Raw genomic sequence first — 72089 nt, 5'->3', positions numbered from 1 at the left:
TGAAACCAGCAAGTGTCTTGGTTCCCAGGTTGCAGGTTAAAAGTATTTTAACTAAAAGGTCAGTCAGAGTAATCATACAATTCCTATTCATATTCCAGACATACTGAGTCATATGTGTGTTTGTGTGATGTGTTTATGTGAAATATCTTGAAAACCTAGGAGGCAAAGTTTTGATGAAACAATATGGCCACAGACCAAAGATCCATTTAATAGTAGTTTTGTTGTTTTGAGTTTAAAAATGTTCAACATTGTATTTTGAACATTTCCACTGTTTCTAATGCTTATTCTAGCCTATTTAGCTTTACTGCTCTTTAGGTGCTTTTTTGTATTAAGTGGGTCAACTGAAATGTTTTTTCTTTCTGCCAAGTACTATACACTTGGTAAATCCACATATACAGTATATTTTGTGTTATGGTTATGTGGTGGGATTAACTCTTAGTTTACACTTGTATTGAATGTGCCTTAACATCTCAACTGAAATGTATTGCTACAATATTAATAGTTTGCATTTATGTTGGATATATTTGTTATTAGCTTACAGCTGCAGCATGTAGGCTTAACCAATATTGCAGTATCTGTTCAGAGTATACTGTATAATCTTAAAACGTACTGTATGGCTATACTGCCTGGGGCTAGGGACACAATATCTACAGTTAAACCCAATAATCTTACCATTCAAATCAACAAACAGTGTGATATGAGTGGGGATGATGTAAATATGGACGACTCAAAATATTAGTGAGATTAGTTTTTAATATTGTCTCCAATTTACCATCTTTCTACATAGTTAAGTCATTCATAGCTGTTCTATTCAGAAGTTTCAAAGGCTAGAGTCAACTTTACATACAGAAGATCAGGTATATGATTTATAAGCTATGAGTTTAGATGTTTGTTGAACTGTCTGTATGTGCTTTATTACCTTGGTCCACAAGGTTTTTATTTTAATTGTAGGGGAAATAGAGCACTAGAGCACTATAAAATGTAGTGTGGAGTTACAATATGTGTGCGAGTTAAAAACTGATGCAAGCTGATACTTGCGCATTGGTTTCTGTTATGGGTATCAATACTCCTGCTATAGACAACCAATACAAGTTTTGTTCTAGCCTGATAAGTGATAGCAAACTTCAGTGATGTGAACACAGCAGAAGCCATCATTAACAACCATTCGTGGTAAACACGCCGCCTGTCACTCATCTAGCCAGTTTGTCGCCTTATACATTCATGGCATCAACACACAGGGAGAGACTCTGATCACCAGGAAGTCACAGGGAAGCAGAGAAGAAAACTCACAAAGTAGTGAAGCAGCAGAGAGCTTTCACTGGACAGCCACAAGCAAAACAGTATCCAAGAAAGCGACAGAAAATCTCAAAGCCAGGGACAGAAGGCAGGTGAGTGTTCTGGGGATCAAACGAGGCAGCTGGTCAAAGGCAGGCAGGGTCGGCAACAGGTAATCAGACGAGAGAAAACTGCTGGAGAATCTTGCATGAGGTGACGAACGATCCGGCAATGAGTGTCTGTGAGGCTGGGGTATATATACTGGGTTGAGTGGGGATTAGAAGCAGCTGAGAGGACAGGTGAGTGGAGTTGGCTGATAGGTGAGAATGGCTGGTGTCAGGGCAGGCAGAAATGAGCAGGTGACCAGCTATGCCAAACTTTGACATTTTTAGTGCTTGTGGCTGAGTCTAATGGGTGTATCAAACAAGCCCTTTTAAAATGGGCCCAAAAAACTCATCAGCTGTTATCAATCAGAATCACTCAGAAGAAGTTAAGAGGCCATGCTACAAAGAACATTTGATTAACACAACTTCTGTAATCACCTAAATTGGTCTTTCAAGTTGCTGTATGTATATTTTTGACCGAGCAGATTTGGTCACATTTTCAGAAGATCTATAATAAATGTATTATTGAACTAAACGTGAATGTTGATTGTGACAAAGTAGTTTGTGTTCCACTCATTCCATCACAGAAAAATGAGAGCTGTAGAAATCATTGGAACTCAAAACTGCCATCATATACATGTTCTTTACAAGTGTATGTAAACTTTTGACCGCAACTGTATATGTGTTGCTGCGAATCTAATGTTGCTAACATGCATCTGAATTAGCTTATTACCCACATACAATAGAATTTTTCGATCTTCATTTTCTCATAGGTGTTAAAAGAAAACAATACAGTTCACATCACTTGGAGGTATATTTGTACAATACAAATGAATACAATACAAACCACATCTCACTCTGAATTGATGCTTAATAGACCAATCCGACATAATGGTATAAATATTTTCCCTAATATTGTTCACAATTGCTGTCCTAATTTTGATGAATGTGGCACCAGTGTTTGGCATGTTAGAAAACAATTACAGACACTGACATGTGTCCTGACACTCCAGACTACAGGGATTATTATATATTACTATTAGCCCAAGACCAGTAAACTGGTTGTACACAACAGATACAGAACATCACATAGCTAAAAAAAAAAGCAAAAACCATCTATTCTGAAATAGAAATTACCTACAGTTGACACAGTCCACCAAATACAAGCTACACTTAGTTGGAAAACATACCCAGGAGGAGCATGCCAGGGGTGTGTTATCAATCATGCCATGCCCAACTCCAATAGGAACAGTGCTAATGGCCCATATGGGCTCACAGCCACAAATAATAAAACACAATGCCAAATGGCAAAGAAAACTGCCTGGAATATGGCATCCTGGGGGAAGCTTTGCTGACAATGCTCTCACTGCAGTATGGAGATGTCTAACTGAAAAAAAAAACAAGTCCAAAATGAATGCAAGAAAGCTAGAAGAAGCCAGACAAGTGTGGTTTAAAGACGAGGTAGCACACAAGCAGGAAATGCAGCGGGCAGAAACGGAAAACTGCAAAACGGCCTACTGGTGATGTCACATGTAAGAAGATGCCTACAGGAGATGAACCAATGGCTTTACATTGTGAAAAGCAAACATTGCATGCCTCTAACCACTTTGTGGAATACACAAGTAAAACAACCAGTGGAGAAACAGTGCCACTGCAACCAGTGGAATTGGCAGCACTGGTATATGCAATGATGATGCCACCTGGTGGACAACATATGGCACAACAAATGCAAACATCAGAGCAGCAACCATGGCATACAGTATATGCAAGAACAATGGATAAGACACCATTTGTGCCACAAGTTGCTACACCAGTTGCTGTGTTTACTTTAAGGGACACAACATGAACAAGAACATTGGCACACACTGCCTCATCAGGAATTCCACCTCAACCACAAATTGCAAAACAATGGCTGAAGCCTGCAAGCAAATTCTATTTAGAGGTTTATGGTCACTTCAAAAAAAGAACAACAAATAGAGAAAGCCACAACAAAACAAGTTCTTGAAAGAATCAAATCCGATAAAACTAAACAGTTTGAGAAGTGCCAAACACAGCAACCTGGCCCACCAGGTATGGCCAGCATGTCTGAGCACATATCCAACTGCACTGCCCCCAGCGTAACTACTAGTAGTTTACCACAGCTTGAAGAAGACATAGGAAAAAATGCAAAGAAAAAAAGGATTGGTGGTTTACGAATTACCACCAGACGACGATGATTTAGATACAAGTGTTGCCAGAAGCTAACCAAGAATCATATCCAGAAGTGCTCCCTTTGTGAATGTGAAGTATGCATAGTCATCAGGAGATGATCTGAATATTGGGGAGACTCCAGAGGATTAACATGGCATCGCACTGTGCATGTGGTTGTGCTGTTATTTTTGTTCCTCCTTGCAAGTTTGTATAAACTACATCAACGTAAGTCATCGATCACTCTGAGTTTTCTTCATCACTCCTGAATGGTCAAGCGAGCCGAAATTCCACAACAACAGGGTTCAGGACCAAACTGTGGGATGCCATAGGAGAAATCCATTCCTCTGAAGCCGAGTCTGGATGCATGGGACACTATAAATAGACTTCCAATGAAACGTCTATTCATGATAGCTTTTATTGTGAAGAAGTTATAGGAAATTAAACTTGTTTGTAATTGAACTAGTGCAGCCACTTTATCAGCCAGGCCAGCAGATTTATTGGAAAAATGGCACACAGTGTGTGAGTTAAAGGATAACTACCGTTTTTTACAACCTGGACCTTTTTTCTAGCAAAATATATGATCATTTACTCACCCAGATAACTTTGGTGTCATTTGGCGTCATTCGGACGAAATTAGATCCAGTGTAGCGGCGATATATCCATATAATGCGAGTGACGGGGCAGCGACACACAGCCTCCATAACGCATTATCTACCACGAAACTAGTTAATTTCACTAATATTTGTTACGATACGCTAGTGCTATTCCCCTCTGAGTCCGGGCTCGTCCATTATCAACATCCGGGGTCAAACTAGCAGTAGCAGCTACAGGTAAACAAGCCGGGCTGTCGCGGGTGCACGTGCAGCTCAGAGACGACATCTTCCAGGTCAGAGGTAGTAGATCAACCTACAGACCCAGACCTACAGACTCAGAGGGGAATAGCACTAGCATATCGTAACAAAATATTGGTGAAATGAACTAGTTTCGTGGCAGATAATGTGTTATATAGAGGCTGTGTGTCGATGCCCCGTTACTCGCATTATATGGATATATCTGCGCTACACTGGATCTAATTTCGTCCGAACAACGCCAAATGACACCAAAGTTATCTGGGTGAGTACATGACCAAGAATTTTGCTAGAAAAAAGGTCCAGGTTGTAAAAAACGGTAGTTATCCTTTAATTTCCAAATGTCAGTTTCACAACTGACATCTGGAGCTCAGATGTGTGTCCATTATCATTACTAAGTCTGACAGCACAGTGGATAGATTCAAGTTTTACTTTAAAAAGTAGTGCTGCAGTTTCATAGCTCACGCACTGGAGAAAACTGCAACTTGGTTTTGCTTATCATTGAGGTATAGGCTACACTGTGTTGAGTTAATTGTGTCACGTATGTTACACTGGGATTATAATACCTCTATTGTAAATACTTACACTACACTCAAGTTGAAATTCATTTTGAATGTTCAAAAAAATGCTCAAATTTCTGTCAGTAAAGAAGTCAAAATAACAAGAAGCAGCACTACTGCAAGACTGATTTGTGATGTTGTGTATGTGGTTGTTCCTTTGGGGAAGCAGAATATGTGTTCGACAGTAAAAGCATGTTTTTAAATGGCTACATTAAGCAAAGTGCTTCCATACAGATGTATTATCTATAGCTTTGTTGTTTAAGAGAGGGGGAAAGGCTGTATTGGATTGATATCGGTATAGGCAGATACTCAATGTTGTCTTATCAGTATCGGACATGAAAACGTGGTATCGAGCCATCCCTAATATCCAGGAACCTTCCACAGTGTGAAAGAGGACGATGACCGAGATCAAGGCCAAGGAAGAACTGCTTGAATTGTTCTCAGCCTGGTCATCAAAAAAGAGATTGCTCTCAACCCCTGCAGAACAAATCACACAGGACAGGACATCAACAGGGACACTACCAACAGCAAGTGCTAGTCCAGGACCAGCCACCACAGCATGGGCATCAGTGTACAGAATAATCCTGGGCATAGCCATCTAGTATGGTATGGGATCAACACTCCTGATTCTCTAATTCTAATAATTATTAGAGGTGCCCAGACTCCTACTGTACCTGAAAGGGAAGCAATGATCAGGGTGCAAACCAGTCAGCCCCTGCTGACGAACCTACCGCATATGTAAAGATGACTAACTCTAAGCCTGTACCATTTATAGTTAACTCTGGAGCTACATTCTCCAGGCTGCAAAATCCCTTTCTCACATCAAACCATCTACACCACATGTTCTCAATGATGAGGCAAATCCCACACTTCACTGAGCCACTACATCAACAAGGAAACCAAGTAATATTAGCTCAAATATTACTCTCCCCGACTGCTCCATGTGACCTTATGGGAAGAGATCTCCAATGTAAGGGGATCTAACTCACAATTAGATTTGTTAAATTAGCTGATGTTAATAAAAGTTATTATACAGACTACTGTTAATCACTTGACGAGCAGTATGGCCTAAGTCAGCACATTAACACAGTAAAAACTCTTGCTGATCAGGCAAGAGTGGGTTTATTAACACAAGTTAATTCAGGGGAAATAATTAATTGTAAACCACAAAAAACTACTTTATAGTCCAAACATGTATTACTATATTCGGACAAGACCACAACACACACAAACTAATCTACACAATGAACAAATTTAGGTTTGAACTTAGTATTTTCCTACCATAGCATACACTTATTAAACCTGTAAACCATCAACCTTATTCAACCCTCGGAAAGTATGTGTGAGGCTGTAGGAATCGTTGCGTGGCTTCTGGCCGTAAAGTTCTGTTGTTTAAGTATGCTTAAATCCCAGCAGGCAGCTGCGGTATGGGCAGGGACCGATGGGTCAAGCCAGCAGAGGTGTCTTCCGGGTTGTTCAAGACAAGAACAAGTGAAGAGAGCATCATCCTTTCTTCAGTAGGAGTCTTGGGACTGGGAGGTGATCTCCTGTGTCCGTCTCAGTTATCAAACTTTGATTTAACTCCTATCACCAATGTCATTTTTAACTTAACTCTTATTAAACCATTGTCAACGTCTTTTGAGGTTTACAGATGTGAATAGGGGGCACTTTCAGCCTCTCAATAATATCAAATATCACATAAATAAATTAACAAGACATCACACATTTTTAACTGAGTTAGCGATATAGATTATAAATCCAATTCTGAAATGTTATGAAAAAAAAAGCCCTTTGCATTACATACATCCATGTATTGATATATTGATATCCCTAAAGGGCACAGTCGAATGAAACAGAGAAATAAGATTGACACACTATTTGTCCAAGTTTTGTTCCTGCTTCCATGCGAGTTAATAAATAGGCATGTAGTTGCAGAAAACAACAAAAGAAAAATAAGGCTGATTGGAAGCATATAGTACACGGAGAGAAGAAGCAGAATTTTTAGCCAGACCAAAATAAAACCAGAGCAGCCGCCAAAGACCTTGCAAGCCTCACAGCAGCATTTGATTTCAACAGTGGTCTGGTTTGGGGAAACATTGTGGCAAGCCTGTTGGAGCCCTATGAGGAAGACTTTCTGGGACGCATGAACCCAGATATTGCTGCCAGTGTGAGAAGAAGCTGTATTTCATGGAAAACAGCATCCCTACACACTATAATCAAGCATGCTGAACATGCAGAGGATCAAATGGCTGAGTGTATGAATTCAGTTAAAAGCATCTCAAATATATTAAAATCCAGTTTAAAAGAATCACAAATATGTTAAAATCCAATTCAGTTTAAGAGGGTCCCCAAATATATTAAAATCGAAGCATCCCTTAAAACATTTAGTCCAGTGTGGGTGTAGCAGAGAAAAGGTCAGTCTCCCTCTCACTGTCAGCCTGGTGCACCACCGTCCTTGCTCTGCACGTCTCTGTGTCTCTCCACACTTCCTCTGTTCTCTCTCCACACCACGGCCTTCTTTTCTCTCTCTGCTCCGTGCCAGTCTCCTCATCTTTAACCTTTAGTCCACGTGGTTGGTCCCACCCGTCGAACTATGCCATTGGTCCCTTGCGCCATTCTCAGAAATAGCGCAAGGGACCAAAATTGCCTGTTACAAAATCAAAAGATCTGCCAGGTGCAAGTTAACAGGAAATCAATTTAGTTAAGGGGAGTGCAGACATCAAGCAGTGGCAGGAAGTGCAGACACAAACCAATTTGCAACAATAAAAGCATGCGATAAAACAAACAAACACATGCAACAATATCAAATACTTAAAAACAGTCACTTCTGCCCTTTGACATGAGCAGGACAAAAATAAAAAAGACAAGCGTCAAAAGAAGCTCAACGACGCTCAGCTCACAATGTACCAAACATTGACCAGACACAGAGGTGGAAACAACAGTAGAGGCCGCAGCAGAGGCAGAGGTCGAGGCAGAGGTGCTCCAGGTGGTCTAAGACAGGTCAGTGATCCAAATGTTTGCTACAACTGAGTGGTCATTGGAGAAGAGACTGCCCGCAAAACAAGCCAGAGCGGGAGAGTGTGTTTCGCACTTCAGACTGAGAGCGGGAGACACACACACACACACACACATTGGATGAGTCACAATCTCAAACTGACTATGATATGATATGATTCAAAAGCTACATTATCTGTCCTAAAAGCATCAGAACTGCCGCTGTTTCTGTATCTCTGTCTTAAGCACACAGAATGACCTATATGAAGGTCCATGTCCACACGTGTCACTGGCCCAGCCTGTTGGATGGAAATGGAGAGATTTGGGAATCTGGATCCATAAACAGATGCTACTGACTGACTTAAGGCCCAGCGGGATCCCAGGACACTGTACGGCAAAGAGAGACGTGTATGTAAGACATTATTTACAGGCACCGCTCTGGTTAGAACAGTTGAGCTCAATCCTGTTTTGGATGTGTCACACACCATGGTGAGTCAACAAGTAACTTTTAACATGACTGATTTATCTGACTTATCTGAGGTGCCACCTGACTTATGGTCATAACATAAATTTGATGTTGGCCTGATGAAACATGCCGCACCTCTGGTAAGTCAGATTTCTGTCCATGCATGAGACAATACCCGCTTAAACAGGAAGGGGTCGAAGGTCTTAAAGCAGTTTTTGAATCACTGCTGCAGGCTGGAGTCATCATTCTGTGTGATAACTCTCCTGAACACACCCCCATTTTTCTAGTAAAGAGAATCCGGATCCCATACAGCCAACGGAATGCCGATTTGTCCATGATTTGTCGGCAGTGGTATTCCACAGCGCGTTACGAGACAATTCACAAAATGTGCATATCCCGAGTGGCTCTGTGTTGGTACAATACATGGATGACTTTTTGATCTGTAGTCCATCACAAGAAGCATGCAAATCTGACACCATTGTGCTGCTAAAACATTTAGCTGGTTTAGCCCAGTCTGGTCCTCAGAAATGATATGAGGAAGAATTGTTTCAAGCCGGAGTGCAATGGCCTTTGAGAACACTTTACCATCACAGTTTGTCAAGCTGATCGGTCTGTAAGATGAGCAATCCCGAGGCTCCTTATTCTTCTTTAATAACAGTGTAATACATGACTGGCGGAGTGTAGGAGGAAGAATGTTATTCTCCAGTGCTTCTGCATAAACTGAGAGAAGGAGAGGGGCAAGTTTATCTTTGAATTTTGTATAAAAATCAGTTGGAAACCCATCCGGGCCAGGGGCTTTTCCACTCTGAAGGGACATTATTGCATTGTTAATTTCCTCCAATGTCAGATTTTGTTCCAATTGTTCTTTAGAGTCAGAGTCAATTGTAGGAATGTTCAGATTAGAGAGGGATTTAAGGATGAGCCTCTCCGCTTGGGTGGTAGTTAAGAGATCAATTTCAGTTTGTAAGCCTACTCTCCTCCTAATCAAATCAGGGGTCGGAGAACCAGATATGAGTCTGTCCAGAGCCTTAATTTCTGAAGATAGCTCCTCAATATTCTTATACTTCATTTTCCTAATATGAGCAGAGCGAGAAATAATCTGTCCTCTGAGATACGCTTTAAGTGTTTCCCAGAGACTTGAGGCTGAGATGCCATCAGTCCTATTTACCTGCAGAAAGAAATCTATTTGTTCTGTAATGAACTTCACAAAGTCTGAATCAGCCAGCAGGAGTTTGTCAAACTGCCATGTCCGTTTTGTCCTCTGAGTCGGAAGAGTTATCTTAATACTCCCTGGGGCATGACCAGAAATAATAATTGAGTCATATTTACAATCTGTAATAACACTAAGCAAATAGGGGTCAACCAAAAAAAAATCTATCCTGGAAAATGACTTGTGTACATTAGAGTATGCAAATACTCCCTTTTGGTGGGATGTTTAAATCTCCATGGGTCTATAAGTTTATGTATATCTATGAACGACTGGATTGTTTGCACAGATTTAGACGGTCTTGGTACAGACTGAGAAGAGCGATCCCAGATAGAAGCCATCACCAGGTTGTAATCCCCAGACATAATCAAGTGATGACTATCCAGATTAGGGATGGAGTTTAGCATCTTTTTAAAAAAATGATCATCATCAAAGTTCAGGCTGTAATATTGACCAATACTAAGCAAAGTTGAAACAGCTCTCCCACAACCATCACATATCTGCCATTTGGGTCCAAGATAGTGTCTGATACAATGAAAGGAATCTTTTTATGAATGAGTATAGCTACTCCTCTACCTTTACAGTTAAACTGTGAATGGAATGGGTGTTCTGTGTGTTAGCGGTGTTGTGTGTCCTGTGTTATTAATGTTTAAAATCAATAAAAAGTTCTTTACAAAAAAAATGAGTTCATTAAAGAGAGATGAATAGGATATTCAATCACTTGATCACTCGATCACTTCATTAACTTTGCGGGGTTCAAAGTTTTGCAGGGCAGGGAAGACACCAGTAATATTATCCGTAAGGCAGTTATTAGATGGAGAGATTTTCTTGGCAAAGGTGCTACCAACATTTACAAAGAAATTATTAAATTCATTTGCTATATCAGAGAGATTGGAGAATGTGGACTTGCCATCAGTAAATTGGGATGGAAATTTTGCAGGTGCCTTTTTCTTGTTTAATAGTTCACTAATAATATTCCATGTATTTTTTATGTTGCTAGTAGATTCTTTGAATTTATCAGAATAGTATTTCTTCTTTGCCATACGAAGTAAATAAGTGAACGTATTTCTATATTTTTTATATGTATTAGAGTTCTGTGGAATTGGATTAGAAATAAGCTTTTTATATAATCTGTTTTTCTTCCTTGAGGATTTTAAGAATCCAGTAGTGAACCAGGCTTTATTAAAACCAGGTCTTTTATTGATTTTGAGGCGGTGGAAAGCACTCATTAAATACGGTCTTGAACAGATGAATAAAAGATTGATAGGGTTTGTTGGCATCCTGCTGATCATAAACATCATCCCAATTTACTTTTTCAAGCATTTCTCTAAAGCGTTTGATGTTATCTTCATTAAATTTGCGGAAACCTGTTCTGACATTTGGGCCCTTATGTTTGAAACTATTTCTTGTAGTGATATGGAATACAGGAAAGTGGTCAGAAATGTCAGAATATAATATTCCTGAGTTTACTGGATAATCAAACGTGTTAGTTATAATGTTATCAATAAGAGTGGCTGTTTTACAGGTCATTCTGGTTGGCTTGTCAATAAGAGGAAGAAATAGGATGAAGATAACACATTTAGAAAATTAAGAGCAGAAGAATGGTTCTCAGTATTGATAAGATTGATGTTAAAATCTCCAAGCAAATAACAAAGTTTACCTTATTAATAACATCAAGTGAAACTGAGTGTGTCATTGAAAGAATTCATTTCAGCATGAGGTGGACGATAAATACAACCAATTATGACATTTCTGCCACCAAAAACAGGGCAAGACAGTGATTCCAAAAAGGCAGATTCAGCCTCAGTTTCATTTGAGATTAAATCCAAATCCTTTTTTACTTTAATCTGATATTGGTTATGAAAAAAACCGGGACAGATAGGGACAGATTGATTATGTCGAGACACGTTCATGGCTTAGATGAAGAAATCATTGAAGTTACATGTAGCTGGTTAAGGTCAATGGTAGAAAAGAATTCTAGATATATATCAGGTTATATAGCTACTTCTGAGGGTTCTGTGTTAGAGGCCAAATTGATACCATCTGAGGTCAGAACGCGATGAATTTTGTCTCTGATAAGTGTAATTTTATCATATCCAAAACAGCCTTACGTTTACGTTACGAGAGGGGCAGAGGTACGCGCCAGAGGCTCTGTCATAAATTGACTCTTTACTCGGTTTTACACTATATTCTTACGATACACTTTTTATATCTTGGTTGTTTTTAACTGTGTCTTTTAGCCAGTTAGAGGATTTGGTCATCGGCTGTGGATTTTAACTGTTTTGAACTGAGAGACTGCACCCTCCCAAGCTAACGTTAGCTTAGCAAGGTTTGTTTTAAGCCAGTTGCTATCGTCAGCGGTCCTGACGCTATCATGGCTATGGCTGAACTTTGCCAGCCAACTTACTCACAGGTACAGGAAAACTTCAGACGCCTGAAACGGGAGATTATACACAAGGATGAGTTAATCCTGGGCTTTTCGTCCATAGCCGCTGTTCAGGCACAACATCTCTCTCAGAGGGCAAAACTCTCTGCGGTGAACTCCTCCTGCTGCGCCGGCCCGTTCACCGAGTGCTCAGCTGCTGCAGCACACGGCGAAGCCACTCTTCCGTGGTCCGGCTCTGTCACCCCCGGAGGGGAGCCGATCTTCTCAACTGATGCTCGGACCCTGAATGATGACGTCTGGCCCATCCTCGGGGCTAGATATATATAGTGCGCATGTGCCGCGGTGTATGCAGCCTGTTCCAGTCGCTCCTGCTTACTTTAACTTTGTTTTCAACTTTTTTCCTTTTTTCTTTATCTCACTTGCTCTGTTTTTACTTTAGCTATTTATTAAGCTACATCCTCTCTAAACATGCTTGTGTGGAGAGTTTTTGTTGTTTCGTTTGTGGTGGAATCGCTAATTTTACTCTGCCACTTGACCGTCGCTCAGCAACACCGCACTGTTTACTCCAGGGATCAGCTGATAGAGCTGAAGCCGGCCAGCTTGGCTACGGTGATGGAGGATATCCCTGCTGAACTTTGGAGGAAAACCGGGGATGCAGAGGGAAAGGATCGCTACGGCGGAGGAAAGGAGCGAAACATCGGAGACTTATGGAGAGGAAGACATACAAGCCGTGTCTCCCATCTCTCATCATGGGCAACGTGAGATCAAATCAAATCAAATCAAATTTTATTTGTATAGCCCAAATTCACAAATCACAGTTTGCCTCAGAGGGCTTTACAATCTGTACAGAGACGACACCCTCTGTCCTTCGACCCTCGATTCGAGTGAGGAAAAACTTGCCCCAAAAAAAGCCCTTTTAACAGGGAAAAAAATGCGGAAGAAACCTCAGGGAGAGCCACAGAGGAGGGATCCCTCTCCCAGGACGGACAGACGTGCAATAGATGTCGCATGTACAGAGCAGATCAACGAGATCACAATGTATACAATTATAATGGATGGTTGACAGGAATGAAAGCACATAAAGAGGCATCACAGCAACAACAATGAAATGCACATGGAAATGTGATTACTAGTGATATCAGTAGTAGTGATTAATGGTAAGGATGGTATGTAGTAATGCATTACAATAATAGTAGTGGAACGTATGTAACAGAGATATGACTAATATTAGCGACAGTAGTGGTCACAGTAGATCACTGGGGAATAAGATGGACGAGCTTACAGCGCTAACCTGGAGTCATCAGGAATACTGGGAGTGTAGTTTGATGATTTTCTCAGATTCATGGCTACACATGGATGTTCCTGACCACAATATTTCCACCGAGGGTTTCCACACTGTCCGGGCTGACTGGGCCTGCACTAACAGCGGTAAGCGCAAAGGAGGAGAGCTCCTATAGCTCTACAATAGCCGGACTACAGACTGCACACCCGAGTGCTCTCATTATAATCTTGGGTGACTTCAACCATGTCTCCATTAAAAAAACACTCCCGAAATTCACCCAGCATGTGACCTGTAAAACCAGAGAGGAGAAGACCCTGGACCTGCTGTATGCTAATGTAAAGGACGCATACACCTCCACGTCTGTCCCCCCCCGGGAAGATCAGATCACAACTTGGTGCTTCTCATCCCCTGCAATATGCCTCTAGTGAAGAGGCTGCCTGTGACCACAAAGACAGTGAAGACATGGTCAGAGGACTGCTATGAGGCACTGCAGGGCTGTTTTGAGATGACTGACTGGAATGTACTCTGTGAGCCACACGGAGAGGACATTGATGGGCTTACTGAGTGCATTACAGACTACATCAATTTCTGTGTGGACAGCATTGTCCCAGCAAGGACAGTGCACTGTTACCCAAACAACAAGCCTTGGGTAACAAAAGACATCAAAGCCATACTCAATCAAAAGAAGAGGGCTTTCAGAGGTAGCAACAGGGAGGAGCTGAGGGACATTCAGAGGGACCTGAATGCCAAGATCAAAGAGGCTAAGGACGGCTACAGAAGGAAGCTGGAGTGGAAACTCCAGCAGAATAACATGAGGGAGGTCTGGAGTGGTATGAGGACCATCACCGGTTTCAGACCAACTAGCAGTGGAGCTGATGGTAGTGTGGCTAGGGCCAATGAGTTAAATCTGTTCTTCAATAGGTTTGATTCTGCGGCCCTGGCCCCTGCTGGCTCTCCTGTTGACTGTCTCCAGCCACCACCGCTTCTGACCCCCCCTCCTCCTCCTCCTGATTGTACCCCATCCAACTCTTTGAGCCCCTCACACCCATCCCCCACTCCTCACACCTCCTCTGGCTCCCATGCTACCTGCCCTTCTCTCACTATGGACTCCAACTCTCCCCCTTCTCAACCTGCACTGTTTTTTTTTTATTTTATTTATTTTATTTTGCCTTTATTTAACCAGGTCGGTCCCGTTGAGACACAATGGTCTCTTTTTCAAGGGAAGCCTGGCCAAGACAGCAGCATAGAAAAGTTGCAACAATCACAAGACACACAAAAATCACACAGCAACAGAGATAAAATACATTTCAAAATAGAAGCAACAGGACTAAAGCTCCGGATTCACATTAAAACAAGAACAAGTGCGGTATGAAGCTGCTCCAATTTCTCTCACACGAGTTTTCCAACTAAATGTGAACGTGTTTCTATATTTTTTATATGTATTAGAGTTCTGTGGAGTTGGATTAGAAAGATCCAAGGTTGATGAGCTCCTTTAACTTTAGAGTTTTCTGCAGTGCATTCCAAGCACCAGGTGCAGCGTACTTAAAGCAGTGCTTACCAAATTCAGAATTAACTTTGGGCACATTTAATACATAAAACTTGTTAGAACGCAAGCGGTAATTGCTTTGAGATTTAGAGAAATAATTACATAAATATTGGGGGAGCAGACCCAAGATGGCTTTATAAATAAAAATATGCCAATGTATAAGGCGGCATGCTGCCAGAGATGGCCACTCAACTCGAGCATATAAAGTGCAGTGGTGAGTGAGGGCTTTACATCCAGTGACAAACCTTAAGGCACCATGATACACGGTGTCCAGAGAACGCAGACAATTTGCAGGGGCATGCATATATAAGAGGTCGCCATAATCAAGTACAGGGAGGAAAGTGGCAGCAACCAACTTTTTCCTGGTAGAAAAAGAAAAACAAGATCTGTGATGGAAAAAGAATCCCAGTTTCAGTCTTAATTTTTTTACCAGGTTTTCTACATGTGGTTTAAAAGAAAGCCGATCATCGATTAAAATGCCGAGATACTTGTAACAGGACAGAAGTTCAATCTCACACCCTTGTAATGACAAAATGCTGGGGGGGGACACAGGTACTTCCCTGCCATTGGAAAATATCATCAGCTTAGTTTTGGCAGCATTTAAGAGTCTTAATTCAATGATCTGACTTTCCACAAGGTTAAAAGCAGTCTGTAAGTTGCCAAGGGCCTCGGCAAGAGTGGAGCCACAACAGTATATAACCGTGTCATCAGCATAAAAATGAAAGAAGGTTGACCAGCAGAGATATGGCCTAGAGACATGTTACCAACATCTAGGGCAGAAGACACAAGATCAAGGGCAGGCATAACAATCGTGGAAGAAGACCTAGAGAATAGGGAACCAGAGGCAGGAAAATGATTATTAAAACAATCAAGTATAGTAGCCCTGTCAGTTACAGAAGTAGCATCATTAACAATACAGGATGGGAGTTCGCTATGATTATCAGTGGCTGAGATAGATTTGATCACTTTCCAAAATTCAAATTTTTCGTTATTGCAGAAAGATAAAAACTGGACTTTGCTTTTTTGATAAGAAAGGTAAAACGATTTCTGAGTTGCCTAAATATAAGTTTACACTGCTTCATGTTAGGAGACAGCTGAGCAAACTCCCCGCCGGTAAAGCTGCAGGCCCTGACGGTGTCAGCCCACGGGTTCTCAGAGCCTGCACCGAACAGCTCTGTGTAGTGCTTCACCGTGTCTTCAACATGAGCCTGAGCGGGAGTGGTCATTGAACAGTTAAGATTGTCTATTTTATTTTATTTTATTACTTTATTTTATTGTCTACTTTATTATGTTATCTATATCTTTATCTCTTGTTTCCATTCAGGCTATATTTCTATTTCTACTTTGCACGGAGCATCTGTAACAAAAACAATTTCCCCCCGGGGATTGATAAAGTATTCTGATTCTGATTCTGAGAGACCCAGGACCCAAGCCTGCTCCACTCCCTGCAACTCGGAGCCTTGGGTCAGGGTCGGGAGTGGCAAGTCTCAGGCTAGACGTTCCCCCCAGCTGCATGCATCTGCTACTGAACAACAAATTCGAGGCCTTGGACAGCGGGGATGGACTGCGCTCTCCAGTGGGGCTCCAACTGGATGACCATCCATCTTCTGTCCGGACCTCCGCCCCCGAGCCGGTTGGTGGCTCCACCGCTACTGCAGACTGTGCCTCGCCTTCTGCCACCAACCTCCGTCCATGCTCATTGTCGGCTCATCCATGGTTCGACACATCACCCTGCCCGCGGCTAAAACACTCTGCTACCCGGGTGCCTGCGTCCAGGATATAGACTATATATATATATAGACATAGACAAATAGATATAGATATAGACAAAATTCCACAGTTGCTGGATGAAAACCCGTCTGCCACCACTATTATCATCCACATCGGAACTAATGATCTCAGGAACAATCAATCAGAGACACTTAAAGAGGACTTCATGAAGCCTATGGACAGTCTTCTATTTCCATTTCCATTTAGTTTATTTAAAAGGGACAATGCACATTAATAAACATTCTACAGTCAGACCGCAAGTTAATCGTCTCCGGCCCGCTGCCATGTCCCAGCTTTGGAAACATAAAATTCAGCCGTGTCCGTCAACTTCATACATAGTTCAAGGGATACTGCTGCTTGCTCAACATACCGTTTGTGGACAACTCTGCCACCTTCTCAAACCGCCTATACCTCTTCAGACACGATGGAGTACATCCAAACTTTCATGGATCACGTCTCCTCGCTATGAACATGGAACTTAAGTTAAAATCCTCTCTTCACTACTGAGGTTTGGTGAGTCCAACCTGTTCTACTAACGGTAATGACAGTCATTCTGCTATACAAATTCCTGTATTAATAAACCATAGACCCAGATCCAGAAACTCCAACTATCAGTCCCCCACAAAGCCATGCACCTCGAACAATAAAAATGGCTTTATTAAACGTCAGGTCACTAACTAATAAGTCATTTATAGTTAATGACCTTATTAGTACTCATAACCTGGATTTCACTCTACTGACTGAGACCTGGCTGGACAGAAATGGTACAGTTGCACTCATTGAGACAGCACCTCCTAATTTCAAATTCCTCCAAACCACCAGACCTGATAAAAGAGGCGGTTGGATAGCTGCTGTCTTGTCTGATTTCTATAGCTGCAAGGAAATCCCCCTCGGGGAATTCACGTCCTTTGAACACCTTGCTATATCTATAAATTGCAATACTCCAATTTTAATCATCACGGTCTATCAGCCACCAAAATCTAAATATTGCTTTCTTGATGAATTATCTGAGCTACTGTCCAAGGTCTCCACCGACTATGATTGCATAATTATTTAATAACAAGTAGCAATTCATAACAAGTAGACTAGATTACTGTAATGGCTTATTCACTGGCCTCCCAAAATCAGCTGTACAGCGGCTGCAAGCGTTCTTCACTGGAACAAAAAAGTTTGAACACATTACACCTGTTCTTAGATCTCTACATTGGCTCCCTGTCAAAACTAGAATTGATTTTAAGATTCTGCTACTTGTATACAAAGCTCTAAATAGCCTCACAACTATATGTATATAAAAGACATGCTGATTAGATATGAACCAGCAAGAACTCTCAGGTCCACTGGCAGCGGTCTTTTAACCATCCCTCGTACTAACTCTAGAGCAGGGGAGGCTGCCTTCTGTATCTATGCCCCAAGCAGATGGAACACCCTGCCTGAGGACCTGAGAGACGCTCCTATACTGAGCACTTTTAAAAGCAGGTTAAAAACCTTACTTTTTTCTAAAGTTTATGACTAAGTTTGTGTGTGTGTGTGTGTGTGTGTGTGTGTGTGTGTGTGTTTGTCTGTGCATGCATGTGTCTGTTATGTGTATTGTAAGATTTGTATAGGCTGCATGCACTGGTTCTTTGTATAGTTGCACAGACTTTCTGCACTTGTCCTTTAATCATGTTGTCGCTTATGTATAAAGCACATTGTGTTACATTGATTTGTATGAAATGTGCTTTAGAAATAAAGTTTGATTTGATTTGATTTGATTAAAGAAACCCATAAAGTCATTACTGCTGAGTGTTATAGGAATACAAGGATCAATAGTGGTATGTCTCTCTGTCAGCCTGGCTACAGTGCTGAAAAGAAACCTGGGGTTGTTCCTATTCCTATCAGTGCTGAATAATACGCTGCTTTGGCATTACAGAGAGATTTCTTATAAGTTTTAAAGCTTTCTAGCCAAAATAGTCGAGCTTCTTCCAGTTTGGTAGAATGTCTTAGCGGGTGTGTGGCTGAGTGGAGAAAACTTTTTAGAGACGTGAACATGTTGGTGATGAACCGTGGGCTATGCCTCCTTCGGACAGTTACCCAGCCTCCCTGGTTTCCTGGCTGCTCAGGAGCTGCCAGGGGACAGCTAGGAGGAGCAACAGTAGGTTGGTCCACACTGGCTACTGGGGAATGGCTAACTACAGTAGCTAACATCTCCCGTCTTGGGACGGTGCGGAGCCACGTCTCCAATTCACTCAAAAGGGAATTTTATTTAAAAAATGGGGACCTGTTGAGCTATTTACAACTAAGATATGTTTATGATACAGAAACTAAGAGGGGATTTCAGCAGAAAATAATGAGGGGATTGAAGTGTTTACAGGTGCATACAAACAAACTCAACAATTATTTCTTAACTGTACAGAAAGGAAATGGGAAAAACTTACTCTATGTAAAAGTGAAATGGGAACAGGAAATAAAAATGTAACTGTCAGAGAGTGATTGGTGTGTAGCACTCACCAGTCTTCCACTAGCTCTAAAAGATGGAGGGAATTTGGATGGAAGAATTTTGTTTTGTTAGACCCTAAATAAAAAATGAACAATTGAATAAATAGCAGAGGAGCTGGAGACAGTGTTGTCAGACTTATGCCAATCCCTAACATATTTTCTGGTCATGTATAGAAATACAGACATTGTGGGACAGGGTGATTTAGACACTTGAGGAAATTTTATTCAACAAGGATCCATGCACAATGCTGGGGAAAATGCATATATTGCATATAGGCTAAAAAGTGGGTCATATGTTCAACTAGTCTGAAAAAAAAGATTGTAAGAGAGTTTAGTGCCCAAGACAGAAATATATATATTGTTTTTAATAACAATTCTGGGTCGCACTTTATTTACGGTACGTTAATAAGACGTAACAGGCCGTACTTTGTATCAAATTAGACAAAAACAATACGTTAATAAGACGTAACAAGCCGCACTTTGTATCATATTAGTCAAAAACAATAGCTAATAAGACGTAGCAAGCCGCACTTTGTATCATATTAGTCAAAAACAATACCTAATAAGACGTAACAAGCCGCACTTTGTATCATATTAGTCAAAAACAATAGCTAATAAGATGTAACAAGCTGCACTTTGTATCATATTAGTCAAAAACAATAGGTTAATGAGACGTAACAAGCCGCACTTTGTATCATATTAGTCAAAAACAATAGCTAATAAGACGTAACAAGCCGCACTTTGTATCATATTAGTCAAAAACAATACCTAATAAGACGTAACAAGCCGCACTTTGTATCATATTAGTCAAAAACAATACCTAATAAGACGTAACAAGCCGCACTTTGTATCATATTAGTCAAAAACAATACCTAATAAGACGTAACAAGCCGCACTTTGTATCATATTAGTCAAAAACAATAGCTAATAAGATGTAACAAGCCGCACTTTGTATCATATTAGTCAAAAACAATAGGTTAATGAGACGTAACAAGCCGCACTTTGTATCATATTAGTCAAAAACAATAGCTAATAAGACGTAACAAGCCGCACTTTGTATCATATTAGACAAAAACAATAGCTAATAAGACGTAACAAGCCACACTTTGTATCATATTAGTCAAAAACAATACCTAATAAGACGTAAGAAGCCGTAGGCCTACTTGTTGGCCTTTATAATAGGCTATTCGGACAAAACACACACAGTTCAGAGGAAAATACATTTATTTGGTTTATTTTACTAAAATTGGTGATTAAGGCAGCTGTTGTGTTGATAGACTCTTTATGGATGTTAATATTGCGCACTGTCAGTGTCGCTACGCTCCCCCACCAGTAGATGTCTCCGTACTGTGTAGAGTAGAAAAGACTGCAGAATGATGTAGCCTACAGAGAAGAAGAGTAACAGGTAGACGGGTTACGTTAGAGCCGAGCGAGTGCAGGAGAAACCAGGTAGCTACGCAATCAGCTAGCAGTGTAACAGTGTTTTTTTTCAGTGGTAGTATTAAAAGATGGCAACTTCTTGAGTCACAGTTCAAAGTGATAGGGCAACCAACACTTAAACGGCTGTGCCCGACGTGCTGGGCATCCAGAAATGATGTGCGCTCACTCCGCTTTCGTCAACCAGATGTGATGAAAGCACTTACGAAAATATGTCTGTTATCTAAAAAGCCAGATGAGCGTGCTGAGGCCGAGGGACTCAAACACAACATGGAACATTTTAAAATTGGTCCTTCAAACAGTGATACAGGGTAAAATTCTGGAAACTATCAACACTGTTTCACAAGGTCTCCAAAAACAGAACATTGATATTTTGCAGGCAAGCAAATACCTAGCCAGTGCATCTGAGACCCTTATGTCACTCAGAGGAGTGTTTCACAGCCTTAAAGGAATAGTTCACTCTAGAACGAAATTCAGTCATTATTGACTCACCCTCATCGCTGACTTTTCCTCGGCCTTCAATTTGATGCAGCCGCATCTTTTACTTAAGAGGCTAATAAGTGATTTTAATCTCCCCCACCAGGTTGTTTTATGGTTGTCAGACTTTCTAACTAACAGAAAGCAGAGGGTTTCTGTAAATGGCTGTGTTTCAGACTCCTTAGCTCTGTCCACCGGTTCACCACAAGGGTGTGTCCTCTCCCCCTTACTTTTTATTTTATATACAGATTAATGCAGAAGCGTTAGGCAAGGCAGCTACCTTGTCAAATTCTCTGACGACACTGCACTGCTATCTCTTCTTCAGGGATCTGAATCAGGACACGGGGAGGCTCTTGTTGATTTTGTTTCATGGTGTGACAAAAACTACTTAGACCTAAATGTGTCTAAAACTAAGGAGCTTATAATTGATTTTAGACGCGACAAAAACCCAGCTGTAGATAACACCATCCATGGCAAAACTGTGGAAAGGGTTACTTCATATAAATATCTAGGCACCTTTATTGACGAGAAGCTGACATTTGATGTGAACACTGCAGACATTGTGAAGCGAGGGCAACAGAGAATTCATCTTCTCCGCAAACTGAACTCTTTCTGTCAGCCCTGTTATTCTTTGTCGTTTTTATCAGTCTTTTATCAAAAGTCTCCTGTGTTTCTCCTTCATCTGCTGGTTTCCCAGCCTTACACTGAAAGATAAAAACAGCTTGTACAGCATTATTAAAACATGTTCCAAGATCACAGGAGTGAAATTTAGGGACCTGATCAGTTTTTGTGACCTACAAACTCTGAGGAAAGCAAACAACATTTTGTCTTCTCCTGGTCACGTGCTTGCAGGTGAATTTTCTCTGCAAGCTGCTGAAACCAATTGCCCCTGGTGGGATTAATAAAGTTGTCTGAGTCTGAGAAGTCCGGTGTAGTTTCTTATTCCTCAAAGTGCAGCTGGAGATCCACGGGGGGTACCCTCCTGCAGCAAAAATCCATATAACGGGCGTCAATTGTGCCCAAGACAAAAAGGTCCATAAAACTACACAAAAACTTTGTAATACTCCTCCATACTGCTCGTCCGCTGCAATCCAAGCGTCCTGAAGTGGCGACATCCAGAGTTTACTCGAAACGACGTCATTTAGTACATTTTTCTACCCTAAACAGTCACTATGCTATATCTGCCTGGAGGCAGCTCTAGACACTGCCATTGCGCAGGTAACACACAGGTTTCAGGGCATGCAAGAGGTGGCACGGAGGTTTGGGTTTTTACGCCCACAAGAACTTTTGTTAAACTCTGATGGTGAACTGTGTACATCAGCAAGTGCTTTAGCAGACCAATACAAAGATGACTTGTCTGCGGATTTTCCAGAACAAGTTCTTTCATTTAGAAGCGCAATCGTGTCCACCATAAAAGAAATCAAGCTTGGCTCAGTTCAAGATTTGGCACACACTCTATTCATAAAGCACCACCCCATATTACCAAGTGTGCCTGATGTAGCCACGGCTATTAAACTATTTATTACTCTACCTGTAACTGTCGCAAGCGTCGAAAGATCCTTCTCAAAATTTAAACTAATTAAAGTGTAACTCTCGCCAAAATGCAACCTAGGCTATAATCGAAACCGCATACTATACTGCTAGTACGTACTGATTTGGCCAAAATGTAGTATGCAGTATGCAAACAAAAGCAAAATCTGCAGTATGCGAAAAGTTCCCGGATGTCGTACTGATTCGGAAAATATTTCCAGTATGCATCCGACCAGTCTACTCTGCCTACTGTTTCCCACAATGCAATGCGCTAGAGCCTGGATCAAAAAACGTAATGGCGGAGCAAGGGAGTGTTCCCGAGGAATACAAATGTAAGTACCACATTTAAAATTTCTCCTTCTTAATTTGGTGTACGCGAGTGATCAGAAAACAACAAAACACTAATGTAACGTTACTTTTCTTTTTAATTTTTTTTTAATTAGGGACAGAGCAGGACACGGAGCGGCTGATTCTGTGGCGCGCAGCCAACGACAGCCTTTTTAGTGGAAGGCGAAATGCCGCCCAAAAGGGTTTTTTTAGTAAGTTTTGTTGTTAATAGTTGAATAATTGAATAGTTAAATATATAAAAGGTTAATAGTTTACATGTTATGGCGCGCATTTCTGTCACGGTGCCGCTGAGACGAGGTGGGATACCGGTTCATGAGCACTGATAGGGAGAGGGAGGGACAGAGGGAGACGTGGTAGCTCCTGCAATAAGTCAGTATAAGGGGAACAGAAAGCGAGCTTTTAATAACTAAAGCTGAATTAAATACAATCAAGGTGAACACAGACAAACTAACAAGAGAACAGAATACAAAAAACTGAAATAGCACAAAGGCTAACACAAAGAGCAACAAAAAGCAAAGTATAACTTAAAAGAGAAACCAAACTACCAACATACCAAACTGGAAACAAGAGGAGACACTGAGGACCAAACTGGGAGATAACACAGGGAAGAAAAACCAAGACGGACAAGACGAACACAGGCTAACACAAGCTAACACGAAGGAGGACGGAAAGACACAGAAACAGGAACATCAAAGAGAACGGCGGAGTGACAGCATACACGGACCAAGACAGAGGGAAACATACGAAACACCTGGACATGAACGAAGCAACATGGGCATGAACGAAACGATCCGACAAAGACAAAAGGGAGAACAGAGGCTAAATACACAGACACTAATGACGAGACGAGGTACAGGTGAGTGAAGACGGACGCGGACAGGTGAGGTAATCAATGAAAAACCACAAGAGGAAGTGACAAGTAAGACACGACACACAAGGGAACAATTTCAAAATAAAACAGGAAACTAAACCAAACATACAGAATCATGACACCCACCAAGGTCAAAAGGAAATGGGAAAACCTGAAACAAAAATATAAGGTAAGTTATCAAGCTGGCAAAGTGGCATCCACACGTTCTGTTAGACCTTCTGCAATGCAATCACTTGTCGACATAGAGGTACACAAGACATGTTAAATTAGAAAATATAAAAGATAGTATATGATAGAGGTAGTATAAATGTTTAAGATGCTTCAAGTGTGTGTGTGTGTGTGTGTGTGTGTGTGTGTATTGTGTTGTGTAGGAGTTAAAAGCCCCAAAGATGGGAGTAAGTAGGGAGGAGAGGCCACCGCCACATCCTGAAAGTGGTTCAACTTAATGGACGAGTTTTTGGGCCGGAGGCACAATGCTGGTCTCAATTGACTCATCCAGCCAGGATGTGGTAGTGGCCTCTCCTCCCTCTCCAAGGGAGGAAGCCACCTCAGAGCCAGCAGTGGCCAAGAAAAAGAGGGGGCCCGAGTGGCTGCAACTTTTCTCTCAGGTTGCAGAGAGGGATGAGGAGAGGGAGAGGATGTATATGGAGAGGGAGGAAAGACAAGAAAGAGAAGCACTGGTGAGAGAGGAGAGGAAGGAGATAGAGCGATTGGAGAGAGAAGAGAGGAAGGAGAGAGAGCAGCCGGAGAGAGAGAAGAAGGAGAGAGAGCAGGTGGAGAGAGAGGAGAGGAAGGAGAGAGAGCAGGTGGAGAGAGAAGAAAAGAGGGAGAGAGAGCTGCTGGAGAGAGAGGAGAGGAAGGAGAGAGAGCAGGTGGAGAGAGAAGAAAAGAGGGAGAGAGAGTGGATTGAGCGGAGAGAGAAAGAAAATGCAGAAAGAGATGAGAGAAGGGAAAAATCACTGATGTTGATGTCGGAGAGGGTTATTAAAAAATAAATTGCATTTGTCTGATTATATTTGTTTCTAGTGTCACTGGTGTTCAAATTATGTCATCCCAGAAAACATATTCATATAACAGTATGACATCTTGCATAAATGTTATGGTATGTTATATTTTGCATCACAATGAAGGTGGATGAGGCACATTGTTAAAAAAAAAAAAAAGATTTTGGGAGAACATGCATGACATTAATTGCCTAGTTGCTAATACTGTTTTGAGAATGGTGCAACATGTTAAGTTGTCGTACCAAGACAGGTTCACCTAGTCCAATGTAGCAATGACCGGACCCTGGTGTTATGAAATTGTATTTAAAAAAAGGTATAGCCTGCATCGAAACAAAGTTCACAGCCAGGCTTAATGACTTCTGAAGTGAAGTGTAATCTTAACTATTTCTTACTTTTAACCCTCAGGTACATTTCCAAATGTAGTGCCATTCTATTTGTATAGTATATATTTTTTTTTACAGTTTGTCTCAAAGGGCTTCACATAGCATCATAACAACATCCTCTGCCCTTAGACCATCACATCGACTGAGGAAAAACTCCCAAGAAAACCCTTTTGGAGTTGAATACAGACAAGAAAACAGTTTAGAACACAGAATATGGAAAAACATGGAAATGGACAATGAGCTGATGAAGGTACAATTCTTTATTTTTAAATAGGGACAGCGCACATTAATCAACATTTCAATAGAAAGTAATAGGCCAGAGTTAGCTGAGGGCTAATTTTCATTGGCAGTCCTTTCGCCAGGTGGTAATAGACAGTTCAATAAATAAAAACAATTAAATTAAAAACAGCATAGATTACAAAGATTAGACATCAATCTATGCACTGTATGCTAGAAAGAAAAAAAAGCAATCACAGGAACACAAACAATTTGAAATATATGCAAAATACTTATGTCATATTAACTATATACAAAAAATGTCTTTGTGACTAATAGTCATGCTCCTGCAGTGCAGGGATGACGGCTCCAGGAGCTGAGACCTCTGCTGCCAGTCTGTCTCTGACGTTGTCCCCTGGCATTTGGTCTCAGGGCTGGTATGCCTGCTCCTCCTCGTCTCCATGGTCCACCCCTTCCTCCACATCTGGCTCCACCAAATCCCCGCTGTGGATGGAGAGGTTATGGAGGAAGGCACAGGTGGACACCACCACCGGGACAAAGGTAGATTTAACCTACAGGAACAAAGAGGTGGTTTATGTAACTGCATAAAGTTATTAAACCAAAATCATTTTAATCCTAATTTATTAAAATGCTTAACTATTTTTTATGACCTGTACTTGTGTATAATGTACTGCTCAGCTGTCAGCCATTACATACTAGTTACATTTACACACATCTTATGCTCTCTTTTACCTCAAGAGCCTTCAGGAAGATGCTGCGCCACCGGGTTTTCATCATCCCAAATGCCCTCTCCACCACACATCTGGCCCTGGAGTGATGCCGGTTGAACCTGGCCTGCACAGGGTTCTGCACCGGCTCCCTGTACAGGGTTATGAGGGAGATGGGTGCCACCAGGCAGGGATAACCCCCATCCCCAAGGAAGATCCAGCCCGGAGGAGGGTAGAGCTGCCGGTAGTACATGGAGCTCCACCGCAGGACCTGTGCGTCGTGGACTGCACCAGGTAGGCCTGTAAGTAGTGGTCGTGAAAAAACAGAAAATGAGTACTTGATTGTAAACACTTCTGATACAGACCTTTTAAATCACAAATAAAAGCAATCCATATTCCTCAAAAAAATGTAAAAATTACATATCAATGTAATCCAGATCAAAGTAATTAGGCCTATTATCATCCTGTTAAATGTTGATTTACCATCCATACCAGTGAATGTGTTCAGGAAGAAACCCTTGTGGTCACAGACCGCCTGAAGCTGGATCGAGTGAAGAAGCTTCCTGTAAATTTTTTTTTTTTAAAAATCACTAAATTGTTCACATTAAGATTAGAGCTGCAACAATTAATCGATGACTTGAACAATAATCGATTATTAAATTAATCGTCAACTATTTTGATACTCAAAGAGTCGGTTTGAGTAGAAAAAAGTCCAAATTCTCTGATTCTAGCTTCTTAAATGTGAATATTTCTGGTTTCTTTGTTCCTTTATGACAATTAACTGAGTATCTCTTTGGTTTGTGGACAAAACAAGACATTTGAGGACGTCATTGTGTGGTTTGGGAAAAACTGATATTTTTCAACATTTTTTAACATTTTATTGACCAAACAACTAATCGATTAATTGTTTAAATAATCTTCAGATTAATCGATAATGAAAATAATCGTTAGTTGCAGCCCTAATTAAGATGGGATTAAATAGAACTTTGTATGCAGGATACCTGTTCAGGTAATCGTCCTTGTTTGCTGCAGGTGGCTTAATCCTGATGTGCGTCCCATCGATGCAGCCAACAAAACGGCAGAAGGCACGGGAGCCAGCAAGGTGGGCAAAGCCTTCCCCAATGCCGTCCAGCTCATCTGCAGCAGGAAAATGGACCACCCTTGCATAGATGGCCATGATGCTGTCTGCCACCCCATGCACAGTATCGTGGAATGTGGTGGTGGGGATATCAAAGGCCTCCGATACTACCCGATACGAGGTGGCACTGGCCAGCCAGTACAGAAAGACTGCAGCCTCCAGGGCGTCTCCCCATCCGTGGTCCTTGCCACACCTCAGAGCCTCGAACAAGGCGTTTACTGTCCGCCTTGAAAGGTGGAAGTCTCGCCCCAAATCCCCCTCTCCCAAGAAGAGGCGGACCACAGGAGCGTGGGCATTTAATTTTAAATACTGCCCTCGAAGCGCAGCCTGTGGGAGCAGGGGCAAATGTTTTTTCTTTGTTGTATCACTTCACATGACTCTTAAAGTTCTTTTTTTTTTAAGTTAACTGTTTCAAGAAGGCCTTATAAATTGTTTCTAAAAAAACGTGTTTATCTCTGAATATTATTTATTGACTTATCTAGCATAACTGTATGCCCAGGTTAAGAACTAAAACTGCCCCTAACTGACACTTATAAATGTTTGGTTTACTTACATTGGCTTCATATTCATATTCACATATGATGGAAAGAAGATTCATCCTGTTCCTCTCCCTCCTTCGTCTTCTTTGAGCCACATTGTGGCCTCTCACTACTGATAGATAAGACATCTATCTATTTTAGTCTGACTTCAGTTTGCTCTGTTTTCAATTTTCTCCTTTGTCCCCCTCAGTTTTTTCCCGCCTCTGCTCACCTTTTATACTGTCCATAAGCCTCATGACGTCCTCGTCACGTACTCCGGAGCAGTACAGCGTTTATGTTTGCTTACATAACATAAGTACAGTGCATAGGTTACTTGACTATTGTGACGAAAGCTATATAGGTACAATAGAAATCCAGGCTGTTGTACATATGAAATGAAAAAAAGTACTCTGTTAAAGGATAACTACCGTTTTTTTTCTAGCAAAATATATGGTCATTTACTCACCCAGATAACTTTGGTGTCATTTGAAGTCGTTCGGACGAAATTAGATCCAGTGTAGCGCCGATATATCCATATAATGCGAGTGACGGGGCACCGAAGCGCAGCCTCTATGAGCCTTATCTGCCACGAAACTAGTTCATTTCACCAATATTTTGTTATGATATGCTAGTGCTATTCCCCTCTGAGTCCGGGCTCGTCTGTCATCAACATCCGGGGTCTGTAGGTTGACCTACTACCTCTGACCTGGAGGATGTCGTCTCTGAGCTGCGCGCGCACCCGCGACAGCCGGCTTGTTTACCTGTAGCTGCTACTGCTAGTTTGACTCCGGATGTTGATAACGGACGAGCCCGGACTCAGAGGGGAATAGCACTAGCGTATCATGACAAAATATTAATGAAATGAACTAGTTTCGTGGGAGATGTTATATAGAGGCTGTGTGTCGATGCCCCGTCACTCTCATTATATGGATATATCGGCGCTACGCTGGATCTAATTTCGTCCGAACGACTTCAAATGACACCAAAGTTATCTGGGTGAGTAAATGACCATATATTTTGCTAGAAATAAGGTCCAGGTTGTAAAAAACGGTAGTTATCCTTTAATTAAAACATTTTTTTTAATTAATATTTGGTGATTTCTGTGCATACAGAGCTCCCGAGACAGCGCTATACTGTATACCGTCCACTACAAACATGAAGCTTCCCTGCAGCGGTTCATCTTCAAAGAGCAGCGGTTAAGATAACTGGCCTGCTGTCTCCCCCGGGACGACGACCCATGTTGGCCAGCGGAACACCTTTGGAGACGGGGCTGCTGCCTCTGAGACGAGCCGCTTCACTTCTCCGAAAACATCAAGGCAAATTACTAAACAGCCGTCATTTGGGTAAACTAACCGCACATTGGGGATCTAAACGGTTACTTTCTCGCATGAAAAAATATTAAAACTTAATAAAGTGACATAATAACAGCGCTACAGTGGGAAATAAAACAGCTTTGCGCCTGTTTTACAACTACCGCTGCCGGTCGCCACAAAATGCATTCTGGGAAACTTGCATACTGCGGCGTGAACGGCGTCGGTCTGCTGAAGTAGCATACTGAATCCCACATTCAGTATGCAGTTTACACAGTGTTGGGGAGTAACGAATTACATGTAACGACGTTACGTAATTTAATTACAAAATGTACGTAATTGTAATCCGTTACATTACTGGGAGAAAATATGTAATTAAATTACAGTTGCTTTTGGAAATTTCAATGATTACAACTTAAGTTACATTTGAAAAATCGCCACAAAAGCTCGGATTTATAAAATAGTTCCCCCCCCCCATGGATTCATGTTTGTTTTTAGTTTTTTTCAAATCAACATCCTCCTTCCAAAACTGACGCTTGTGATTGGCTCTCTCTGGTCATGTGCCATTCGACTCAACTGACAAACCGTACGGCGGCCGTCAGACTCAGCAGCAACCATGTCGGCAGCGCACAAGATGTTCCTGGGCTGGAAATACAAAAAACACTTCATACAGACAGAAGATAAGGGCCCAAACATTTCAGTACAATGCAAAGAGTGTTTGCCGGCAGTTAAGGTGTTGTCGACGTCGAAACTGTCGATGTCGAACCTGAAGACACATCTAAAGGTACGTAGCCTGATGTAGCTGTAGCCTACGGTAACTGCAAGCATTCACATACAATAAAAGGGGAAGAAGTGTCAAACTTCGGTGTGTCTTTTATGCTAGCAGATTAAATGATGGGAAAGTCAGCTTTAGTTTCACATAAATTCTGATGCAAGAACAGTCATGTTATTAATGTACATTGTCCTTTTTAAATAAATAAACAGTATTATGAAGTAAGATGTAACCTAGCTAAGTTTTTTCAAATATGACCTCGAAGCGCCACCATGTGCTGCAATCTTTATTAGTTTATCTGAGCTTTTGAAAAGGTTAGACCCTGAGGGGTGTACTGCAAAGCCAGTTTAGTGTTTTAGCGGGCTAAAAGCCAGGCTTCCCTGTATTACAAAGGTGGCTCTCTTTTAACCCGGCTAGATCACCATGGTAACTTATGCTTAGCTGATAACCTGGTCCCGACCAGGTTCTGTTCAGAGTTTAATCATAAAATCGGCTATAAAAGCGCCGCTGTTTCACTATTTAACTCATTTACAGCTGGCGTCACCTTTACTTTGAAAGTCCAGTGGAGCTGGATCAGAGCGGAGCATTTGTACGGAGGGAGAGATCGCGCTGATCCGCTGCTGTTTACTTTCTCTCTGAGCGTCTCCGCCTACAGATGTTCAGCTGAGGGGATACGCTGCTCAGCTGTTGATCCGACTCGCGTCAGGAGGTCATTTATTAGGCTATAGCCTATTTACTTTTATATACAGTCAGTCACCACTGAAAGAAGTTGTGCGCTCGCAGCAGGACAGATATTTTAACTTAATGTGGCCATGAATAAATTAATTGTTTCGCCTGTTATGTGTTGCCCAAACGCAAATCTTGAGTAGGTCTACTCTGTTTTCTCACATTTAAAAAAGTCTTTGTACAGAGACAACATGAGATTTGCTTGTAGCTACAGCACCTAAAAAACCCACTGTAACCTATTTTCATACGCATACCCAGCCTCGCTTTCAATAAAACACACACTGGCATTTTATAATTGCGATCAGTGAAATATATGAAAACAATATAAAACACAGTTTAAAACAACAGTTGTTGTTGCTCTAAAGCTTCATATTTAAAAGCAGCTCAATGTAGAGCTGTCAGAAATTAAAATCAGCCTCCTCTTGTCATATTTGCAGCAACACTGTTGCTTCAGGCTGTGATCAGGCTTTTTTGTATCGCTCATACTCTCTCCATTAAAACAACCTGCTCCTCTTGGCTGAAATCAGCCCGTTGTCGCTCCATTTAGTGAGGAAGTGAGCCTCCCTCGCAGTACAGGCCTAAGGTCAGACTCCTAATATATGGTTAAACCTTTGAACATATAAAAGAACAACTTTTGAACAGTTTCATCTTTATAATTTTGGTCTATTTTATGGAACATTAATGCCATCACTTATCTGGGTTGTGATATTGTCTAAATTGTGCACATTTGTCATTGGGTCAACATGGTATCATGTTTTCCACATGCTGTACATAAATAATGCAACAAACACTTTTTCTTAATTTACATTTCAACATGTTTTGTTATCAGCTTATTATTTGTGTAAAGAACAAATATGTGCTCAATTCCAAAATACTGATCTATGGTTTTAATAAACTTTTTTCAGAGGAAACATTCAAGGGTCCTGTTGGTGCAAGAACCATCCAAACCGTCTGATGAGAGGGAAGATGAATCACCAATCCCTTCATCTCAACCTGCTTTAAAACAAGCCAGGCTGGCAGCAGGTTTCAATGTGTCACAGGAACGTGTCAACAAACTGTAGTTTGATTTTGTTATTGATGATGTTCAGCGCTTCTCAGTGGTGGAACAGAAGTCATTTCGGAAGTTGATAGAGGGAATAAGTGGCGGGAGGAAACCTATGTGCTGAAAAACCCTGATGCAGCGCATTGAAAAAGAGTTTGCATCGATGAAACAGTCTTTAACCTCAAAGCTGATGGATGTGGACAGTGTCTGCACAACAGCAGACATTTGGTCGGCACAAAACCGCAGTTTCTTTTGAGTGACATGTCATTGGATTGACAAAGGCACACTTGAGAGACATTCTGCTGCTTTGGCATGTGCACGCCTTAAAGGACGACACACCTTTGACGTAGTGGCAGCAAAACTAAATGAAATCCATGCCGAATATAACATTCAAAGCAAAGTCAGGTCCACTGTGACTGATAACGGCAGCAATTTTGTAAAGGCATTTCGTGTGTTTGGTGCAACTGAGGAGGAGTCAGATGACCACAATGATGGAGTGGAATTTCTGGATGTAGATGGTCTTTTTCAAGAAGAGGGAGATGAGGAGCACTTTTTCCTCCCACAACACCAGCGCTGCTCTGCTCATACCTTGAATCTAATTGCCACCAATGAGGTTCACAAAGCAGGATCGAATGGCCCATCACGTAAGCTGTATAGAAGTGCCATGGCTAAGTGTTCATCTATCTGGAACAAAGCACATCGATCTCCGTTAGCCACAGAGGTGAGTCAAGAGATTGCCAACATGCAGCTCATCATCCCGTCAGTCACAAGGTGGAGCTCTGAGTTCAGGGCCCTCACAAAAGTTCTAAGGGTACCAGAAGACCAGCTGAGGAACATCTGTGACAAGCTTGGTGTCCCAATGCTTCATCCACAAGAGTCTGCATTCTTGAAAGAGTACACTGAGGCTCTGCAGCCTCTAGCTGTTGCCATTGACATTCTCCAGGGCGAGAAGAAATGTTACTTTGGATTTGTGATCCAAACTCTGCTGAGCCTCAAGGCAAAGCTGTCTGAAAAACTACCTCATGTGACTTATACAGCACAGATCATCACAACTATCATTAAGGCCATAGAGCACCGCTTTGGATCGGTGTTGGATAGTCATGAAGCAAAGATGGCGACTGTGACCCTGCCAAAGTTCCGTTTAAGCTGGCTAAGCCCTGAGAAGAGAGATGATATGAGAAGAACCCTCCTGCAGGAAGCAGTTGCTATGGAACAACAACAAAAACAACCGAGTCCTGTTGCAATGACACAGGGTGACACTTCAAAGTCTGATGCCGATTCAGATTAAAGCTTTTTTGTCTTTGATAATGCCGAATCCTCATCAGACAGCACAGCTCACAATGAAGTCAGAAAGTACCTAGAAGATTCAGATATCAATCTGAAATCTCTTCAGGCATTTCCCATTGTGAAGAGACTTTTTCTAAAGTACAACACCACATTGCCCTCCAGTGCTCCAGTGGAGTGTCTGTTTAGTCATGGAGGCAATCTTTTGACCGCACCTCGAAACAGAATGAGGGATGACCACATGGAACAGGTCCTGCTGCTCCGTTACAACCACCATCACTATCCCACTGATACTATCCACAGTGAATGATGTACAGTGTGTGGACATCTGGTAGCTTTATGTATCATTCCCTTGGCCACTTTTGATTTTTGAATGATACAGAGCAAGTGCTTTAATTTAAGTCCTGCTCCAAATTTGCATTAACTGTTGAAGGTGTTGTGTGAAAGTTAACACATATGTTAAGATAAAGGAAAATGCTACAGATGAATGCTACAGAGCATGAGAGCAAGTGTTTTAATTTAAGTCCTGCTCCAAATTTGCACTATACTGTTGAAAGTGTTGACTTTGAAAGTTTACAGATACGTTAAGATGATGAAGAACGTTACAGTAAGTGTACTGTATCCAGCTGTTCTAACAGTAAAAAAAAACAAAACTTTCGTGTAAAAGCATAATTACAACGAAAAAAGCCAATTTTAAGATTTACCGTATTTTAGTTTTCGGGTCAAAATCATTTTCAATTGCGTGCTAGGGGCAGCTGTATGGTAGCATCAAAATCGCTATTTTTAAAACACTAAGAAGACTCGACACAACATTAAACTTTGCTCGTAGTATCACCAGGGTCTCTACAGATGAACACGACTATTGAGAACATTGTTTGTGTACACAGAGTTTACTAAAAGTAGGTTTTTGAACAACTCGCGTTAGCAGCCGCTTGCTCTGCTCGCCACCGTCCTGCCAGTCGAGAAGCGTTGATCCCTAAGTGCGGCGTAACATGGAGGAGAGTAAAGTGGAAAGCTCCATGTTACGCTGCAGTTGGGAGCGGAGCAAGCGACTGCTAACTAAAATACGGTAAATCTTAAAAGTGGCTTTTTCGTCGTAAATATGCTTTTACACGAAAGTTTGACTCGGGTACATTCATAAAAAAAGCCTAGGTTGCATTTTGACGAGAGTTACACTTTAAGACATATCTGAGAGGCACCATGGCACAGGAGAGACTGTCGGGGCTGGCCATACAGAGTATTGAAAATAAACGTGCACGCAGTCTGGACTTGAAGAGGGTGGTATGGGATTTTGTTCATCGATACGCCAAAAGATCAAAGCATGTATACTCACCTGCAAGCCTGTGAGAAAACATTTTGTCCTGTGAACGTGTATTCACAATTGACAAGTTATTGATCTGTCTGATTAAGTGATTTGAAATAAAAATGATTTGGCTGTAAGGGAAAAGCTTGTTTTGTCCTCACAGTACAGTCGTGTAACAATCTGAGTGATTTTTTTACAGTACCTTTGCTTATGAAATCCTGCACTCTGCAACAATGAGTAATGAGGAGGAGTCAAATGCGCAGGACCATGGACAGTGTCACGGACAGCTCCTGGCATCATTACTGGCCACGTGCACTAATGATGTGTGTGTTTATGTGTAGCAGCGGTCGCAGTTTCCCACATAAAAAAAATGTGATTAAATGTGTGTTATCTAGCAAGTGTTGGTCGGTAAATTTACCAATTACAATTCTGTCCCACCAGCCTTGACATGATGTGCGTGTTGCATTTGCTTATCAGCGGGGAAGTGAGATCCAAGCAGTCTGTCCAGACGCATTTTAATGCCTGTGTGAACAGACGTACTTAGAGCTGACCACTTGTCATCTGATCACAAAGGTAATAAATAAGGTGATAATACCAGGTGTAAAGACCCTCTAAGACACATGTTGCAGACTGCAGACCACCCCCCAGCCCAACAAACCATAAAAATAAAAAATGTTTTTAATAGGGGCCCACTCAAGGATAGTCGCGGGATAGTAAACTCTCCCCGCAGATAGGCTTCTCCCCGCAGATAGGATAGACAAGGATAGTAAACTTTATTATCGTCTCAGGGAAAATCTGTGGCAATAACCTGACTTTGGTGAATGTATATGGTCCAAATTGGGACAATGAGGATTTTTTTAAAAACTTCTTTTTCTCTCTCCCTGACTTACATTCCTGACAGCTTATCCTCGGGGGTGACTTTAACTGTTGCCTTGATCCCTCACCTGACCGTTTGTCTAACAAGCTGTGTGCCCAATCTAAGTCCTCAAAAGTCATTCAACTGTTCATGGAGCAATACGCAATCTCAGATGTGTGCCAATTTTTCAACCCTAGTACCAAGTAGTTATCTTTCTTTTGTCCTGTCCATGGTACTTTCTCCCAAATTGATTTTTCTAATTGACAGCAAATTACTCTCCTCCATCAGCTCATGCTCCTATAACCCCATTGTAATTTCAGACCATGCAACGGTCATAGTTGACATATGCCTTCCTGGTGGATCCCTGTCACGGTCCAGGGATGGTCCAGCTGTGTCTGCGGCAAGTTTGGGAGACATGCAAAGCCTATCTGTGGGGAGAAGTAATATCTTACTCTGCTTACCAGAGAAAGTTAACTGTTGAAAGGAGTACGTGTCTCTCCAGAGCTAAATCAGAACTACAAACAAAATACATAGACTCACCCAATGCAGATTTTTTAAGGAACTGCTTGTGAAAAAAGCCAAATTTGACACCCTGGCCTCTAATGAGGTAACAGCATCACTATTAAAAACACGGCATGATTACTATGAATTTGAAGACAAACCAAGTATACTGCTTGTTCACCAAATCCGACAATCCTCTTTGTCAATGCATATAACCCAAATAAATACTACCAATGGAACAACTATTAATCCTTCAACCATTAATGACCAAATCAGGGACTTTAATAGTTTGATATATACTTCTGAGTGCTCATCTGATGAGACGCAGTATGAAAACTTTTTTAGGCCCTTGAACATCACCTCTATAGACCCTGAAACATCCTCTGGCTTGGATGAACCTTTTACAATCGGTGAACTTAAAGGTGCTTTAATGTTGATGTAGAGTGGGAAATGCCCAGGCCCTGATGGCTTCCCGGCTGAATTTTTAAACATTTGCTGATAAACTATCTCCACTACTGTTGTATGTGTTCAATGAATGACTAATCTGGCCTTATCCCCGCCACATTACACCAGGTCACTATTTCTCTTATATTAAAAAAGGACAAAGATCCTAGAATGGCCCGTTTTGGATTTGACAACAAATTCATTTCTTGGATTAAGCTCCTATATACATCCCCCCTAGCCTGTGTCCGCACAAAGAATGATTATTCTGATTATTTCCCCCTCAAACAAGGTAATCTGCAAGGCTGCCCACTTTCTCCATTACTGTTCGCCATCGCCATCGAACCTTTGGTGGTGGCCCTCAGGTCCAATCACATGTGGGGTATCTTAAGGGGAGGTGCTGAGCACAAACTGGCCTTGTACACTGATGACCTCTTGTTGTTTGTCTCCGACCCAGACAGATCCATCCCCCTTGTGCTGGCTTTGCTGGAGGACTTTGGGCAAATTTCAGGCTACAAATTAGATTTTCAGAAAAGTGAGCTTAACATTGCAGCTACAGTCTACCCCCTCTTGAACTTACCATTTAAGACATCTCTGAGTAATTTTAAATATTTAGGCATCTGTGTAACCAGGAACTTTTCAGATTTGTTTGAGTGTAATTTCTCCTCTCTGCTTGCTCGACTGACTGAAGATCTCCACCGCTGGTCTCTCTTACCTTTATCTCTTGCTGGCAGGATAAAAATGAACGTACTTTCTAATTTCCTATATCTCTTTCAATGCATTCCCCTCTTTATTCCAAAACGCTTTTTCCACTCTCTCGACAGCCTGTCAAAGGATTCGAAAAGACACTCTACAGAAACCTAAAGACATGGGTGGGATAGCACTACCAAACTTTTTATGTTATTACTGGGCTGCCAATGTTCGGTCTATTTTGCCCTGGTGTCACATTTGCAATCACCCTCCACCGTAGCTGCATATTGAGGATGCCTCATGTGGCTCTTCGTCTCTGTTGTCCGTTTTGTGCCCTCTGTTTACTCCCTCTATTAATGATAGGGCTTTTGCAGCCTGGGAGGACCGTGGGATCAAGTCTGTCAGGCATTTTTATATTGAGGGAATATTGCATCTTTTGATCAGTTGGTTGGTGTATTCAAATTGCAGAAAACCCACTTTTTTCAGATATTTGCAAATCAGAAACTATATTCGCGGTCACTTTCCTGGCTTCCCTGCTATTCCTCCTTCTATCTTGATTGACACCATTTTAAACATTACTTACTCGCAAAGGTACCATCTAGGGGTGGAGCCAAACCCGAATACGGTATTCGGAAGGCACAAATAACGTGTTTTTTACAAATACTTATTTCGAACAAATACTTTAAAAAATATTTGTATTCAGGAACAAGAAAAACATCATATCAAAAAGCTACGTTTCCTCATGAGACTGCAGTACATGCCCAGGTGAGTGACGTTCAGGAGTCGGGGGCGGGGACGGGGGGCGGTCGAAACACCGCTGTTCCGACCCCCCCGCCCCCGCAGCTGTCCATGGTGCTGCTGAACCAGGTGACGTTGTTTACACTCTGCGTTGTGGCTTGTCTGTGAAACGCGCGCTGCTCAGGGACTGGGCAGATCTGTCCCACTTGCTTTGTCCCTCACTCCGTTGGGAGATCTTCCACAGAGTAAAAGAAATACACATTGTTTCTCTCCCCCGCTCCGCTCGAGCGCGGCTGAACGCAGCTTGAGCCCACTTCACGGGCGCGAGGCTGCTGCAGCCGGCGACCCTGCTGACAGCAGACCGGGGGAGAAAAAAAATTCTTTGCTCGGTGCTTTGGTTGGGTTTTAGGCAATGAAGAAAGGAGTTGGTTAAGTTTAGTAAAAAGACCAGGTGGCCAGAAGCATAATGACCGTTAGCTGTAGGCTACTATGTCATATTATTTACAGATCAAGTTTAGTTCTTGGAGCTCTGTGCATTAGAAAGAACAGTTCTTTTAAGTATTATTTGTTTTTATTCTGTCTGTTCAACGTCCTCCAACAAGGACGGGTGGTGGTGGGGTTCATAATGTTCACAATGATATTTTATTAGTTGTTGGTTTAAACATGGATGAGGTAATGGCTGTTATGTTATTTTCTTTTCAATGACATTCCTTGTTACATGTTCATTGCTGGATTTATGGAAAAACATCAACCAATATTGCATATCCATAATTATTATAATGGATAATTAAAGAATACTTACACTGTAACGAAAATTAGAAGTGTAACTCAAAAAAATATATTTTTACGCCTATTTTGAATTTTACTCGAATACAAATACAAATACAAATACTTTTCCCCCCTCAACAAATACAAATACAGATACAAATATCGGCTGCTCTGCACACCCCTAGTACCATCTCAGAGCTATATAACATTTTCCTTACACACCGATCCTCATCCTCTAAATTACACACTATTTGGTCCGTAGACCTTAAAGCTTGGGTAGGTAATTCTGTTCAAAAGCATTTTCTATCATATTTGTATAACATTTCTTAACATCCTGACAGCATTCAAAATATTAAATGATTTGAGAGAAAAAAAAATAAAACAATCCATGGTCTCTGGCAGGGACAGGGCTGTAACAACTTCATCCAATCAATTTTATCGGCCCGTCAATTTTGTATGGACAGACTACCTGTCAATCAATCTGCCCTTAACTGACCACCTTGCCCACCCTGTGCTGACTCCGCCCATCACTCATTGTGCGTGACCGGGGTCTATTAAACACACTGCTGGAGCTGTGACGGACTGTTTACGACAAAAATGGCAGAGAAACTACAGCCACACTTCTCATCACCAGTGGTACCTACAGCAGCTCACACTGCTGAACAGAGACAGAAAAGAAAGACTGAACTCGAGAAGGCTACCAAAAAAAGAAGTTAGATAGCGCAAGAAGTAAAACGACAGTCAACAACGGAGTGGCTTTTCAGCGATGGCCACAACTGAAGCAGTCGAAGACCTACAGTAAGGACAGACGCCATGGTAGCTGTGTTTCTGTTGGACAGGTAATGAGCTGGTTTGTTTTGTTGGGGAAATGTATTATTACTCTGCATTATCTAGTCAACGTAGCTAACGTTAGCTCCTTATGCTGCTGTCATATGTATTCACCCAACACTAACGTTAGCAGGTTGTAGCTGACGCTAGCTAGCTAGCTAAAATAGCAGACTACTGCCTTATGAGACATATTTACATGTAACGTCACCGTTTACACGCGGGCCAACGTTTACATGTACTGTGGATGTGATCCATACAGCAGTGTTCACACATACACTGCTACCCTGGGCTGTTTGGACATTAGCCAGACGAGCTGTATGTGAGGGACGGCCTTATTCTTGTGTGCTACACGTGTGAAAGGCCAAGTCCACTGTTCAGAGGTCATGGGAAGATCACATTTATCTGTGAATATAGTTTTCATTGTATTTGTGAGCCGATGCTGTTAGATGGTATTTATGTGATGTTCATATACATTCATATGACTTTGAACTAGACGTTTTACCAGGGTCCGCGGGGTTGTAAAAGGTATTAAAATGTAGTAAATGTAATTAGCAAAAATTAAGGCCATTAAAAAGTATTAAAAAGTAATAAACGTCGTCTGACAAGGTATTAAATTTTCGAACCACTATCCAACTATGAGTTTTTTTATTAGGCCTATCTCCTAAAAATCACGTGAATATATTTATATAAATTATATGTGCAAGTAGGACCTGAGAGGCATCGATGATGTGACGTCAGACAGTGTGCGACGCTCCAACTGGATAGCACACGGCTGGCTTGCTGCCAAAAGTTTCCAAAAGTTCGCTACTATTGACAAAGTCATGGGGAAATGTAATTTTTCGGACCTCTCGTTAGAGGACTCGGGATTCAAAGACTGGCTTAGGCCAGTAGTTGGTAACAGCCGAGATGCTTATTGCCACGTCCATAAAAAAGACAATGAATATCACCTGGATGGGCGTGAATGCTGTCAGGTCAGACATGGAGTCTAATAGCCACCAAACAAGAATGCACGGACGTAGTGAGCAACTACCAATTTCGATGTTCTGCGCTAGTGTGACGGCTACATCACCGCAAACCTCCACCGCTCTCACGCAAGCCACTGCCAGCGGTAGGCCTACCAGCACCGTGAGTAGACCTACGACAGACGTCAGACAGCAAACTCTGTGCTCCACTTCAACGTTGCGAGCTGAGGTTCTGTGGTGCCTTGAAACAGCGACTAAACACCACTCATACAACTCCAATGAGGGGATAGGAGAGCTCTTCTAGAATATGTTTACTGATTCAGAGATAGCAAAATCCTTCGCGTGTGGCAAGGACAAGACGAGCTACATCATCAAATTTGGTATAGCACCATACTTTAAGAAGAAACTAGTTGCAAGTGTCAACAAAGCTGGACCGTTTGTCCTCATGTTCGACGAAAGTCTTAATACATGTTAAAAAAAAAAAACAGACAGACATACACGTTCATTTTATGGAGGATGGTTGTGTGACATCAAGGTATTTTGGTTCTGAATTCCTGGGACAAGGGCAGATGACCTGTTGCAGCACATCAAAGTAAGTATATTTTCTTAGAATTATTGGTATATATGCTTACATAGGGGCATTGTTTGCATTTGAACATTTTCATGGATTTGTGATGATTTAATCGATTTAGTCTACTGTTGATTGTGTGTAATAGTAGCTATAATATTGGCAAATTTATTGAATTAAAAAAGGCTGTAATCAGCCGACAAAGCTAGTTACTTTATGGAATTTGGAGTAGAGTACCTGCAAAATAAATATACTAATTCAGGTTCAATAGCTCCAGTCTAGGAACAAAGTAGAAGCAGAGCAGACAGGCCACAGGGTCATGCTCAACCTCTTATACTGGCTCAATATCTAGCCCAGTGGTTCTCAAATTTGGCTTGCCAGGTACCACCATTGTGACTAACATTGACCTACAGTAGCATGGCTTGTAAAGTGTTATAACCATACTGTAATGCCTAATCGGAAAGTTGAGCATGGAAATGATCAAGCCAAACTTTAATTATAGGGATGTTGTTTGAAAGATTTTATTGTATATGTTTAATGATCATTAACCTAGTCATAAAAAAGGGAAACTCCAGAGTATCACCCATAGGGAGCCACAGTTTGAGAACCAATGATTTAGGCTATTACTCTGACAAACCAGCTGACTGAACTATGTTTTAACATCAGGTTTGATCAATGACCTATCTCACTGTCATATGTAGCCCAACACCTGGCTCACGTTGTACTTTAGGAAAATGTAATGCCACAATTGTAGGCTAAGGTTGTCTGAATGCTCAATGTTGAAGCATATATTACTGTCTGGATACTAAATGCAGTTTATTTCAACAATAAATTGTTATTTTAACTTTTTTTCTGTGTATGACAATTCACAGGAATGTGTCGCACAACTGAATATGAGGCAGCTTCTGTCAGTTGGAATGGATGGGCCAAATGTAAACTTTAAGCTGATGGATCTCCTTCAAAAGGAGCATGCTGAGCTACATGGAGGTGCTCAAGTCATCAATGTTGGGAGCTGTGGACTGCATACGCTCCACAATGCAATGAAGGCAGGCTTCACAGCATGGCAGCTGGAAAAACTCCTGCGAGGGATGCATTTTCTGTTCCACAATGTTCCTGCCTGGAGAGAGGACTTCACCAACCTCACCAGGTCCTCTTGCTTTCCCCTTCCTTTCTGCGGCCATAGATGGGTTGAAAATGTCCCAGTGGCAGAGAGAGCAATAGCAGTTTGGCCCATTCTTCAAACTTACGTGGATGCTGCAGAGAAGAAGGTCCAAAAACCCAGCACGGCCTCATACGTCACCGTCTTGGCAGCACAAGGGGATCCTCTTATCATCCCGAAACTGGAGTTCTTTCTTGCCATATCAAGACGAGCCGGTGTTCCCCTTTTTGGCCAAAGATTTGACCAAGCTCTTGATGGTAATTATCACTGTTAAGATTTTGATTAATTAATTTGAATTTGATTAACCTGTATCAATTGATAGGAAGGACTTGGTTACTAACTGCTTGTTGTCATTATAAGAGCTTACTGCGGCGGTTTGTGAAACGGGAGCTCCTACAGGACCGAACCCCCCTGCAGCTGACCAAAATCAAGGTGTCTGAGGAGAAGAACTGGGTCTCCCTTAGAAATCTTGACATAGGCCTGGGTGCTGAGTCTGCCATCAAGGTAATTTTGTTGTAGGTTATTTGGCTTTTTAGAGGTGTATATGTGTATTGTGATGCCTGCACAAATCAACCAGCAAATACAGTATGTTCAGTACAGTATTACTATTATCATCATAAGTTTATTCAGATTTAGATTTAAAAAGTAAACATTTCCTGTCAAATCATTGACCTGCATGTTCCTTAATGTTCCTTGTTAGGCACTTCTGGGCAAACCAGGATGCAAGATAGGTGAACTTTCAGTGCTCACCTTCAGGCGAGAATGTTTGCAGTGCCTGGTTAAGGTGGTTAGGAAGCTGCAGGAGAAATGTCCCCTGAAATTCCCTGTGGTCAGGCAGATTGCATGTTTGGATCCCACAAGAATGAACAGAGATCCTGAGTGGTGCACCACACAGATGAAGAGTATAGTGCAAACATTCATCCAGGGAAAGCAGTTGGCAGGCGGCATTCCAGCTGGTAAGAAAATATTGTATAGGGACAGATAGGTTATGCAAATTGCTTAAGGTCTTGTGCTAGAGATTTAATTTGTGATTTTCTGCCTTTTTACTCTGAGAAGCATGAAAGTGTCTTGCTTTTGCCAAATTAAATGCACTCGTAGCTCTATGTGGATACTGTTATGTGATGCTGTGATGCATGTACATGGATGATGAAGCAGTTGACTGGAATGTATTAATGACGTGAATAATTATAGCTTAATTTTCCTGTCAATATTGTAGGTGATGTCATTATTCAGCAGTTCACATCCTTCCTCTCTGTTGAGGGCAGAGATGAAGAATTTGTGTCCCTTCGACCACTGAAGCAGCGTGTGGATGTCTTTCTGCACTCCAAACTCAGCACGTCCCACCCTGAACTGCTAAGGTTCTGCCAAAGTGTTCTCCTCCTGTCCCATGGACAAGCCACAGTAGAGAGAGGCTTCTCAGTAAACAAGGAGGTGGAAACGTGCAACCTTCTTGACAAATCTCTTGAAGCACTGAGATTAATTTGTGATGAGGTCAGTGGCTGTGGTGGCATTCTCAAAGTGCCTTTGACCAAGGAGCTCCTGGCCTCTGCTGCTTCAGCAAGGTCACAGTACAGGCTATACTTGGAGCATGGAAGAAAAAGAAGGAGAGTGCCGCACAAGAACTTAAGAGGAAAACAGCAGAGGATGAGCTGGAGGACCTCTGGAACCAGCGCCGGGTACTCAGCAATGTGACTGAGTCACTCCAAATAGACGCAGACAAGTTAGCTGAGATGGCCGAGGGAAAGGCAGGAACGAAGATGGCCGAGCTAATTACGAAGTCTAACACTCTTTGCAGAAGATTCAAAGACAAAAAAGCTGAACTGCTAGAACTGGACAAAATAATAGAGGAAAAGGCCACACAGTTGAGGCACTTATAAAACTCTCTCTCTCTCTTTCTCTCTCTCTCTCTCTCTCTCTCTCTCTCTCTCTGAATTTGTGCATCAAGGGTACATACTAGGGGTGGAGCCGAACCCGAATACGGTATTCGGAAAGGCACAAATAACGTGTTTTTTATGAATACTTATTTCGAACAAATACTTTAAAAAATATTTGTATTCAGGAACAAGAAAAACATCATATCAAAAAGCTACGTTTCCTCATGAGACAGGCAGTACATGCCCGGGTGAGTGAGTGAGTGACGTTCAGGAGTCGGGGGCGGGGGCATCAAAACACCGCTGTTCCGACCCCCCCGCCCCCGCAGCTGTCCATGGTGCTGCTGAACCAGGTGACATTGTTTACACTCTGCGTTGTGGCTTGTCTGTGAAACGCGCGCTGCTCAGGGACTGGGCAGATCTGTCCCACTTGCTTTGTCCCTCACTCCGTTGGGAGATCTTCCACAGAGTAAAAGAAATACACATTGTTTCTCTCCCCCGCTCCGCTCGAGCGCGGCTGAACGCAGCTTGAGCCCACTTCACGGGCGCGAGGCTGCTGCAGCCGGCGACCCTGCTGACAGCAGACCGGGGGAGAAAAAAAATTCTTTGCTCGGTGCTTTGGTTGGGTTTTAGGCAATGAAGAGAGGAGTTGGTTAAGTTTAGTAAAAAGACCAGGTAGAGGCCAGAAGCATAATGACCGTTAGCTATAGGCTACTATGTCATATTATTTACAGATCAAGTTTAGTTCTTGGAGCTCTGTGCATTAGAAAGAACAGTTCTTTTAAGTATTATTTGTTTTTATTCTGTCTGTTCAACGTCCTCCAACAAGGACGGGTGGTGGTGGGGTTCATAATGTTCACAATGATATTTTATTAGTTGTTGGTTTAACCATGGATGAGGTAATGGCTGTTATGTTATTTTCTTTTCAATGACATTCCTTGTTACATGTTCATTGCTGGATTTATGGAAAAACATCAACCAATATTGCATATCCATAATTATTATAATGGATAATTAAAGAATACTTACACTGTAACGAAAATTAGAAGTGTAACTCAAAAAAAATATATTTTTACGCCTATTTTGAATTTTACTCGAATACAAATACAAATACAAATACTTTTCCCCCCTCAACAAATACAAATACAGATACAAATATCGGCTGCTCTGCACACCCCTAGTACACACACACACACACACACACCTCTATTCATCTCTGATGTTCTCTCAGTGTTGGACAGTTTTCAGCCGTGTTAGTTGTTGAAACTTGTTGAAATGTGTTACTCCTTTTAAAGAGATTATGCCTAACTGCCTAACTCAAAGGTAGACTCTGTCTCTCTCTCTCTCTCTCTCTCTCTCTCTCTCTCTCTCTCTCTCAATTCAATTCAATTCAATTCAAATTTGCTTTATTGGCATGAATGTTACAAGAACTATGTTGCCAAAGCACCAAGAATCAATGAAAACAAAACAAATACAATTCACAGAATCAAATATATACAAATAAAATTAAAAAAAATAAAAAAGTATATATACATTTATACTTATTTATACTTTATACTTTATGTGTGTGTGTGTGTGTGTGTGTGTGTGTGTGTGTGTGTGTGTGTGTGTGTTGATGAAGTGCTGTCTCTCTCTTATATACAGATTGGGTGTCATTAGACAGTTGCAAGTTGTTATATATAATTACATATATATATACAGTTCATATTAAATGATGATGACAATAATAATAATAATACATAAAATAAAGAAATGAAAAACAACAACAACAACAATGTTATACCATAGCAATAATGGTTGTGATCAGCATTCGTGTGTGTCTCTAGTCTCATGGCAGTGTTGCATATTGTGCAGCTAACTGTACAAATTGTGGATCTTCTCCCAGACAGACTTTTAACAGCTCATCACATGTTTTTCCCTGATACGATGGATCTGCTGCAGTGATCTGCAGTAGGAAAATCTCTCTCTCAGTTTTTAGCAGTGTTTACAGACTCTTAATTCTCTGGGCTTCCACTCTTTCTTCTGCCGACCTGTTTCAACCTGTAGCTGATGGTCGGTGAGTCTGTACATTGTTAGTGTTCGTCTTTGTTTGGGGTTATGTATGCTGACCAGATATTGTGATGGAGAATACTCTCTGTCCAGTGAGCGATAGCACTCCAATTTATTGATTTCATTCTTCCAATTGTCAATGTAAGTCTTTTTATTCGCTTTGTCTATTGATAGCAGGTGAGTTCTGGAGAGAGTTTGGAGGTCTTGGGTTTTGAGGTGGCAGGTTTCTCTGGTGTTTCTCAGAGGGTCTGTCTCTGGACAGAGGCTGTTACTGAGAAAGGCTCTGTGGTGATAGGAATCAGGATCAGCTTGTGCTAAGTGAACCTGGAACTTAATTGACCTTTTGATCATGTGTAGAGAGAGAGGGAAGTGTCCCAGCTCTGCTCTACATGCATGGTTTGGACAGTTTCTGTGGACCTTGAGGATTTCCTTGCAGAACTGAAGGTTGAGTTTCTCTGTGGGTGTTGTGTCCCATGAGGTGTGCCTCTGGGTCATCAGAGGGCCCCACACTTCACTTCCATACATAAGGATGGGTTTTATTACACTGTTAAATAGTTTTAGCCAAATTGTAACTGGAGGATTGAATTTATATAGTGAGCTTTTGATGCTATAGTAGGCGCTGCGTGCCTTTTCTGTGAGGGAATGTATTACGTTGTCAAGGCTGCCTGATGAACTGATGATGATGCCCAGATAATTATATTCCATTGTATGCTGAAGTGTGTTCACTCTTACCCTGAAAACATGTTTGGATTCCTGTAACCTGGCCTTTTTCTGGAATACCATGACTTTGGTTTTGTCAAGGTTGATATCTACCGCCCAGTTTTGACAGAACGTCTCCAGCAGAGAGAGGTTCCGCTGTAGGCCCTGTTCTGTTGGGGACAGTAGAACCATGTCATCTGCATACATGAGGAATTTGATGTCTTTGCCTTGTAGAGCTAATCCTGGGCTTGAGCACTGTTCAAGAAGAGTGGCCAATTTATTGATATAGATGTTGAACAGAGTGGGATACAGGTTGCAGCCCTGATGCACTCCTTTTCCTTGTTTGAAGAACTCTGTTCTTTTGTTTCCAATTTTAACACAGCACTGGTTGTCAGAATATTTGGATTTGATTAGATCATAAATTTTACCCCCGATTCCATATTGGAGAAGTTGTAAAAATAACCCGTTGTGCCAAATTGTGTCAAAAGCCTTTTTTAGATCTACAAAACATGCACATATCTTTCCTTTGTGTTTTCTGTGAACATGCTGTTGGATGAGTGTATGGAGAGTGTATATGTGGTCAGATGTTTAATGTTTGGGTAAAAAGCCAATTTGGCTTCTAGACAGAATATTATGTTCAGTGAGATAAGTGATTAATCTGGAGTTGAGGATGCTACAGAAGAGTTTACTCAGGTTGCTGTTAACACAGATGCCCCTGTAATAGCTGGGGTTATACCTGTCTCCATTTTTAAATATAGGAGAAATGAGACCTTTATTCCAAACACTGGGGTAATATCCAGTGGCCAACACCAGGTTGAAGTGTTTTTGCACGGCAAGTTGGTGTTTCAGCATCTCTGAGTTAATGCTGTCTATACCGCAAGCTTTTCCATTTTTAAGGGTTTAGATTTTGTGCTGTATTTCTTTAATGGTGATGGAATGAACCCTCTCTCTCTCTCTCTCTCTCTCTCTCGATAGAATGATAGTGAAAGAGTGTGTAGCGCTGGAGAAGTGGTGTGTGCTCTTCCTACACATAACAATGAAATAATTTTTTGTCTTGGGTTAGCATTAAATAACAAATAATATAATAATATCCAGTAATAATAGGTACTTGATTTGAATTGTAAGCATTACTACACTTGTTCACTCAGAAAGTTAAGTAACAAAATGACAGTAATCCGTTACTTTATACTTAGTTACCCCCAACACTGAAGTTCGAAAGGTTGCAGTTGCAGCTCGAAGTCATGTTGGTATAAAAAATATTGTGAAGGTATTACAAAGGGTATTAAAAGGTATTAAATTCAACTTAAGAATTTCTGTATATACCCTGTTTACAAATGTGCTGATGTATCCTATTTCTCTCTCTGACAGGTGAGTGTAACTTGATGCTGATAGCAACATGGATCAGACCACTGTTATTCATGTAATGTGTCTTTGATCGATACATTTCATATATACATGTGTCCTTTCATATCATGTTGGTTTGCTTTTTGTGCATGAATGTTCTCCTTAGCAGGGACACAATATGAAGGGAATGGCATCATTTCTTTAGCTGCACCAGGAAAATGCTTCAAGTACTGGGGTCCGTTTCACAAAGCAGGTTCAACAAACTCTGAGTCTAACCCTGAACTCTGAGTTGATATACTCTGAGATAGGAAACTGAGTTTTCGGTTCCAGAACAGATGATTTGAGTTAGTTTGATCAACTCGGAGTAGTTTCACCTGGAGTTAAGCGCGTGCACCACAAGTATAAAAAGACAGCATCAATGGAGCCTCGATTCGACGAGTCACATGGTAACGGCGAGGGCTACGTTTTTCACCCCACTGGAATTGGAATTATTAATGCGCTCATACGGTGAGTTTGAGCACAGTTTTAGAAGGAAGTGTAACTGTTATGTTCACTAGAACACGGAGCTGGACCCAGAAGCAGACACAGACTCGGAGATTGCCAAAAAAGAACAATGAGTGTTTATTGGCTCAAAGGAGAACAAAAAGCGAACACGTGGAAGCCACTACGACTGAATACTCTGGCGAGGATTGAAGGGAAGCCAGGGTTCATATACAGCCAGGGAATGAGGATAATGAGGTGCACCTGGTACTGCCTGCTGGTGAAACCACGCCTCAGCCACACACACTCCGACTGCAAAAGGGAGGATTAAAGGGACACTACAGGATAACACAGATCACATCATGACAGTAACACCGCTGCAGCAGCAAAAGAGAGGGAGACGGCGTGGGAGAACATTGGTGCTCGGGTCAAAGCGTAAGTTTAAATGTAGTCCTTTGCAATCACAATAATATTACAGGGGGAAACTGCTTGAGTAGCCTATTAATTTATTTCATTTAGGTGCAATCCCGCAGGGGAGAAGCGCACTTGGCAGCAGCTTAAGATGAAACATAAAAACATTGTTCAAACAGGTGAGACCTCGGCATAATCTCACGGGGTACCTCATTTTGATCATGTTTTACATTGTAAAGTAAATATTAAGTGGCTGTTTGACTGTACAGTTGTTTTATCCCCAACATAATGCTGTTTTCACACACATAAATGTCTTCTCATCTATATCATGTTCTGTAAAATAATTTAGCCTATTTAAACTAAAACAGACTTCTACTCAGCCAACAGAAAGAAAGCAGATGCCCGTAAAACGGGTGGTGGCCCAGCACCGCCACCTCTAACATGTCCAGGGAAGATGATAAAGATGGGTAGTAGCCGTTTCAGGGCGAGGCACACTTTTCTGACCGCTCTGCATACAGTTGCATTGCTCAAGTGCTCTGCATCTCCGACGTTGTATAAAAAACTCCCATTTGCAAAAAAACACAGCGCAACACACAATATCTGCTGGGATGTGAGAGCATGACTTCGTTGGTTATCTTGGAAATGTAAGGACGGATTAGGTTGTGTATGTAAATGATGTGAAAAGGGTACCGTTCAAAAAGATAATTGTCTGGAAATGCAAGAACATCTATGCGCGGTCTGATAATCATCTCCCGACGAATATTTATGCTGCACCTTCATCCACGGGATCATTATCAAAAGGACATGCCATGGTAGTGAAAATAGTCGCCACCTAATATAACTTCTAATGTAGGCCTACTGACTGATTTTTGCAATGATTTTCTCAAAAAACAGACGGCAGAACTATATTACGCCAAAACTCGCCTGCTGACTGAATGAATGAGGAAATCAAATACCGTGTGTGGCTGAAAGAGGGCGGAGACAGAGAGAAACTCGAGGTTTGTTGAGAAAAACCTGGTCCCGACCAGGTTAGGTTCATAGAGTATGTTACCATGGTAACTGACCGAGAGCTTAAGTTACCTCTCTCTGTGAAACAGGCTGGAGTTACCCCTCTTTCTCTGGTTTGAGTTACCTCCCTTTGTGAAATGGAAAACTCAGAGTTTCCCTCATTTCAGGGTTAACAGACTCAGAGTTTTCACTAAACCTGCTTTGTGAAACGGACCCCAGGTCCTAGCAGTCACATGGTAGCCTACAGCTTGAGACTATTACATGTTAGTAAGACATTTTTTTTTAAAGAAAATAGACTTTGCATGATCTGACTGTCAGCTGACCACAGTAGAATGTGGGAAACACAGTATGAACCTAACAATCCCTTCAAATAATCGCTTGCCACCTATCACATAAGCTTCCATTACCCACCTAACCCCAGACTTCATTTTTCTTCATTGTCCTTCATTGTCCTGTGTTGTCTTTGAGAGAATCAATAACATTTTTATGCCCCATAAACACATTTAGATGTAACTTTATGTCCTGTAAACACATTTAGTTCTTCATCCTTATTCAGATTTCTGTGATTATTTTAATTTTTGCAGAGATGGTGGAACTCCTTTCTCCTAGGCCAAGTCCTCCAAGGCGTACAACAAAAAAATCCAGCAAGCAGAGCTTGTACACACTATTGTCAAAATGCATAGAAAAAATAATGAGAATGTGAAACTATGTAAATTTCTCTGAAAGTGACATTTTGCTAACCCCCCCAAAAGTAGAATTGATAAATATGAAATGACTGTAAACGGCACAATTCTGATGAAACAGAGGCTATTTGTGGTTGTTTTGAGGAATATTTGTCACTGCATAAAATGCAACTCAAGTTGTAGTGCTATAATAAATTGAAAGTAATTTTAAGGTCCTTGAAAAAGCTGTATTTACTGTCAGATAAGTAATTGTGCTATTCTTTCTACAGGACAATCACTGCCAAAACAGTAGAGGATTAAGACAGCACAGACATCAACAGCCTCACCTGTTGGCCAACACTGATCTGTGTTTATAATCAGTCACGAAACCTCTGGGTGTCCTTCCTGTATATAGTTGTTAATGCTAATTGTACTGTATATTGTTTAAATGATAAAAGGTATACTATTTTTGTAGTGTTATTTGGCTGGCAATAGAGGAGTTGAAAGCAGCGTGGACCGGGCCAACGAACTCAATGTGTTTTTTAACAGATTTGATACTGAGGCCCCTGCACCCCCTGATCACACCACCATCAATCCTACTGCTGTCTACCAACTACCACCTTCTCCACCCCCTCCTCCTCCTTACAGCCTTTCATCCTCCTGTGAGATCCCTCCCCACTCCTCCTCCCCTGGTCTCCAAACTCACTACACACTACAACCAATTGACTCTACACCTCCCCCTCCCCTAGCTGTCACCTCTACAGTGAACATCACAGCTGACCACGTTAGGAGACAGCTGGTGAGACTCCACTCGGGCAAGGCTGCGGGTCCTGATGGCGTCAGCCCCAAGGTGCTCAAAGCCTGTGCCCCCCAGCTTTGTGGAGTACTTCACCATGTCTTCAGCATGAGCCTGAGTCTACAGAGGGTCCCAGCGATGTGGAAGACATCCTGCCATGTCCCTATGCCTAAGACGACGCGTCCCTGTGAATGGTGAATGAGACATAAGGTAGCTACTTGTTGTTAGATGTTGTGATGAAAACAATGCACTGGTACTCTTCTTCCCACCGCTCGTGAGGACTTGGACTCCGTTGGCGGTATTTGGCAGTTGTCGGACAGTGAGCATTCATGTTTTGGGGGGAGTGGCCTTGGAGAGAGGCCTGAGTGCAGGGGGCGGCGTTTACTGGCTGGATACTTTCAAAATCTAACCTGGGCGTGACGGTTTTTCCAACTTACCGACCTCAGCTTTAATATCGAGTCTGTTCAGTCTCTGAAATGGGTCCATGCATCATGTATTTGCGCCTGGCATGGGGTTTTACAATGCAAAGTAATTCAGAGTCCACTGGACTAAAAGCAAATTAGCTTGCATTTATCCTGCCACTGATCCAAATTGTGATAAGTGCCATCTAGGACCAGCTAACCTCAGTCACATGTTTCGGATCTGCCCTGCCCTTTCTGTTTTGGAAGACTGTACTTGACTCACTCTCGACCATCACATCTACCAAATTCCTCCCCTCACCCTTAGTAGGCCTGTTTGGTGTCCTGTCCACTACCAATTCCCTGCCACCCTATCTCACCGAACATGTGGCTTTTCTCACACTTTTAGCAAGGCCTGAGGTTGTCTCCTCCTGAATCTGCAATTATCTTTTAACTTCTCTAGTTTAACAGGTTGTCATAGAAAGTTGTTATAATGTTTTGACTATTAAAATCTAAAAATAACCTTCAGGCATGGTCTTTTCTAAATGCTTTTTACAGTCAGTCCCACTTCTGAAAGTCTGAAATGGTATCTGTAAATATTTGTAAATGGAAACATATCAACAGGGGAACAGACACAACACCGACACACTCTCCATTGAGTAATGGCCCATTTGTTTACTCTTGTTACACTGTTACATGTTGATAGCAACTAGAGAAAAACAACAGCTGTGTCAGTCTTGGTTGTGTAATGGCAGGTTGTGCTGTAATTCATCCTCTGTTTGTGTGGAAAAAGTCCAGCCCAGTGGCAGGGCAAAATGGCATAGTGAAAGTAAGGGTTCAAAGCAACTAATGTATATGCAGGTGGTGTTAGTGGTGATGATTACACTGTGCAATCAGTATTAACTTCAAAATGATAAGTTAAAGCAGAACAGTTGTCTATCACCAGTTTAAGCCCTCATTCTCTTTTAATGAACGAAAACTTGCCAATGATTTTTTTCCATTTTTTTGTAATTTCAGCACACGATAAGCTGAAAGTTTGTATTTTGTAATCAGAAAACCACGTTTTCAACAAGTTTTGTTTTTATTTTGGTTCATAAAGCATATCAGAGCAAGATTACAGGTATTTGGCAGCCCTCCAGAAGGCAATGTTGAATAAGTGAAGTGACCTTGGGAATGGCTTAATTGATACATGAGACACATGTGTAACATCTAATACATGTTGGAGAAGATTATAGTGAAGACAATCTCTTGGAAAAAAGAAAAGGCAACATTTCTTCAGTAGCAGAGGCTCCAGAGATGACACTGTGGACAGGATGCCTCCTTCTTAGGAGCTCTTCTTCTCCTCAAACATTATGTTTGCTGTGGCTCTCTTGGCTGTGGACAAATAACATTTAATAGTTTTTTATTTCATAATACAGTGCATTATAGAAGATTGCATCATCTGCCTGTGTCACACACACATGGCAGATGTCTTGTTTACAAAACTCTGACAGCTACAAACAAAGATACAAACCCTGATCTTCTACTTCATTTTTTGTTCACTACTAAGCTACTGTCATTAAAACTTAAAGGATAACTACCGTTTTTTACAACCTGGACCTTATTTCTAGCAAACTATATGGTCATTTACTCACCCAGATAACTTTGGTGTCATTTGAAGTCGTTCGGACGAAATTAGATCCAGCGTAGCGCCGATATATCCATATAATGCGAGTAACGGGGCATCAACACACAGCCTCTATAACGCATTATCTGCCACGAAACTAGTTCATTTCACCAATATTTTGTTACGATATGCTAGCGCTATTAGCCTCTGAGTCCGGGCTCGTCCGTTATCAACATCCGGGGTCAAACTAGCAGTAGCAGCTACAGGTAAACAAGCCGGGCTGTCGCGGGTGCGCGCGCAGCTCAGAGACGACATCCTCCAGGTCAGAGGTAGTAGATCAACCTACAGACCCCGGATGTTGACAACAGACGAGCCCGGACTCAGAGGGGAATAGCACTAGCATATCGTAACAAAATATTGGTGAAATGAACTAGTTTCGTGGTAGATAATGCGTTATATAGAGGCTGTGTGTCGATGCCCCGTTACTCGCATTATATGGATATATCGGCGCTACGCTGGATCTAATTTCGTCCGAACGACTTCAAATGACACCAAAGTTATCTGGGTGAGTACATGACCATATATTTTGCTGGAAATAAGGTCCAGATTGTAAAAAACGGTAGTTATCCTTTAACATGCTACAGATGTTTCATATTACAAGCCTATGAGAAAAGTGAGAGAAAGCCCTTTGAGCCACTGGAAGACTTTTTATGTGAAACATCAGTGCAGGAAATGTTGAGTTTCTTTGACATTAACTAATGAGTCAATAAGAAGAGTGTTAACAAAGTACTGTTTTCAACCAAGTGCTGGATTTGACATGGCTGTTTTGTGCTGATGGTAATAATGCTGTGGGAATGTACAACATACTGAATTTATCAATAAACATGGAGGAAGCGTTAAGTTTGCTTCAACAGCAAATTGAGAGAGAAGCACATCAAACAAGACTAGGTCAAAACCTTGTATGGCTGGACCAGGTCTAGCCAAGGTGCAAAAATGTGGTCAGTTCATCACTGGGGTAGTACAATATGAATTCCTGGATATGAAATGCTCATGTGCAAAAGAAACGGCAGAATATTCCTTTGTCAGCGCAAGGTAACTTACGAATGAGTGGAGTTATTACATTCACAAGTTACATTGATGGATTTCTTTTTTAAATGTATATTCTACTCATTATTAAGACAGCTGTAGCTGTAAAAAATAAGTATTGCTGAGATCTACTGATTATTTCACCTTGATTTACTTAACAAATGTCCATTTAAGCTTAACTATTCCCCATTCTGAGTTTTACATTTCATGTTTCCCTTGTCTTATTTCCATTACCATTTACAATTTCAACTTTACAAATGCTTTCCATTTGAGCATTTCTTTTTGTGTTTTTACTTTACTTATATATATATTTAATGTTTTACATTTTCATTATTTCTATTTACTTGTTCTTTTTAAGTTTGGGTGTTTACTCACCCTCATCTTTGAACTTGTCAGCAGCATCAGATGCCTTGTCCTTGATGTTCTTCATCACGTCATCAATCTTGGCTTCATTCTTGAGGAAAAATGGTCGAATGATGCAATTATAAATCTTGACTGATCCATTAGAGGGAGTTGGAGCCATGCACCACACCAAGAAGGCACACTGCGAAAGACAAGACAAGAGCTCTTATGAAATTACACTTAACAAAAATATAAACATAAAACACACACGTTGATATATAACTTTCTGCGCACACAAAAAAATATTTTGTCTCAAATTTTGAGCACAAAACCTGATAAGTGTACAGTTGTGCCTTGGTCCGGACACAATAAAGGCCATTCTAAAATGTGCAGTTTTATCACACAGCATCTTGCCACAGACATCACAATTTTTACAGGTGTGTGCTATTGGCATGCTGACCGCAGGAATGTCCTCCAGAGCTGTTTCTGTTAACTGCTATGTTTCCAAGAATTTGGCAGTACATCAGGTGACACATTTTCAGCAGAAATGACTATCATTTTTTCTGATATTTTTATCAGAAATTCCTCATGCAGTGGCAGATGATGATGATGCAATCAGTTTATAAAAGTGTGTTCACAAACATCCTCTGTGTATCTTGGGAGGTGACAGAGGCCAAACACATCATTACTATTACAGTGCATCTCTTTGTTCTTATTCAATGGACAGCCCAACAGGTCTCCCAGCCTACACTCATCTGGCAGCTGCAGGGCTGTTGAATCAACTACAACCAAAAACCACAGAAAGGCAAGTTTGTGGTGAATTAGAAGCTGCTGGAAGACAGGTGTCAGTGTCCACAGTCAAGTGTGTTTTGCATTGCCATGGGCAGAGAGGCTACCATGCAAAAAAGAAGCCCTTGTTCCATATGGAGGACCTTAACGCTTAACTGAAGTTTGCTACTGATCACCTGAAAAAAAAGAAACATTCTGGAGGAAAGTTCTGTGGTGAAATGAAACAAAAATGTAGTTGTTTTGTGACTGTAGTGGCAATCTAACTACAAAAAAGCCCACGTGAGGGAATCTGAAGTCATTTCCAACTCATGGTGGTGTGTAAAAAATGTCCTCCATGGGAATGAGTTTGACACTTTATTAACTTTAGATCTTTAAAAAACACCTACAAAAAGCCGGGTGCCAACAGACTTAAAACGATCTCAAACACAAATACTAACAAAACTCATTCAGTCATCACACACACACAGACACAGTTGAAAAACTGTGTGGCTTCCCTGATCCTGATTCCCTGCCACTCCTCTGCTGTGTCTCTCTCATCTAACCTTTGTGTGACTGATTAACCACCCATGCCCACAGGTGTGCAGGTAACCCATAGCAACCATAGTGCCTCACCACTGACACACCCACATTCATTCATTCATACACACACACACACACACACACACACACACACACACACACACACAGATCCAAATTGGCTACAACAGTGACAATGACCAGTTTACGTAATCGTTTACATTGTAATCATTAATGCAGATTAATTTTGAAAGGCCAACGGCCAATGAGCAACGGCAACTGGACTGTTTGGACCAATGCTGTGACCCTTATTGCTCAGTCCCTCACTCAGTCAAAGACAATTGCATTTGTAGTGCTGGCCCTGCTGTTGCGGTCCACTTTTTGAAAACAAAAACAAAAATAGCACTCTTGGCTATTGGCTGGTCAGGCATCATGTTGGTTTAATTTTTACAGACAGTCACATATCTGTAATCTGATTTCTATGAGGACACACACGAAACGATCTCATACTTATTTTCATTTGAAATCCGGGGTGGGGCAAACATTTGCTTCGGCCTCACAGCACCCACAGACCTGCTGACTTCTGACTATTTACATTCCGTGGAATGGTGTAGGCCTAGCCATAACACATGGAGTATCTTGTTTGGGCCTAATTGATCACAGTCATATAGCCTAGCTTCAATAAAGAGCTGGAACAAGTTGGTATAAGGCAGAGAGGTGAAAATGTACAGTGAGACGGCCTTAATGACTGGCCCAAACAGGTGTCAACATAAACCCATTGTAGGAAAACACCCACAAATGTGCTTCCCATATGGAGCATACTTTTAGAGAGGTGCTTGTTATTATCACAAGATAATGATGGAAATATAATGAAGCTTTTTTTAAATACACTGATGATACTTGTTTTTTATTGTTAAACTTTAGAGGGTGAGCAAGAGCAATGGCTGTAAGCCTGTAGTAAGCCTGTATCACCGTAACTGTTAACACAGTGTAAATGAGTAAAAAAGAGAGCTTCAATTCTTGTAGTGGGAAATATATTCATAATAACATTTATGATATTGGCTTAGAACTTGATCCCAGCTGACTGGCAGCCAAAGAGCCTCCAGCTGTATCTTATTCAGCTTTAGATATTTCACTGGAAAATTTAATTTATAGATGCTTTCTCTTGAATTTCTACATGGTGAAGTCTTTGATGATGTCATCAAAATCCAAAGAGGTTGTGAATCCATTCTCAGGGTATTGTCAGGTTTCAGCAAGTTAAATTTAGGACCTTTTCAATGCCACTTGGAATGGAATTTAAGACCGAGATGGTCAATGCTGATACCGATATTTGTGAGGAGAGAAAATTCTGATATCCGATACATCGGCCTATATTATATATTGGCCGAATGTGGTTATCAAATTCCTGTGACAAAGTCATGCAATGGAGGCAGGATATCTTACATTTTAACTTTAATTCCAAATATCAGTGCACTGAACAGTAAACACTTCATTTTTTGTCATTAAATAACAGACCGCCCTCTGCTGGACAAACTATGTAATTGCACCATTTTAAATCACTAGTTCAAGCATGTTTCTGGCCGTAAACATTGTTGGCTGTGTTCACATTGGAAATCAGCTCTTTTTTGATGAAAGGGGCCAATCCAAACCGTATGATGTAAGATGTCTTGTCTCCTCCACATGTGAACGTCTTCACAATTTGTGAGTCAGGGAACATGGCTTGAAATATATTTCCAGTTTCCTCATTAGCAATATATGATTGATGCCTCACCACTGTCCACAGCATCGCCGCTTGCAGCGTGGGGGTAGTCCCAAATGCTGTTCGGAGATCATTTGCAGGTGAAGAGCTAGCTAATGTAAGCCATTGATTAACGTTATTTGAGGTTGTTGGCTGTGATACTGCTTCCGTTACTGCTAATGCGCTGCGAAACTGAGAAATCCCTGGCATTTGTTGGCGACTCTTTTCTGCCATTCAGTGTTTTTCACTATGCATGTGGGATTCTACTGCCTTAATCCCCACAGGCAGAGTTTGAATTACTTCTCACAAACCGCGCAACTAGCTTCGTCCGGATGTCTATGGATAGACTTCAGCCACAGAGAAGAGTTGCCGTTCTCCAGCCAGGTCTTGTTAAGATGCCAGGGATGACTCCCGGGGTAGGGCCGAGCTGTGAAAGGAAACAAACTGTCTGTCTAACTATCTGTCAGTAGTACCTGATGTGAGATGTTCTGTCACCTCCTGAATTCTCTCCACAGTCAGCGAAACACCCACTGGCGAGGTGATGACTGTTTGTACCGTTTAATTTTGAAAGGGCAACAACAAATGAGGACAGAGTAATGACTGTCTGACCAATCCTGAACGTTGGTCGCCTTACTCAGCTGCAGCTCCTGCGGTCCAGCGAAAAATAGTTCTCATCCCCTGTACCAGTTTGTAAGACCTTTGAGCAATGAATTTAAGACGATTTTAAGACAATTTAAATTGATTCAAGACTTTTCAAGGCCTTCAATTTAGATAAATGAATTTAAGACTTTTTAAGAGTTTTTTTTTTGTCCGTACATACTTTTAAAAAAAAGAAAACAACATTTCTCCTAAACAATTTTTGGTAAGATGCAGATGGCGGACAGCAGATGTTTTATTGATGCGTTGTTTTCATCTGTTGTTCATCCATGTTGCTGGTGGTGGTGTTTTTGTGGCGTTACTGAGACATCTTCATCAGTATATGTCTAAGTTGCGATCCACTGCTGCTGTACTGCTGTAACATTAAGGCCAAAATCAACTGCCTCTGCCACCGAGTCTGCCAAACCTCGCCTGGTTTGGAGTCTGCAGCAGATGGTATTTTGCAGGTCAGTTGCAGTCAGTAGAGGCTGGCTTGTGTAAAGCCAGTCTCGTTTTGTTTCATCCTCTTTATCTTTCAGATATCTTTCAGCACTTTGCTGCACCCTAAAGCATACCAAAAAGCTGCTAGCCGATTTGCTGTTGCTGCTCGCCACTGAACTGAAAATACTTTTTTCCACATTTGGAGTGAACTTGTGTATGTTTTAAAAATGAATATATGAACTCTGAAATTTAGTTTTAGATCAGATTTTTATATTTTTTAAATATTATAAAACATTGTAGGAAGTTAATTCTTTAACTGTCACCCCCGAGTGGTAAGGAGGCCCTAGGCATGTGCCTAGAATGCCTCTGTGTAGTTCCTGGTCTGTTATCACAGGCTCTCTGGATGACTGGCAGATGGTGAACCTGCTGTGGAGCTTTCAGCACTTGTTATCATCAGTGCAGTGTACTCCACCTTTAACATGTTGATTAGTCTACTTTGCTAAGAATAACAAAAGGAAAACCCACACTTTCTCGAGTGAGGAGCTGGGCCTCAGGTAAGATATTAGAGTTAAGAGTTGAAAGCTGCACATTAAACTCAGATTGAGTCGGTTTCTTTCTAGTTTTAGGAATCAATGTTTCTGCACATCTGTTGAACAAACAAGCATAACAGCTTCAAGTAGGATTACCTTTCCAATATAGTAGAATGGGAACCAGGAGAGGAAGATATCAGCAAAAAACTCTGCCACACTGAAGACTCCATACACCACCCAGTAGGTCAGCCATTTAGTATCATCGTCTTTGGTGGCACTTTCAATGGCCTTAATACTGAAAAGAGAAAGGACAAATATATAAGAGAAATGGTTCAATATGCAAGATTAACATTACTCACTCTTGAAAGTGTAATCTGGTTCAGCATGTGGTCGTTTTATATATTTAATTTAATCTCTCTTGTTTTCTCCCCTTATTCTCCTTTTCTTTGCTTTCATTTATCTCTCTCCTGGAAGCTATAGCAAGTATTGTCTTCCTTTTCCCCCTTCATGTTTGTTCCCAGGTCATTTCTGACTACTTTAATGAGTTTGATACAGTACAATTTTAATATATTTAACCAACATCTATAGAACGAGACTGAACTGCTTAATTCTACAGATGTTGGTGTACATATTCTACAGTCTGTCTTCTCAATACAAGCCTTCCTACCTAAATGACAAAATAGTTTATCAGTACCTTCTAACATGATTTAGATGTACCTTGAGTTTTCTGATCTGTCACCTCTAAAGTGATTGTTCTCGTTAAGGAAAGATAACCATTGATACAAGGGATTAAATGACACAGTTGATGGACAATAAAACACAGCTGTACAGTTGAAGTTTTGTCAAAACTGTAAAACAGACATTGACACTGTATGTAATATAATGTGTTACAGAATCAAGTGAATGAAGTAAGAAGTCCTGTCATACCTGCAGATTGAAAATACTATAGTGTCATAAAAGCAAATGCATTATGTAACTTTTTTACCTTAAAATAACATCTTCAAAATCATTCTGATGGTACAGTGTCTTGTAACAGGGTGAAAGGTATCTCTGTCACAGCCACTTCACCCCCCATCGCTTGTTTTTGCACTCTATAACTTCAGTGAGAGGCTAGGATCACAGAATTACATACATGTTTACTTCAAGATACAAGTTTTCAAGACAAAACATTATGATGTATAAAGTTTTTTGTAGTTAGAACCTACATTACGTCTGACAAATTGTTACAGACCTGGGATTTTGTATTTACATTTACATCTATGAGTGGTGTGTACTCAAAAACTCTGGGGGGCACCCAACCCCACAAAATGCCAATTTCTACACAATGCATGTTGCTTTAAGCTCTACAGCGATGAGTTTTTCACGATACGATATTATCACAATAAATAGTCCACAATATGATATTTACCACGATATTAGAAGAAAAAAGAAAAACATGACTTGAACAATGCCTTCCTATAATAATTGTGATGTGTTCAACATTGTGATGGAAGATGTTTACAAATTTGAGGTAGCGTGTCCCCTCAGTGTTGTCTTAAGGCAGCAGTTGCTCACCACTGTAGCTGCCGCCGTTTCCCACCATTGCTCTTACATGACTCTCCAACTGTCTCACCCTGCAGAGGAAACTATCTCCCATTACCATCGTCATACATCCCTGTGCCACGTAGCTTTTTTAGCAACTTAGCTTTTTTCAGCCTTTTATGCATAAAACAACGTTGGCCGACTAGCCAAGGAAGCTAAGCTAAGAAAACTGTATCAAAACAGCATGACTGAAAGAAACAGCGGCCCGGGGGAACACTGCACAAACACTGCTGCCACGAATTTAATTGAGTGTCTTGAGTTCTCCTAACTGAGCTGGTTTAATAAGAAAATAATAAATGGGACATGGAGACATAATGTTGTGTAGTGTGTAGTGCACTGAACAGTAACATACTTCTTTTCATTTCCTCTCTCCACATATCACAAACAACAACAACAACTCATGCCCCATGGGAACTCTGATGGGACACGCCTCTTTGCTCTGTGGTGGGGAACCTTTTGAATCATGATGTTACGATTGTCAGGGATTAGTAGTCGATGGCATCGTTCATCGGCCCAACCCTACTTCCTTCTGCTATGAACATGCACACACTTATTTTTTGGTTGCAAACACAGTCGGTCACTGGAGGTGGAGTGGCAGCTTTAGCCATCATTTCTGGTAACGTACTTGTATGGCAGAGTGCACAGACTGAAGCTTTGTGACTGACATCTAATTCATGATGAGCAAACACTTACTTCCTGCTGCTGCCGTACAGTAGCTTCTTCAAACACACGCTGCCGAAGCAAGCATCCGGCTCCTTCAATTTGTGGCAACAGGTGCTGAACAGTTTCATATCTCCACCATTTTCCTCTATCCATGCCCAGTACCTTTTGTCCTCTCCCAAGTCAGGCTGTATCTTAGCCAGGTTTAAGAAACTTTGCTTTGCTTTAGGTCTCATACCATCGGTAGGTGGAACTACTCTTTGCTTTGCTGAAGATGATTAGATAAACCACATCAAAAACAAACCGCACGTAGTTATACGTTGGAAATCCGGCACGACGCCTTCAAGCCCAAGTAAATCAGCCTCCAGTCTCTGTCCACTCCCCTCTTTTTTTCATACTGTGCATGTTAACACATGATATTGCATGCAAGATTAGAGTACAGAACAACCACACAATGACTACTTTCATGTCACAAGGAGCATTCGGTTGAAACAATGAACATCCCTATGCTAGCATATGCATTTGCATTCGTATATTTAGCAGCAAATTAAATGGCATTACAAAGCTTGAAATAAGGAACGATGATTTATGATCAGATGTATTATCATTGTGTGATTCTGGCAACCATTACAAACAAGTACGTGTGGGAAATGTGCAATTATGTAATCTCTGTAAAATGTAATAATAATAATAAAGAAATGTCTTGCAAGATGGCAGACTGAGCAGCTGCATGAATTTGTAACATGTGTAACTCAACTTCCCAAAACAATTATCTAATCATAACATGAAATAAAGATATAAAATGTTGTAGTTCTGTAATCACAGTATCATAGTATCACTAGCTGAGACTAAGAGGCATCAGAGAAGAGAATAGAGCCAAAATAACAGAGGAGAACAGAAGTAGGCCTGCATGTGGACTACATGGAGAACCAGTCGCAAAATTGTTATAGTATTTTATAATGATAACTGTGTCAGCTCAAATCAGCTGTTTTCCAACCACCATTGAGCATCAGATGAAGAAGAAGACATGAAAAACGAAGATGAAGAAGAACACATTGTGATACGCTATGGCTAATTCACAAGAAGACAGTGGAGCTAGAAGACCTGCCTGCTGCTTTCAGAACAGCTGTGTGGGAAAGTTTTAGAGAGCAAATGGTGGATGAGACAAGGACAGTGTGTCTGTGTTGTTCAACAGTTGTATGTGAGTGGAAACAGTTTGATCATGCTAACACATATTAGACAGTATCACTCAGATGTGTCAATTACCAGAGCGAGGCAAGAAATAAATAAATTGAAAAAATAAAACATGAGTCCAACAATGTATCCCTGCTGTTTTAAGCAGCCTCAAGATATGAAAGCAGACAGGTCCAAAGACATTAGGTAGTAGACCTAGGTAATAAGTGTTAACATAATGTTTCGATTTGTTTATTATCAGCCCTGCATAAATATAGACCTAGGTGAGAGTGTATGTTCACTGTTAACTGCATAATGCACTTCCAAGCAAGGTGCAGCAGCTTTTAGTTTCTATGCTCTCCACCGGTGATAAAGCTTCCTGAATCCCTGAGGTCTGCTAAAACTGTAAGTTTATTTAAATCAGGGCTTAAAACATTACTGTGTACTGTGACTTTACAAAAAGTTAGACACATAACCTCTTTATAATCTGCGATTACTTATTTGCTTGCTTTTGTTATTTTCAATTTATTTAATCTTAAACTAATTATTTGCTAACATTTGCTTTGTTTCATTGTCTTTTTAAATGCAATTTTAAAAGTTTCTAATGTTTTAACTAGGTACTACTGTCGGTTGTTGATAATGAAAAGAAACCTAGCCTTAGCATTTATGACGTTTGTCTCTTCTTTCCTGAAAACCAGACTGAACCATGACCCCTGTACCAAGGTGTGAACCAAACTGTTTACCATTACACCCTTAGTAATAATAATAATAATAATAATAATAATAATAATGATAATAACAACAACAACACATTAAAGTCATATGTTCGATTACTTGACTCTGTGTGTGAGTGTGTGTGTGTTTACGTATATTTGTTATCTATTGGGGGCCTTTCTAACATAAAAATTGACCATGTCATATAGGGCTCGGTATCAAATTTTGAGACTTTTATGGCACAGACCGAATTGCTATTACTATCCAGTACCGAAAAATGTCTTGTCATTCCATACCAAATTTCAATACCTAAGGAGTTAATCTCATCAGCATCAGTGAGCCAGTAAGCACATAGGCATGCTTGTTGTGCCAAGATCTAATACTGCTGGTGATTGGCTATCTCAAGGCATGCATTAAAAACAATAGGTTATGCTCACCACGTGTATGTGTAATGTGTAATGTAATCTTTTGTATACACAGATTTCATAAAATTGGTATCGAAAAAGTATCGTTCAAAGACTGGTATCGAAGTCAAGGTATTGGTATCAGTACTGGTATCAACATTTTTTAATGATACCCTGCCGCAATGTCATGACCAGTAGTCCTTATTGGTTCCAAAAACCAGCCCTTATGTGACAAAACAGCATTTCTGAGGTCCTGGTTAAGTTTTGGGGTAAGGTATTAATTAAGGTTAGGTTAAGGTTCGGGGGGGTTAGGCATAAATAGGTTAGGGTAAGGGTTTGGGCTATGCCCCACATATGAATGGAAGTCAATGTAAAGTCCTAACAAGAGCCTCATTCACACTGCCCTTTGAGTGCGGGAATCATGCGTCAATTCTCTGCATCCTCCTCTGTGTGAAAGTCTCAGATGCGCTGAGGGGTGAAATTTCACTGCGGCGCTGATGCATCTCCGGAGGTAGTATCAGAGGCACAGCAGAGGCGCAGCAGAGGCGACCCGGCGTCTGTGTGGATGTATAAGCCGGAGTGGGGGCGTGTTGATCTGATGGTGTTCATAGTCTGATAACTAAACAGATCCTTCACTCATCAAATAAACGAGAAATGACCCACCAGCAACGTTACAGGACCAAACAACAGTAACGTAGGAACTGGTCGTGTCTTTGGCAACTTATATGAGGAAAATAATACAGCAGTTATACATGGAGGGGTGTCTGTCAGCCTGTCTGTCATCCTGTCTGTCCTCACCACTCTTCATCACATTTCAGCCTGAAAAAGAGCGTCTGTCCCCGGCACAAAACTTTAACTCACCAAGTGTTTGTCTCCTTCCACTATTGTGTTGTTGTAGTAACTGTCTTGAAAAAAATCACCGCGACAGTCAGCCCTCCCGACCGAGACTTCAGTGAACTTTCCCCCAGAAAACAGCATCCGTCCCCGCGAGTGAGTCAGACAGCGTCCTGTTTACTGATGGTGATTATGTAATTATGTCATTTAGAGCGAGAAACGTAACTTTGTCACTTTCCAGGATGCATGGTGGGTCAGGATCTCAATCACAACACATTATAACTGCATCCATATGATTGTACATGTTTAGATTAACAGGAGGTCACTGGGGGAAACACGTTGAAAAAACCACACAGACATCATCATGACGTGTACCGTCACGCCTCTTTCGGATCCGCAGCGCCGCTCTCTGTATGAATTACACACTGGTGCAGCTTTACGCCGGAGCTGCTTGGTTCAGTGTGAACAAACAAAGGCGGAGATCGGTGAAGCTCCGCTGCGGAGATAAGGCAGAGTCTCTGTGTGGAAAGGGCTAAGGATAGCTGCGCCAACCTGTGCGTGCGTGTGCGTGTGTGCATGTGTGCGTGCGTGCGTGTGTCGAGTTGGGGTACTGGGCGGGACCCAACACAAGTGCTCTATGAATAATGTACTTACGATATGTAGGCAGGGTAAAGAAAGCCGATGAGGTTGCACAGTAGGGAGGCTCCGTAACCAATGACCAAGTAAACTGCGATGAAACCGATGACAGCTGGAACAAATCACACCACATGTTTGTTAAGCTTTTGTTTTCACGAATATATTAAGCATATGACAGTGTATTGCAGAGCCTATTAAAAAATACCACTGACACGCTACCGCAAATACACAAATAGGCTACTGATTATAGTACATCATTTCTTCAGAATGTGAACAAAGGTACGCGCTCTCTGCCGCGCGCTAACTCCGTCCTCCTTCTATCTGTTCGTCTGTGATGCAGTCTGTCTCTTTCCGTTTTCCCCCTCACTCTCGTTCCACTCACCGACAGCGATGTACGTCCTGCTTACTCCACTTTTGGCCTCGACTTTTGCCAGAACATCTGTTACGATATTCTTTTCATGGAGAAACTTTTCAAATCTATCTCTGAGCCCCTGCGCCATGACTGCACTTCCTTCTTCAGCGATGCTGATGATGAATTACGAAATTGTTGAGTCAAACTGCGACACTCCCGAAACCTTAAAACACCGCTGAGTCAGACAGGATGTACAACACAGCCTCCGATCTCAAGCTTCAAATTAAAAGCACGAGTTCTTTTTAAAACTGGAACTGGAGCTGGCCACATCAGCTGGACCAGACAATAATCAGACTTTATCCTCCGAGCTCCCCAATAAAAGGTCTATGTGATGTCACATTGAGATTCACATGACTCTGTTTCCTCCTGGATGCTCAGGCACCACCCCTCGCCTACAACTAAATGGAGTATTTCCAGTGAGTGATAATGTGTGTGACACAGACAATCTGTTGTTGTGTGCTATCTGGGTGAAAGTGCAACTAATATGATATGAGAATTCATATGAAAAAAATGGCTTATGAAAATGGCTGATGGTAAGGGGGTGGTGCGTATGCACAAGGCCCAGATTTTCATGTGTACGCCACTGCAGTCAATATATTTTGGTCTGTCATGAAAATATCATTCTGTAAATTGTCCAACATGGATGTATACATACATATGGACTTACGTAGAAAGAAAACAAAACTTAAAATGTTGGCTGAAACTGACATTTTTCTCTGATGATACTTCATTTGTCTTTGAATAATATATTATTATGAAAATATACAAGCCATCTTAAGAGGGACTGTTCTGTGTGCCCACATTGTGATAGAGCCTGCATTTTCCTGATGTGCTATAATGAAAATTATCACAAATGTACACTTTCCCTCTTGATTGAGTTCCCAGTTTCCTCCAAATCCCAAAATGTACACCCCTGTCATTTTTTTATTTAAAAAAAAAAGAAAAGAAAAAATCAGGTCTGAAATGTGTTGAGTTTCAAAACTTAACAGCAAGCTGCATGAGAGGATGCTTGAGTAATTGCTGTTTCGTGATTGCTGGTCATGTGTTATGTATTATGTAATAACCACTGATTGGTTACTGTCACTGTGATCAAATGTGTATTCACACTTGTATCATTAGCAGCATAATTTGAAAACTGGCATGATGGTTCATCTTTAAATTAATATTTTAAACTGAATCCATCCTGCTAACTGTTCTAACAGTAAATTGTTTTTTTCATTTCTGGAAATCCCACTCCAAATAATTGTTGTATGCATATTTACTGTGAAGGTAAATGGAAGTAAATGTGGTCTCACACATACAGTAGCTAACTGCCTCTAGCTTGATGAAGCTGATGCTCAACAGTTATAGTTTGGCGATGGTATATAACCCTGAGCTAGGTCTCACAGGCATTGTTTTCTCTCAAGTTATGTAATCTTGCAGTAAGCTTGGTTTGGGTTATGTGTTGATGAAGTTAGACAAAGGTCATTGTCACATTAAGGATTTTCAGAGCTAGCGAGGAACTGACAGAATTTATTACAGGAATAGCTCCTGGAAGGATAAATTCAGGGCACAAATAACAAGACACACGCTAAACCCTATGCTGCCACACCCTTCCTTGTTTGATGACATTGCAAAACAGCTGCTTGCATAAAATGCAACTGTTTCAAACGTGTTGCAGTGTATAGCAGCTGACTTAGAAGCATGTGAATCTACTCTGGCATTTGTTAAGAAGAAATTAAGAAGAATTCTAATGACAATCATTTTGGGTGGTTTAATTATGTCTATTTGATGAGAAATGGTGTTTTTAGGCGTGTTATTTTCTTTATACCCAATGACTACTCCTAACATAAAGGCTATGTTTCATCTACAGTGTCACATATGTGTTGTTGACACAGTACTTCATCATTTTAGATTCAAGAGCTGAGTCTAAGCATTTGACGGTGTAAACATCCATATCAGATCATCCAGAGAGTAGAAATTGTAACACTTATTGTAGAGTGTCCACCAGAAAGAAACAAAAACAGACATAGCAGCAGCAGTAAACACCAGATTTGTCTTGGTATAATAATAATTATTATTTTAATAATTATAATTATAACAAAGTTGCAAGCAGCACTGAATGGGTCCTCGCACCCCCTAGAGTCGATGCCTGGGGCATCCACAATAACACTCACTTATTACACTTAATCCGCTCAGCCCGTAAGTTATGACCAATTCGTCCTTGTGCACTGGAACATAAATGGCTGGACGGATATGAACTATGAACCCAGACTCCTGATGCTACTGAACTTTAAGCCGGACTTTATTTCCCTTAAAGAAACGCACTTAACCGGACTAAATGTGATTAATATAGATGGATATACTTGGTTTGGTTATAACAGGAAAACTCACATTAAAGCCCCTAAAGGGTCGGGGGGTGTGGGTATTTTGGTTAAAAATGACGTCTTCAGTTTTTACAACGTCAGTGTAATGGATAAATCAATAGATGGTATAATTGGTTTACAGGTTAAACATCTGGTGTCAAAGTACTGTTTTATAATCTTTTCTTGTTATTTTCCTCCGGAGGGTTCAGTATGGGCCCATGCACATGGACTGTATAATCACCTGTTGGTCCAGATGTATAATCTGGTAGACACTGATGCCGTGTATGTCTGTGGGGATTTGAACAGTCGAATAGGACATTTGGAAGACTTTATTATTGAGATTAATATGCCTGTCCCACCCAGAGTCAGTTTGGATAATGTTGTAAATAAACAGGGTGATATGTTGATAGAATTTCTGAAGGACTCCAAATGCTGTATTTTAAACGGATACCTGGAAAAGATAACTTTACCTCATTATCTATAAAAGGGAGGGCTGTTGTTGATTATATAATCACTCCTCATGAGTGTTTAAGCACTTGCACTGAGCTAAACATTTACAGTCCTAATGAGTTAATTGAGAATGGGAGTGTCAGTTGTCTCACCATGCTTGGTGACAGATGCAAAGTACCTGATCACTCACTGTTAGTCCTAAGTTTTCAAGCAGGAGGGGGCTCTGCTGTTGATTATTCGGGGCTAGATAATGTTCAACACATTCATTACCCTCAGAAAAATGTTAGAACAGTCTCTCCTCATGTTCTTTCCACTAGTGAGTGTCAAGCTATGTTTGCTGAATTCTTCGATAAGCTTACTCAAGTTCAATGTCAAAAAGATGTTGATAAATGGTACGGTGAATTCTGTGAATATATTTGTAATGGTAATAATGTTTGCAGAAATCCATGCACCATCAAGTCTGGTGGATTCGTTAGGAAACTTAAACCTTACTGGAATGAACAGTTGAAAGAAATATGGAAGGAAATGAGGAGGGCTGAGAAAATATTTTTAAAGTGTGATAGTAATGACGTGAGGAAGCAACAATTAAGGAATGAATTTAAGGTTAAACAACAGAATTTTGATAGGAAACTGAGAGCCTGTAAAAGAAAACATGAGAGGGGGCAGGCATTAAAAATAGAGCATTTGCAATCAAATAATCCTCAGTTGTTTTGGAACTTGATAAATAATTTGGGCCCGAAAAGAGTTAAACCCATCCCAATGGAAGTGGTGTTGGAAAATGGATACTCTCTTTTTTCTGTTGATGGTGTTTTGAAAAAATGGGAAAAAGACTTTTGTTCTTTATTTCCTGGAAGTAACTGCCTATCAGAGAGGGATAATTGTTTTTTTGCAAGGAGAATTGAGGAAAAAAATGTTATGGAGACCAATATGCAGCAAGAATCTTACTCCTCTAATCCCTACCTAAATGCTAGTATTACTCAAGAGGAAGTTAAAAGGGCAATTGACGCACTTAAACTAAGAAAAGCTACAGGTATTGATAATTTGTCTAATGATTTACTTAAGTACCCTGTTTATTTCCAATTCTGGGTAATCTTTTTTCTATTTGTTTTGAGTATAACGTGGTCCCTTCTGAATGGTATTAAATCCATCATTAAACCAATTCCCAAATCCCCAAATAATGATCCTAGAGTTCCTTTGAACTATAGACTAGAGGGAAGTCTTTTAAGTTGTGTCTACAAGCTCTACTCCAGTATTCTTAATAGACGATTATATAGCTATCTGGAAACATTTGATTTGCTGGCTGATGAACAGAACGGTTTTCGAAAGAATAGAGCCTGTATTGACCATATATTTTCTCTGTCTACTATAGTTCAAGCTAGAATACAGGAGAGGAAACCTACTTTCACTTGTTTTATAGATTTTCAGAAAGCATTTGATTGCATTAATCATGAACTTCTTAGTGTCAAATTATTAACAACTGGTATAGATGGCAAATTTTATAATGCCTTGAAAGCTATTTACCAAACACCAGTTGCATGTGTGCAGATCAATGACCATAGAACAGGCTGGTTCTTAACTCAGTCAGGTGTTAAGCAGGGGGACGTGCTGTCGCCAACGCTGTTTGCGTTCTATATTAATGATTTGATAATGGAAATTAAGCAAGCAGCGCTTGGTGTAAGACTGGGTGATTTTACAGTCGGCACTCTTGTCTATGCGGATGATTTAGTCCTCCTGGCAGAGACTGAAGACGACCTTCAAAGTCAGCTGAATATAGTTCATGATTGGTGCTATAAATGGAGACTAAAGATAAATGAAGATAAAACTCAGATTATGCACTTCAGGAAGAAGGGTGAACTGCAGACTAAGTTTAAGTTTTGTTTTGGCTCAATACTCTTGTCATATATCGAGTACTATAAATACCTAGGACTCACTTTAGATGCCCATCTTACCTTTGAAAAAGGAATAAAAGTTCTATCAGACTCTGCAGGCAGAGCACTGGGTGCTGTCCTTAACAAGGTCAAGCTGTGTAGGGATCTTGGGTATAAAACTTATACACAGTTGTATAATTCTTGTGTCTGTCCAATGTTAGACTATAGTGCAGGGGTTTGGGGCTATTGTAATCTAACAAAATGTAATACAGTTCAAAACAGAGCTATGCGCTGCTTCCTTGGCGTACACAAAATGGCCCCCAAACTCGCAGTATGTGGCGATATGGGATGGGAACCATGCGAAGTGCAGATTAAGGGTGACATGGTGCGACTATGGGACAGACTCATTAATATGCGTTGGACAAGGGAACTTATTAAAATATTTGATGAAGCAGGTCTTCAATATATATATAGAAATAAACTATCTTGTAATGTTAGACAAATTAAGATAATATTATTTGAAAAATATAAACAAAATTGGGCAGAAGAAATTCTGCACAAACCCAAACTAAGAGTGAATAGCTTGATAAAGTCTGTTTACCAACCTGAGCCTTATGTCACCCTTAACCTAACCAGAGCGCAGAGGTCTGTCTGTGCCCAGCTGAGATGTGGTATCTTGCCTCTGGCGGTTGAAACGGGACGTTTCCATTTAATCCCAGAGGAGAATAGAAAGTGTCACCTGTGTGACCTGAGAGAGAGAAAATGAAATGCATTTTTTGTTTTACTGTCCTTTCTACCATAAATGTAGACATAAGCTCTTTCCTAAAATGACCCCAGAATGTCCTGATTTGTTTTCTGTGTCTGATGACTGTAGACTAACATACCTGTTTAGTGAAAAAGTGTTTTATTTAGCTCAATATGTGTTGAATGCTTACCAACAGCGCATGGGTGTGCTTTATGTTTGATTGTGGGTTTTGCTTTCTGATGACTGTTGATCCCTGATTAATGTATGTGGTGATTTTCTTTTGTTTATTGTTCTTTATTTCTTATGGTGTGTCTTGTAAGCCCATGAGGGCTGGGCACCTCTTTGGTGTATGACACCGTGAAAATAAAATACAATACAATACAATATTACATGTTAGGTTCACGTATATCAAGGTAGACCACACAGTGAAAATTTCAATTGAATCAAATGATTGTCTCAACAGGCTTACTTCCTCTTGCGACTATCAGAATCAGAAATGCTTTATTGATCCCTGAGGGGGAATTGCTTACGTTACAGCTGCTCCCACTCAAAGTTCAGAATATGCATAATAATAATAATAATAATAGTAATAATGTTAATAATATTAATAATAATGTCTATATATAAACAAGAACAACAAATATACAATAAATGTACACTCCACTGGAATAAATATACATATATACAGAGCAAAAAATAATGCCAAAGTTGAAAACACATTTGCCATTGCACAGTTTGTCTTAAATTGCAAATTAAAAAGAAACAAAGCATCCAGAGTCCTCCTATTGACTCAGAGTGTCTGACACTCAGAGCGAGGAGTTGAACAGTTTGATGGCCACAGGCAGGAATGATTTTGTATGTATATGTATGTTGGGATCTGTATTATGTTTTGAGTGAGCAACGAGTAAAGTTACGTTAACTTCAGGTGTTGGCAGTCACGTTTTTATTCACTTACCTTTAAAAGAACCCAACACGATACCTGACTTCTGTGGAATGAGATGTCACCTGCTGCATGATGAGGTTAAGTTGGTGAGCATAGCAGTGGACATAGTGTGCATTCTTATACACATCTTGCACCTTCTTCTGCACACCACCTGTGGCTCCTCTCATGCCACTTGCATAATCATACATCTGAAAAATGAGCTTGTTCTTCTGGTCATCAGG

At 41.1% G+C, this 72089-nt stretch overlaps 2 protein-coding genes across 2 annotated transcripts; both read right to left on the bottom strand.

The window, feature by feature from the left end:
• Positions 1 to 25620: 25620 nt before the first annotated feature.
• Positions 25621 to 26806, bottom strand: LOC311274675 (uncharacterized protein). The gene is made up of 3 exons (XM_084382545.1): positions 26590 to 26806; positions 26123 to 26397; positions 25621 to 25941 (listed from the first exon to the last, which is right to left on the bottom strand). Exons 2-3 carry the CDS (start codon positions 26348 to 26350, stop codon positions 25798 to 25800), a joined length of 372 nt encoding a protein of 123 aa, XP_084238671.1. The 5' UTR covers positions 26351 to 26397; positions 26590 to 26806; the 3' UTR covers positions 25621 to 25797.
• A 25675-nt stretch (positions 26807 to 52481) lies between these two features.
• Positions 52482 to 65698, bottom strand: reep5 (receptor accessory protein 5). Its single transcript, XM_084339753.1, has 5 exons — positions 65488 to 65698; positions 65124 to 65217; positions 59260 to 59398; positions 54487 to 54655; positions 52482 to 52793 (listed from the first exon to the last, which is right to left on the bottom strand). Exons 1-5 carry the CDS (start codon positions 65603 to 65605, stop codon positions 52744 to 52746), a joined length of 570 nt encoding a protein of 189 aa, XP_084195879.1. The 5' UTR covers positions 65606 to 65698; the 3' UTR covers positions 52482 to 52743.
• Positions 65699 to 72089: the final 6391 nt, after the last annotated feature.

The sequence above is a fragment of the Pagrus pagrus genome (genome assembly GCF_965226575.1).
Source record: "Pagrus pagrus genome assembly, chromosome: 19".
In the NCBI taxonomy this organism is placed as follows: domain Eukaryota; kingdom Metazoa; phylum Chordata; class Actinopteri; order Spariformes; family Sparidae; genus Pagrus; species Pagrus pagrus.
This window is presented reverse-complemented; position numbering and strand designations above follow the sequence as displayed.

Bases quoted from the DNA above. Each gene is read 5' to 3' on its own strand.
- LOC311274675 (XM_084382545.1), bottom strand. From the start codon at position 26,350: ATGTACTACCGGCAGCTCTACCCTCCTCCGGGCTGGATCTTCCTTGGG. The intron at 25,942-26,122 runs GTAAAAGAGAGC...TTGTTCCTGTAG, and splicing joins TCTTCCTGAAGGCTCTTGAG to GTTAAATCTACCTTTGTCCC.
- reep5 (XM_084339753.1), bottom strand. From the start codon at position 65,605: ATGGCGCAGGGGCTCAGAGATAGATTTGAAAAGTTTCTCCATGAAAAG. The intron at 65,218-65,487 runs GTGAGTGGAACG...GATTTGTTCCAG, and splicing joins CAGGACGTACATCGCTGTCG to CTGTCATCGGTTTCATCGCA. The intron at 52,794-54,486 runs GTGAGTAAACAC...ATTTGTCCACAG, and splicing joins TGACAAGTTCAAAGATGAGG to CCAAGAGAGCCACAGCAAAC.